Source organism: Lagopus leucura, unplaced genomic scaffold, assembly GCF_019238085.1.
Source record: "Lagopus leucura isolate 7727_CA_CO unplaced genomic scaffold, USGS_WTPT01 Super-Scaffold_100009, whole genome shotgun sequence".
In the NCBI taxonomy this organism is placed as follows: Eukaryota; Metazoa; Chordata; class Aves; order Galliformes; family Phasianidae; genus Lagopus; species Lagopus leucura.
This window is the reverse complement of record NW_024962266.1, coordinates 17,855,157-17,927,245: the sequence shown is the minus strand read 5'-3', so window position 1 is coordinate 17,927,245 and position 72,089 is coordinate 17,855,157. Positions and strand designations below refer to the sequence as shown.

General features: G+C 37.4%; 1 protein-coding gene and 1 long non-coding RNA gene across 2 annotated transcripts; one reads left to right on the top strand and one right to left on the bottom strand.

The window, feature by feature from the left end:
• The first annotated feature begins 21,499 nt into the window (after window positions 1–21,499).
• On the top strand, window positions 21,500–24,778 carry LOC122181031. Its single transcript, XR_006179304.1, has 3 exons — window positions 21,500–21,536; window positions 24,122–24,191; window positions 24,753–24,778. It is a non-coding gene; the product is annotated as an uncharacterized LOC122181031 (long non-coding RNA).
• Window positions 24,779–27,454: 2,676 nt separating this feature from the next.
• On the bottom strand, window positions 27,455–68,997 carry LOC122181237 (vitellogenin-1). Its single transcript, XM_042873624.1, has 35 exons — window positions 68,958–68,997; window positions 68,679–68,699; window positions 68,312–68,463; window positions 65,589–65,840; window positions 63,272–63,433; window positions 62,398–62,549; window positions 59,933–60,083; window positions 59,681–59,838; window positions 59,408–59,573; window positions 58,212–58,334; window positions 56,435–56,653; window positions 54,253–54,470; window positions 54,075–54,172; window positions 50,302–50,426; window positions 50,115–50,216; window positions 49,906–50,025; window positions 49,455–49,644; window positions 49,272–49,365; window positions 48,973–49,158; window positions 43,824–43,968; window positions 42,066–42,282; window positions 41,060–41,229; window positions 39,617–40,405; window positions 39,477–39,533; window positions 38,435–38,668; window positions 37,238–37,444; window positions 36,174–36,316; window positions 35,520–35,658; window positions 34,177–34,315; window positions 33,276–33,462; window positions 32,770–32,867; window positions 32,323–32,417; window positions 32,058–32,217; window positions 30,705–30,866; window positions 27,455–27,736 (listed from the first exon to the last, which is right to left on the bottom strand). The coding sequence occupies exons 1-35, from the start codon at window positions 68,995–68,997 to the stop codon at window positions 27,618–27,620; spliced, it is 5,790 nt and encodes a 1,929-aa protein (XP_042729558.1). The 3' UTR covers window positions 27,455–27,617.
• Between the last annotated feature and the right edge of the window lie 3,092 nt (window positions 68,998–72,089).

Here is a 72,089-nt window from a genome sequence, read left to right as displayed (position 1 = left end):
AAGTTGTGTTGGGGTGATAATCATAAAATAATCTTTTCATCATGTCTTTAATGGTGAATTAAATTCACCATTAAATTAATTCGGCTTTTGCTGAATTTTCTGGACCTGCTCAGCGATGCCTCTTTCATCTTTCCCAGAACTGAATTGTTATTGGGACTTATCTAATACTTTGCATAAGATTTTCACTGTATCAAATCATACGTGATCAAGGCATTGGGAAGAGTTTTCTCCAGAAACACGAGGCTGCCTCTTTCACACCAGCCACAGTTATTCAGAGGTGACGGTGGGGCTGTGTGGAGGTCACAAAGTGCAGGGACAACATGCATGCAGGGCAGTGCTGGGTTCAAAGCGTGAAGTCACATGTTTTGGGACAAATGCTGCAAGCCCAGCCCAGGGCAATGTCACTTACCCAGAGGCTGGGAATTAATTGACAGACTCAGCCTTCCTGTTTTCCCTTCTATCAGCAAAAGGTGTCTGTAGACAAAGAAACTTTATATATATATTTATATATATATATATATATATATTTATATATTTATTTTATATTTTATTTTTATATAATTTATATATATATATATATAAAAGTGAAGACAGATTATTACAATCTATGAATCATAAATCAGTGAAGTGGTATGCCTTAGCACACAGACAATATACTATGGGGGCCATCTTGTGGTCAGGGGAAGTTTATTCTCTGTATGTAGGAGGAAAAAAATATTCCCAGATATTTTTACATAACTTGAAGATACTATCAGCTAGCTTGCAGTTGTTAGAAGTTTTATTCTGAACTGCTGATAAGAATGAAGCTGTGCTGCTGTTAGTCATTAATTTGGTTGGGTCATTAATCCTCATGTGATCAGCAGCAGGGTTAGTTGTGATGCTAAGGTGATAAGTAATTAATGCATTTTAAGAGATGGGAAGGTTTTTACAGGCTAAGAACTGCAGTCAGAGCTTCCCCTTGATGAACGTTCGATGCCTATTTGTTTTGGAAGGTAGAAAAGCTCTTCGAAGTCCACAGATTAAATACCGTGACAGTGCTAGAGTAAAGAACGCTATTAGCTATTGTAAAATAGTACTTCAAGAATCAACATCTTTTTTCAAGGTTATCATCCAGCAAACCTACTCTGTGAGGCCACTTTCTCAGCAGTGTAGCTCTAGCTCGGTGTGCCTTTGTTCTGGCTGAAATACCAAAGCTATTGAACTAAAAGCAAAGCCTGTCTATGCAAATCAAATGTATTTTCCATCTCAGATGTGGAAAGTTAAATATGATCTTTTCTGCATATGATCTTTTCTAGTCCACAATTAAAATTACTACATTTTTCCTCCTTAGGAGGGCTTCCCAGTGAACACAGATGCTTCCTGAAGAACCCAGGAACAAGAGTTTAAAGAAACTCTTACCAGATGGGAGACAACAGCACTTACCAGGCAAAGCTTTGCTTAGCTTATAGGGCCATTGTCAATGGTCGATTAATAGGGCTTTTTTGGTTCTAGAAGAATACTTGCATCAACCAGCCCCATTATCTGGTACAGTTGGCTCTGGAGCAATGGTGGATCCGTGATAGTGAATAATTTTCTCATTTATCAGTCAGCCTTTACCTGCACAAAACTGACTTTTTTTTAATGACACTGAATGTTCCTTATTGTACCATTTTACTGCTGCTTATGGATTATTTAATTATTTTAATGACTCTGCAATAGTTCATTTTATTTCTGAAAGTATTCTTTATAACTGAAATAGTTGTGCGGAGGAAGAAAGAGAGGGCTGGTTCCCCCTGCAGGAGGCTGTTGATAGATGCAGAGATGTTGCAGGATGAGCACTGCTGCTAATGTTTCTGGTCTGCAGGATTAGTTACTTTGTAGGGTTCTTGGGAATGCCTCTTAGTGCAGAATGTAAAAGGAAAGCAGGGGAGAACTGTCTTCAACTTCCAAGTGAAAGTGATTTATAAAACCCAAAATTTAACAGTGTTGACTTTCCTAAAGGTTTTTAGAAAGTTAAGTTAGCAAAGTCCCAAGCAGATTTTTATGGAGTAAGTGTATCCACAGGTCGTCAGTGGTACAGTCACCTGTCATTCACTGTTACATTGCACTTTGATTCCTAGCGTCCAGTTCCATAGCTCTCTGTCCATCTTCCTAGTGATACTGCCAGCTGTGGTGTCTGGAGAGATGGGCTCTCTTTACTCATAATCAGCTTTCTCAGACAGATCTCTCTTGGAAGATCTCATCAACAGCAGCTGTACAATTAAGACTCAGCTGTTAGGAGCATAAAGCAGCATCCCTCTTTTCCCTCAGAGGAGAAACTGCTGTCACCTTTCAGGAGTGGAAATAAGATAAACACGTAGAATCTCCCATCACTCTCTCCAGCTTTTTCTGTGCAGGTGTGTATGTAGCATCTGGCGCTTTCACAGTGCCCTCTGCTGCAGAGACGTGGTTTAAATAAAAACAGAGCTCTGTCTGATGTAAATCAGCTGGGGAACTGTTCTCATTAGTTCAGCCCCACACACTGAAGTTTAAGCAAAGAAATCCCTGGCACAGCTAAGAGATTGCGAGCTGAGTGATTTGTGGTGTTACAGGGTACTTAGGAATTCTTTTAAAAATCCAAGATTGTTTCTTCCTCTGGAGTATACAGGTAGTAGAGTCCTTATTAGGGATATTCATTAGTTTTCTTGTGACACTGAAACTCTCTGAGGCTTCATCTGACACTTGACATACACAGTCTGGTAGTAAGTACACTATGCATGTATACAACTATTTGTCACAGCATACCTGAATTGTCTAGTAAAATATAAAATGGGAATCTTGAAGAATTTCAGGTTAGAATGGGTTGCAGTAAGTGATTTTTATTTATTTATTTATTTTGTCAAATGAAAGATGATATATCTATGTATTTACATATACATATGCGCAAATGCAAAGCCCTATTGCTTCCTCACTTTGTATTTGAAATAATCAAGTCCCTCTAACTGCAAAACACTAGCTTCCAAACTCTCCTGAGACTCTGTTAGCATAGGAGCATGTAGGAACTTGCAGGGGCATTTTGACAAGTTTCTCCTCTCTTGGACGCGTGAAGACATTGGAGTGCAAGGGCAGTGTGCAGGACTTGGCTTTGTGCTGAATTTGCCTATTGCCTTGTTGCACTTTTCTCCAGCAGATGGAGGGAACCTGAGCAGAGGAATGGGGGAGCAGTGGCCCAGTGTATTGAAGTGTCACTTCTGAAACCCTTTGGTTAAGAGGGAATGTGCATGACAGGGCTATGTCACTGCATATTCTGCTTTGCCAAGCAAAAGGCAGGTCAAAAGACTGGTTGCACCAGCAGGAACATTTATGTCTTTCTGTTTTATTGATTCAATAGAAAGAGTGGCAGTATTTAAATATTTCTTGTGCTTGTTGTTGTCTCTGATAGCATTTGTAGTGAATGGTGAGAGTGCAAAATTACTCACTTCAGTGGGTGAGAAGGCCACTAATATGTATTATTATTTCTATAATGAGATATTAACGAGAGATGTAAGGAATGGTTCTGACACCATAGAATCATAGAATAGCTCAGGTTGGAAAAGACCTTAAAGATCATCAAACCCAAAGCTCTGGATGCATCTTGCCTCACCTGAGGGCACATGTTCAGTCCTCCATCCCATGATTTTGAGTTTTCTGGGTCTGCCACTTCACCAATCTGAGTTTTCCATTCAAACTCACAATGAGAAAAATGACTGAAATGTACAAATATATGGGCTTAGCTGGAGACAGCGCTCCCCAGGTGGGAGAACAGCTTAGAATGCTGAAACTTAGCAAGAACAAGTTTGTTTTCTGGAGCTAAAGACAGAGGAAACAGATGGGCAGAGTAACCTCTGAGTCTTGTGTATGCAGGGGTTTTATTTACAGCATTACCAGTTGTATTTTTCTTAAGTGATTTTAGTAACAAGATTTTTTTTTTTTTTTTCCATCTATGACTGTGCTAGATGTTGTAGCTTGTACCATGATGTTTCAGAGGGATTACTCCGTGTGGGAACTGCAGCTACAGCTATATTGCTTCCTCCTTGTAGGGAATAATCAACCCTTTGCAAATCTATCTGCTAGCCTCTGTAAGTAAATCTTCAGTGTATTTGTGTATTAATAACAAAGAATAGTGAACTTGTTCCGTAGTGTTAAAATCTTACCAGACTTAGTCAAAATGAGCACTGTCCAATTCAGAAACCAGGCCCTATTGAATGAATTAAAAAAACTTTGGTTAGCACTCGTGTATTTTTAAAGTTAAAAATATTATTGAGTAAACAGGAATATTTTTTTTTTCCCTAAGCATCTGCAATTTAAAAGGAATTTTATCAAAACATAGTGTTTTTATCAGAAATGGAGTTAACCAAGTGAGTAAACCACATGCTGCCATTCTGTTAAATTCGATCACACAATTCTAGGAATTGGACTTTTAGAGAAAAACACCAAAGAGGACGTGTTTGCAGCTTAATGAATTTGTTGTGCTTTCACATTGGTGAAGGAATGCTTTCAGAAGAGAGTTAATTTATTGATTCATGAAGTCAGTGGCAGTCACAAAAACAGCTTGTTGTCCTGTCATGTTTGAGGGCTGTTCTGAAAGTAATGCTGCTGAAAGTAATGTGGATGTTGGTGGTATGGCAGTAGAGCTTGAAGCCTCCCATCAATCTCATCTCATTACATTTTGTTGCTGTATGACAGATGGCAGCAATGTGGCAGTTAGAAAAATGACCTCTGGCATGGAAATGCAGATTAAACAAAGGTGTTTCATTGCTTGCATAAATGCATAGTTGGTGGTAGTGACTTAGTAGGATAGTTTTTTGTAACTGAGAATTTGGTCTGTCAAATATTGCTCTTATGCTCTGTATCTACTATAGTATCCATGGAAATAAACAGGACTACTTTCAAAGCAACCTGTATATCTGACAGAGGGCTTCCACCAACAGGGTGTAGTGAAATTTATTCCACAACTGGCTCACTTTCTGTGTCAAGCACGATTACATATAGTTCAGAAATTGATTAATAATTAATAGTTACTTTGAGGAAAAACAGACCATTGTTATCTATTATCAATTCTTGGTTAATATGCCATTTATACTATTGGCAAGTATATGTAGCATTTTCTAGTGATATATTTGTAACCTTCTTATTTAAGACTATGCATGTTAATTGGTTTATTGAAATCAGTATCACAAAACGGGACCCTGTGGCACTGGTGCTGCATGGTTTGTTATCATCCTGCTACCTTTTTGGCAAACAATGCACAAACTTATCTCTGTAAGAACTCCCTTTGGATTTGCTAAGGAGCAGGAGAAAGGGGAAAGAGGATGTAAAATAAGAATGCTATGTTTGCAATTTGCACTCCCTTTTTGTCCCCTATGACAGTGTATGTTTGATGTAATATTTAAATACAAGCAAAGCAAAGTCATTGATACAGTTTCTTTCTTGTGCCATGATCTATTTAGGCTGAATTCTGTTGACAGCTGAATAACGCTGTTACTTGCCAGTATGATTACAACAGTGTCTACCTTCGTTTTCAAATCCAATTTGCATTTAACAAAATGAAAGATGAAAGTAACCTAGCTGAAAGTGCATCATCAGCATCAGCTTGCCGAATAATGGATATGAAAGACTGGAGAGAAGTCACCTAACTAGTTACAGCATTGGAGAGAATCTAGGGCAGGGAAACTTCAACATGACTTATTGCAAGCTGATGACATAAATCATCTAGGAAAGGCCAGTGAAGACCAGCTACTGAGCTTATTTATTTTAGAAGAGATTGGCATTAATGAGCTGGAGAAGAATGCATTCATCTTGGATGAAAATACCGTCACGTCCTTCAAAATAATGATGACCATCCAGAGAATGCTTTTGCTGATGTGTCCAGTAAGACACCTTCCTCCAAAACACAAGAGTGTTTACTGATGACTGCAATGCCATACCAAAATATTACAGTACATCTCAGTGCAGCACCAGGGAACAAAAGAAATGGAAACAGTCCAGCCATGATAGCATGGACTAATCCAACACATTGACAGGTTCAACAGGCCTATTTTTGTGATGAAAATGAGGGGACGGTATATCTTTTACTACCTTTACATCTTGACTTTACTGAGTTTAGCTGCAATTACCTGCTTTCCCCTGACTTTGATTGCATTTCTTTAGAGTATGAGGGTTGTGGGGAGAAGCTTGCAGCAGAATTAAGAATGTTACAAATTACATTACATTATGAATGTAATGCTAGTAATTAAAAAATCAATCCCTAATGGAAAATGCTGCTTATCTCTTACTGTAATTCTTTTTGGGCACAGGCAGAAAAAATATTTCAGCCTTGGATCATGCAGGTTAAATTATTTCTCCTTGTTTTCTTTTAGCAGAAAGGATTGAGTGTTTGTGGGTTTTGGACTAGTCATGAATAGGGCCTTTTTCTCCTCTGGGGATAAATATTCAGTACTCAGTGGAACTGCAGTATTTTCCAGTGCAGTTCTCTTTTCTGCTGTGCTTCCAGTGTAGCTTCTATTTCTATGGCAATAACCTTTACTCTAATGGTTCTGAATCCAAAAAAAAGTAGTAGTTGAGTTGGAATGCGAGAGAGTGGATGTAAGACACCTTCCTGATGTCTTACATATGTTATTCTCTTTTTCTTTCTTTTATCTGCTGTACTTGAAAGGTCTGTTATTAACTGTCATTTTCCTGCCTGGATTTCCTGTTTTGTGTACTTGCCTGTGATATTCATTTCTCTTCTGTCTACACCTGGTGCTCATAAGTGTCTTAATTATGTTTTTTCTCTACTTGCTCCTGTGATGCTTTATTTCATGAAAGAGGACACCTGGCAGGGAAGTCTTGTTTAGCCCATCAGTTCTCAAAAGTGTTTATTAAATCAAAGAACTTCCTGATGTTTCTGACGGCATAAATGAGTTCAGCTACATATAACATTCAGAGTTGGAAGTTATTTTAGTTGTTGTCTTTTGCAGGAAATGATAATTACACAATTTCTTTCAAGTTTTTAGTATCACATAGATTGCAAGGCATGAGGAAAACTCTTTGATTCCAAAAATATACACATTTAAAAAGGATATTATTTTGTTTTGGTATTACTTTTGGCATGGTCCCTATGATGCTTGTTATTTTAATAAGCAAAGGTAAATACCAAAAGCTAACCTAACTAATTATGGCTCTGAAGCAAGGAAGGACTTGCATATGATTGTAGGATAATTAAAGTTGGAAAAGATCACTGGGATCACTCAGTCCAACCCATCCCATTCCCACTATGTCCCTCAGTGCCATATCCCTGTGATTCATAGACTCCTCCAAGGATGATGACCCTGCCACCACCCTGGGCAGCCTGTGCCAATGCAACACCACTCTTTCCAAGAGATGTTTTCTAATATCCAACCTGAACCTTCCCTGGTGCAGCTTAAAGCTATTAGCTCTTGTCCTATCCCTAGTTACTTAACCATATATGTAACCAGTAGAGAAGAGCAATAAAACAAGGGCTGATGTAACTGGAACCAAGGTGTCAAAATTTTTTGAGACAGCTATCAGCAAGGCATTCAGTGAGTGGAAGCTTTTATTCAGGGAATCTTATGACCAGCTCGCTGATGTTAATAGGATATTCTCCACCGTACTTCGAATTCTGGGCTTTGAATCAGGTCTGAAATTCTCCCTGATAATGTGTGATATTGCACTCCCTCTGTTCTCATAAGAATGACACCTTCTTCAGAGGAGATTATTCCCTTTTGGAAAGGGAGGGAGCTGTGAAGGAAATAATTGATAGTCTTAAATCCTGTACTTTGGAAATTCAAGTTCTTTTTTATAATCCTCACAGAACAGGAAAAATGACTAGCAACTTCACAATACTTAAAGCACACAATTCTTAAAGCACATCTGATAATGGAGTAATTATTTTACATAAGAGCACATTCTTTACTGAAAAGATGGGCATTCAGCTCTATCTATACAAGGCTTTGTAATAAAGGTAATAATTTCCACCAGAACATGTATGATTAACAGAGCAACTCCATATAGAGTTGTCAATCCTGAATGTTCTAGTAACAAGGAAAGAACAAGGACACCTTGTCTCTGATTATTGTTATTGGACTGGGGGTGGGCTGGAGTATTTTGTGAATAGTATCTCAACTCACCTAAGGTGTTTCCTTTATATCTGCAAAATACTAATTGAGAAGTGGGGGTAGGGGGAGTAAAGAGGTAAAAATGACAGCCTGCTTGCTGCTGAACAAAGCTGTTCCTAGGCAAAATAAAAGCTGAAGTAGAAGGAGGAAGGGTATGATCTGAACCTCAAGAAAAAATATAGGAGCACAGAGAGAAAACTGTAAAATGCAAATTTCAGCTTCAGAGAACACAGTTACCTAAGCAAAATAAGAATGCATTGAAGACAAACATATTTTAACTCATAATTCTCCACATTTTGATTTTTTTATTAGTAAGAACTGAAAGAATGAATTCTAAGTCATTTTGTTAAAAGATGCTGGGTGTGACTTTATTCTTCCTAATGGTGCAGGTAAGTAGATTAGTGAAACTTTAAAAAAAAAAATGAAATTTGCATTTTTTTCCCTACTTCTTAAACTGATGATAGTATTAATAGCTCATAATGTATTATTTGTCGAGTTACTTTCATTAATTTGAAATGTATTTAAAAAAAGTAAAGCACTAGAAATGTGCAGTACAGTCTACAATGTACTGGTAAATTCTGGAATGATGAAGCATAGGTGTGATAGTGAAAATTAAAGCAAATCTTAAATTTTACATCACAAATGTTTGTTCCTTAAATCAATGGTGTTTTGTTGTTTGTTTGTTTGTTTGAGAACTGTTGGTCAGAGCAATAGGAACAACCGTGCGTGTTCTAACCTGGTGACATCTCTGGGAGGTGACCACTACAGGGCACTTCAGTTTAAGCAGCTTTCTCACATGGACTGCTGCACTTACCATCACAATACAGAAAACAAAAGGTTTATTTTCTTACCCCTGATATTTTACATTGCTTGCCATGAATTCTGATGAGCTTTTGCTTGCACAGTGTGCGAGCCGTAAAACTATCAGCAATATTTCAGTTGTTGATGTCCTGTGGCAGTGAGTTCCACAGACTGCATTTGCTTGAAGTGTTGTTTTTCTTTTCCTACTTCTGGCTTTCCTGCTATTTCTCATTTCGAACATTAATTTGGGAAGACAAAGGAATGTGATGTCTGTTCTCTGATCCCTGTTAACAGCAGTTGTCGTTTTATGGGAATAGAGCTCTTGCAGAGGGCAGGGATAAAGATGAACCTATTAACGAGGACACAAATGCAGCAGAACATTGAGAGTTATGAGCAGCTTGAATGCCACATCAGTATTTAATCTGCACGTTTGTGGATTTGTCAGTATCAAGCAAGTTGGTGTGCAGATACTGTCCTCTTCTGTGGGGCAAGTGAAGTCTGAATGGATAAAGCTTCTCCCTCCATCCTCTTGAGGGACTCTTGTCTTCCCAGATGTTACACTTACCACTACTTCCACAGCAGTGAGGTGTTAACTAACCTGTAAAGGAAATATCTGCATTCTATATATACTGGATAATATTAATACATAGAAATCAGTTCTTTCTTATTAGATGTTCTTAGTGATGTAACTCATGTTTTCTTATATAGCCTGAGATAATTTATTATTGCACATGGTTTATTACAAAATAGGTAATATTTTTATTTAGAGAGTCTAAGCTATGCCAGCAGAAGGAGCACTATAAACATCCAGTTACCCTCTCATGCTTATGACACGCATGCATATTGTGAAGTGATAACAAAATAAAGGGGCTGACTGCAGGTGCAGTCGCTTTAGTATTTGTAAGATGAATTTCTGATCCCAGCAGGAGAATTTTGTTAACTTCACTGGAGCCTTAAATCCTTAGTTCAAAGCAGTGCTTTCCTTTTTTTTTTTTTTTTTTCCCCCCTCTGAGTATAATATAAAGAAAAGTTTAACAAACATGGCTTGTTGCTCATCTTTGTCTATAAATGCATTGAGTTCAACTTTTTGTTACCTATATTGTAATCGCTCTGTATAAAAGTGATTGTTTGGGTCAGAATACCAAAACTTATTGTTTATTGCTTCCTTTCTATATATAAGTGCACACTTAGTCAATTAGTTCTCTTGGAAAAAATAATTTGAAGGTTTAGTATGTAAACCTTTCCTACTGTATGTGTAAAAATCTCTTTGCTTTCTTCTAATCATTTCTCTTTTGAATCAGTATTTGTGGTCAAAATTCTAAGTGATCAGAAAAATGAATTTAAAATTAGTTAATTTTAACCAGCATGTCTCATCTGCTGTGCCTGGCATTAGAAATAACAGAAGTATCAGAGATATTGAGCAGACTTTCAGATTTATAAAAACAATGGAGCAATATTTGTCGCTAAGCAGAAGAAAATATCATTGTTTCTGACTTCCTTTGTTCAATGGCATGAACACTTAGGAGTTTATACTTTGCAAGAAGTCCTTGGTCTAACGTTCTTGTCAATATATACAGAGGTTCATAAGCATGTTCTCAAGTTAAAGATGTATGGCTAAGTCTAGATTTCCCTTTGGACATATTTACTCACTTGCCATCCCATCAGTCTATGTTCTTTATCTGTGAAAACTGAAAGGCTGGGTTTGGACCAAATTCAAGCACTGTGGGGAACATCAGTGAGTGTGTATTAAGCACAGCCCTCTCTCTCCATCTGCAGGCTAGGTGGTGAACTTTCAAAAGACTCTGATATTAAAAATGTTCTCTTGGCAGTGAAGGTCATAATTCCTCCACAGATCTTCATTTCCAGGTTTAAACTCAAACTGTAGCACTCAGCATTGCCACAGATGCTACTTCAAGTGCTAGGAAGTGCTCTGTGGACCACAATGAGCCACAGGTTTATTGGTTTTTAGGATTTTTAATCTGCCTACATGTGGATTATTTGTGACTGAAGGGAGATGATGGTTTATTTTATACAGGTTTATTTGATGGCATCAGCATCAAAAATTTGGCTTGTTTACAAGTAATTCAAATTTTGGTAGCATGGAATTAGAAATATGAAAACACTAGTCAGAGCTTTGTGATCTGAGCTAGGCATACCTGACCAAAAAAGGATACTAACACTAACAGGCTCTTTTCAAATCTGGCTGAATGGCAAAGATTTATTCTAGCAAAGCTGTCAGTATGGGGAAAGGTAAAGAGTACAAACAGGGCATGAAAGGAAAGTAATTCAAAGGAGAAACCCAACAGCTGGTTTGAGTTGGGTCATCTCAAATCCCAGTTTATGACATTCATGCAAAGAGCAGAAAGAAATCTAGCTTGGAAAATGTACAGATAAATCTGTGTTCTTGTAGGGATGCAATTTGCTAGGATTTCAGAATTGATAAGGTTTTTTTCAGACAATAAAAACATCAGCAAATATTTTGTTCTATGATCACTCTTTATAAGAACTTTTACTTAAAATATTTATTCATAACTTGCATCTATTGCAGTAGATTAGTAGTGAAGACATGTAGCTTTTCTTGTATGAGAGTGATGGATCCAATGAGTTTTAATTACCAATTTTCTTTTTGGGTTATCGTGTTTGTTGTTGTTGTTGTGTTGTTGTGATGCAGAGCTATTATGACAAGGATCCTGTTCTGGTAGTGCTCTGACCTCAGGCTGCTGTTCCCCAGCACCACAGTTAAAACTATGGCAATATTACCGTAACTCCTAGAAAGCATGGCATTGGACAAGGGAAGATGTCTGTAGAAGCCTTTTTTTCTCTCCTCAAAATACTATGAAGTTCACTTCCTATTTCTTCTTTTAAGAACAGTGCCCATGGTTACTTTGCTATTGCTTGTCATGGCTGTGTTAATAAAGACATGGGCAGATGAACTGTAATATCTTACCATTCCTTGTCAAATCACCTTTGCTCTAAAATCCTCATGACATTGGGGTATTCATCTCTGGGTAGGGGATTCCTGTTGGGTTTTTTTTTTTTTTTTTTTTTTTGTTTGTTTGTTTTTTCTCCACACCCAAATTAAACAGTACTTGAAATGGGGGAATGGTGTCCCTATCAAATAGATGCCTGCTGTAATCATGGCATGTTCTTGAATGGATTGTTGCTCCAAGTGCAGGCTGTGCCATGGATACCAAGGATACAATCCCAATTTAGAAATTCATAAAAAGCAATAGTAATAAAAATGTTACCTATTGTTACTTATGATTTCTTACCACTTCCTTGGTCAGAGAGGTAATTTGTACCAAGCCTCATCAGTAGAAAAGAGGATGTTGTGTCTGAACTGTACAGAGGAGGGACAACACAGAGACACATATTTAGGGTCATCCAAGCTGTTGTAGCTCTGAGGTACAGTTGCTTCAGCACATTGTAGATAAGTCCTCTGCAAGAGGACTGGCATCATTGTTCAACATAGTGATTATGGTGCTTGGCCAAGAGCAATGTATTCTTGGTTACAGTCTCTGCCCTTGATTATTTCTGGCTTGAATTTGTTTTTTAATCCAGATGTCATCTGATATTAGATATTTGAAACCTCAGGGTGCAGAAACCTTGTCACAGGTCTCTTCCACTCAGATACAGAGTCTTAACAGCCTCTGCCTGGCCCCATTCCTCTGTGTTTTCCTGCAGGAGGTCAGAGCCATGTTTTGAGCCCTTTTCAGCAGGGAGAAGCTTGGAATCCAGGTCTACCACTTCCTAAGCAAATACTCTACTTGGGTATTATGCAAAATGCTATGGCTGTAAATCAAAACTTGGCTTGCATTAAAGTTGCTCAAAGCACACCAAATAAATCAGGATCTTCAGGAGGGACAGCTAGTTTGTAAATCCCAAACAGCCTTTGTTGACAGAGAAGTGCTTAGATTGTCAGCTCAGCTCGGATTTTTCAGAAATCTAGTCCAAAATCCCTTTGTCTTCAGTTTTCATTACTCTCTGAGCTGTGAGGCAGAGCATTCATGTCTGGCATTCAAAATGAGGTGTTATTCAGCTGTTTGCCTGTCCTGTGCACCTACAGTGCCTGGGCTGCAGAGCCACACTTCTGCAAAATGTTTTGTGGCAATAAAGAAGAGAGAATGGAAGCAGGACCAGTGCTCTAGCAGTTTGAGGGCATGGGACTTGGCAGCATGTGGGTTGTAGCGAGTCAGGATTCAGCAGAGAAGTCTGCTGTTTTGACAGAGAGTGTGACCAGATCCCTACTACGCTTGTGTGCTCAAAATCTCCTTAGGTAAGAAAAAGAGGAAAAAAGCTTACAGATAAAATTTAAGAAGTTAATTTTTAAAAGTTTTATGAGCACAAATGCATGTTTTGAATTTGGCTCTGAAAGAAAATGGCTTTATAGTGCATACTTGATCAATTAAAGTCCAAATCTTGCTAGCTTCCCAAGCAGGGGTACTTCTTATTTGCAAACCAAGCATGCCCAAAGAACTGACTATCGAGACTGGGGACAATATCTAAGGAGCCAGGTACTTTTGTGCAGTTATGGATGTCCTGCAAAATGATGACTGTTGACAACAGCATAGGTAAGACATTTCTGTAAGGACTGCCTTGGTTCCTGTTTCAGAAATGTGTGATTAGAGATCTTGACATTACTGTCCCAGCCAGTGATTACCCCCATCTACTCTGAAAGTTATTACATTGGCATCTCCTCAGCAGCACTTATTCTCCAGTTGAGCTACACAATGGTTTACATATGCTATATCTATTCATGTGTTCACAGTATAAGGCTTGCCAGATCTTATTTGCATTTGTGGTTTATAAAACCCTGAATGTGACTTCCTGAATGCATGATGCTGCTATATGTCTCCTGATATGCTCTGAAAACTGACCTCCTAATGACTTTTAGCCTATTCCTAAGGCTGCTTACATTATTTTAATGTTGTTCAGTTACCTCTAACAGCACCAGCAGACCACTATAGAGATTTCAATTCCCTTGTGAGACGGCAAAGAAACTCTTTTCCTCAGCTGCATTAGTCTCACTACAGATAACTCAGCCCAGATTTGCATAGGTGTTGAATGTCACAGCTGCGTGTCCCAGTGGCTGCAAGAAGAGGCTGGGGAGTGCTCAGTGCTTTCTGAAAAATGACACTATTCGGATTTCAAATTTACCACTGCAAATTAGAGGAGTGGAAAGTATAAGGCAATGAAGGATGAGATTTATTTGCATTCTTCTGAATCCTGTATACTGGTGTGACTACTAAATATATTTTGAGATCTCTTGAGTGTTTGAGAGCATGTAATATTTTTTTCTTAACAAGAAGGGAGGAAAATGATGGATGAAATCAGATTGTAGAAATTTTATTTAAACTTGCTGTCATTGATTTGCATTTTATATCTTGGTCCAAATGGAGCATGGAAATCGTGCTTTTTCAGCTCTGCAAGTTCTATGAGAACCCCCTAAAGAGCTGATAAAATAAGCATGACAACTCAAGATAAATAATTGCTTCTGGCTAATTGTTTCCAAACTGCAGTTGCAGTCATATAGTCAAAATTCGTCTTGGCCAGTTCATGGAACAGCTGTTTCATATAGTAATGCTATGATTCATTTTGTATTCCTGTCCATTATGTGCTCTAGTTGAATTTGGAGCAATTACTTATGGAAAAAGGTTATTGCTTTTTTTTTTTTTTTTTTTGGAGAAAGGCATTGGAAGCTGCCACTTTTCAACAGTGTATTTCTGTGCTGCATTATTCCCCTCAATAACAAAAGCAGCCAGAAAAGTGTGTCAGAAAGACACGTTATCCTCAAAAATACATGCAAAGTGTCAGCCTCGTTTCCACAGTGTTCTGTGTCATTTATAATTTTTCCTGTCACATTAACTATTAATGGCCCTATTTAGTAAAAATATATGATAGGGGAAAAAAATACAAATTAGAAGAAATAGCACATGCTAAAAAACTGGAATGATAAAAATTATGATGGACTGTTCCCTCTGTAGCTACAAAAGTAAAAGTACTCAAATAGAGATTCTGGCCAAATCCAGCTCTCCTCTGGTAGGAATGAAGAGAGAACTGAAGCTGCAGTGTATCTCACTTCCTCTCTGTAAAATGGGATAATAATCCTTTCTTCCTTCAGAGAGTTATTTAGGTTTTGTATTAGAAGTCCTTTAGCACTCCTAATGAAGGATTTCCTGTGCAATTTAACTCCCTCTTTGTGCAGATACTCCTGATCACACCAAGAATGTTCCTGTGCAGAATCAGGTTCAGTGATTTTCATTAGGAACTGATGAATATGAAGCTGAGATTGTCCCCAGGAATCTGGAAGAGAAACTGAAATTGCTTCAGTGAAAAGTGAGCCAGCATGGTGGTTTTTATATCTCTAAGTTAGCGCTGAAGAGAAGAGGAAAACTTAGGAAGTAATTTCACAGTAAAGCATTAGTATGCTGGTGAGTAGGAAAATAAAGTATTCTTCCTCCATGAATTGTGCTCACTCCTGGGGAGGATAGAGATACTTGCTGCTCTTGCCATTTACCCTCTGGCCAGCTGTCTGAAGAAGAGTCATGCACCCATAGCCGTGTTAGAAATCTTTTCTCTACTCTCTTGAGTTGTTATAATGGTTAGAACAGACAGGAATTGCAAAGGAGTGCATTATTCTCACTGTTTAATTTTGCAGGATGCCCTTTAGTGCTTCTGCCATGAAGTACAGCAGCAGCAACCTGATTGGTGTATACATCTGACAGATGCCAAAATAAGGCTGCAACTACTAAGAAACACATTGACTTGAATGTAATGAATTGCCAAAAAAATTAAAAAAAAAAAAAAAAAAAAAAAATAAAAAGAAAAGCCAAGGCAGTAACACTAAGAACATTTTGGAAAAATGAGGTAGCAATGCTTATTTATTTAACAACTATAGCACAGAAGGAGAACACCAAAAATCAAATAAAGTACACCTAAAGTATGGGAGTCTAATGCTAGCAAGCACCAGTTCAGTGTTATCTCCTATGGATACAGTTGGGCACAGCAGCAGGAGTGTTATTTTCTCCCTGCATGATACGAGTCACTTCCATTGGAGACAATATGCAATCCTAAGAGCTAAGCACTAGGTGTTTCATATTTGCCAAATCTCTTGCTTTGAGTCATTGATTTCTTCGCCTCAAATCTCATCTCTGGCCCAGTTAGTAAGCCATTAAGTGAGGAGTCTACTGTGTTGATGAAATAATAATTCTGTTTACAGAGCCCCTTCTCACCAAGACACTGTAGGTGCAGCACAGTATCTGCTTAATTCACACTCTTTTAATAATTAAAGCCGTTCTACCTAATGCCTTTGTGCAAAACAGAATTCTTGTGCTATCTTCAATCAGAAGCAATTGCAGGGAGGCAGTCTGGGGAATTGATCCTAGAAAGTTGCCCATTTGTTTGGCAACAGAATGTCCTTTCCTCTAAAGGAAGGAAATGTTCTCCTCTTTTGGAGACAGTGCTCTGGTCACATGCATGAGCACAGCAGCTGAGAAGTAGGGGTACTCCATTTCTGCCACACTTGTGTCCCATTTTAACATACTCTGAAAGCATTAATATGATAATTCAAAGACTTTTTTTCCCCTTTCTTGAAATTTAAGATGCACTGGAAATATACATATTCTTTTAAAGCTTCTGGTGTCTGAGAAGGGAGATGATAACAAGGAACAGTGTGTGCCAGCTAAGTGGCTGGTGTGACCCCATCTTTTCATACTGGCAAGCTTCTGGCTTTACTGTGAACAGTTCTTTAGTACTCCTTGTCTGAGAGCACACAATGGCCTTTACAAAAACCTATCTAGTTACTTACTTTCATGGGTGACCTAAGCCCATTTATTATATTCTCAACCAACCCAACTCAGGGGAGAATAGGAATTAGTTGCAAGGCAAAAATATCCTTTAACCATAACAGCTTGCTTCTCCATTTATTTTATTAATGAGAGTTCACAATGTTTTTGTAAATAGCTGTATTAGGGCTCTGTATGCACTTTGTGTAGGTGTAAACAAGAGACAAAGTCTGTGAAGGGTCAGATGTCAGAATCCTAAACTGCTGTAATTACTGATTTTCATCTGTGTACCTGCTCTTGGGCTAATACAGAGTAATTCATTAGCTACATGGGCTGGACACAACACTGAAGTGACCATCTCCAGCAGCAGAGAAACTAGCTATGAAATGTGGTGACTCTCATAACTACCCAGTGTGATTTCCCTTCACCTGCAGGAAGGACTGAGGGCATGTGATCCTTGACCACAACCTTCACCGCTCTTGCACCTGTATGGCACTGCTGGTGGCATGAAGGCATGGGAGCAACTGAAAAGTATGATGTCCTCAAACAATGCCTCTGAAAATATTTTCCTAAGATTTTTACTTTGCTTTTGTCACAAAAAGGAAGACTGGAAAACAGTTTGAGAGCTCTTTAAGACAAATCCTTTTGTGCCTTTCCTGCAGATGCAGGTAATTGCAGAGAGATTTGGGATCAGTCTAAATCAGATCCTGCCCATTAAAAAATACATCTCAGGGTTGGATTTGACGTGCAGTGTTGACATCCTTTTTTCTATAGTGAGGCAGATGATATGCTTAGCAGACAGCTACTTTGACAACTTCCCTTCTGAGGAGATGAAGGAAAGTGCTGAAAATTTCCTATAGCATTTGATATTTTATGGCCTAATCTTTATAAAATCCAGGCACAAAAGGGGGTCGCATTTAGTGCTACCACAAGCAGATGCAACTCCACAGATATCAGTAGAATTGCATCTCATTGTAGTTTTGAAGCTGGACCTCCCTTTGATGAAATGTGTTGCCTTCTTTTTGCATGGGGAGAAGAGAGTTGCCCTCTTCTGAGCTTGATACCTATTCTGTAGTCTTACATAAGGCAGCAGGATCTTTCCAAAACTGTAGTTTCTTTCTATTAGGAGAATCACCTGTGCAAACCTGTCAAGAAATCATGTATATAAAAAAAAATTATCATATTCAAACCCCTAGGAGGAAGTAATGACATATTGAATTATCTATGCCTTTTGTATGTTTTTTGCTTTCTTCCTTTCATTTTATTGCACTAAAACTTACCTTCTGTATAGCTAAATGTCCATGTTATGTGATAACATCTAGCTTCAGTAACAGATCCTGAAACCATTGTAAACAGCTATTGAACCAGACTTGAACTGCCAGATGTGCTCACTCAGAATGAGTTGAAATCTGGCAAGAGATTTATAGAAGCACAGATTTTCATTGTACCACTTCTTTAATGGAAAATTCCTAACAATTTTCCGGTAAGCTGATTGCTAGGAATATACCTTTCAAAATCGTTATGTATCTGGCTTGTTTTCACCTGTACTGGTTTGAATCTTATCACAGCGTATACCAGAACTTACCTGAATATCTGAGAAAAATGCTGAATTTAAATATTTATAAAATTTTTAGGGTCACATGTAATGAAGTGACAATGTGTTTTAGCACAACTACAACTGTGAATACTTTCAGTATGGCTGATGTAAGGTCTGTGATACAGTTACTTTATCTTCTCCAAAGGTAAGGGTAGATGAAAAGGCTTCTTCTCATACTTTAAGTCACAATTAAAGCTGATTGTATCTTAATGTACAGAAATTTATTTTGTAATGGCTTGGTCAAGTTTGCCCTCTAGTGGTACAAAATTTGCAAACTGTGGACTCCCAGAAGCCAGTGCAAGAAGGGCACTCTGTAGGGATCACAGCTAATGGATTTCATTTCACTCTTGTCTGATTCATGATTCAGTCTATTTATCAGCATCTACTGTGAGCATGTAACTGTTCAGACAAGACATTTTCTCACCTAGAGGTCGGGGTGAAGTCTGAGTAAGCCTGCATTCCTTGCTGCACCAAAGGGAAGCAGAGAGGAGTCCAGTAATTCTCTAGTCTATGAGATAAGCCCAACAGCTGTTGGTAGGAGTAGTGGAGGCTGCAGTTAGGTTTCCTGGGGTTTTGGTGTATGAATACATTCAGCTGGGTGAAGCACACTTGGTTATGTAGCTCTTTCATTGCAGCCCTGCTTTCTGGTGAGCAAGAGGAAAAAAAAATCCTGTGAATAATATACTCAGGAATTAAGATAAAAATTAGAACATAAAGTTGGACTAAAACTGAGAGGTCTTTTCACATGAAAAAAATCTTTTGGGAATGGAAAGAGGTAATGAAACCCAGTAGCTGTGAAATAGCCATATGATAAACCAGAAACCAATCTCTCACCCAGAGAAATACTGCCATTTTCAAAAATGAGGCATTGGAATAGTATGGCAGACTATGCCGTGTATTATGTTTCTCATCTGATTTTGTAAATAATTTACCCACGTTTGCTTAGTTTTTATTTTTATTTTTTTCTTGAAACATGCCAATTTAGAGGAAAATGATGAAGCTCAATGATTTTGGTGGTGTTAATGCAAATACTAAGGAAAAGAGTGAAATTCAAGAATGAGATTATGTGGAAATTATCAAATATCTTCCTGAGGGGGCTGACTGCGGGTGATTGCACTTCATCTGTATTCAAAACAACCAATGGCTTGTGGCAGTTAGTTTCAAACTGCCTTAGGATGAAGTGCTTGTTGAATTGTGGGAGCGTAATGACAGCCTTATTGGATGAAAGATTTCCAGAGCTAAAATATGAGTTTTGGCACTTCAGTTATACACAACTACAATTGCAGCTAGTAGTACTTGATACAGAGCTGCAGTTAGAACTGGTGACTGGAACAATGCTGCAGGGGTGGATAAAATTACAAAAGAAATTTATATTGCCAATGTATATGTGGCAGTTCAGGCATATTGTCCTGGATAGCTGATCTCAAAATGAACCAGATGCATTATAAAGTATTAGAAGAACAAATAAACAAGCAGATAAACGTGAATATGGCTTAACATTTGTGTTAGGTTTTAGGCAAGGTGATTCTCTGAATGATGTCCAAAAACAATGCCAACAGTAAAGCAGGGGTTTGCAAGGGGAAAAAAATGTCCATTTGTCAACCGCTCTTCACTGGAGTGCTGAAAACATGCAGCATGTCTGTCTGGATGAATGAAAGTGATACTTAAGCATTTGTACCACAAATTACTTAGCCTTAGAATTGGTGTTAGAAGCTTAAAAGAGCAGAGAAGTTCTTCTCAATTACATTTGTTCAAGAACTGTGTAAATGTGGTACTGAGGGACGTGGTTACTGGGCAATATCGGTAGTAGCTGAACAGTTGGACTAGATGATTTAAAGGCCTTTTCCAACCTTAATGGTTCTATGATCTGTATTTATATTAACATCTTACAAATCAATATTGCAGACCAGGATTTTTTCTGTAGGTATTTGTTTGTGTAAGTGTACAGATTTGGTAGGACTGTGTGTCCCACAGAGTGCTGAGCTCTGCCTCTGCTGGTACCTAAACCTAGCTAGTCTGCTTACCCATAACTAGAAAGCCAAACAGGGATGCAGAATTACGTAAAAAATAGCTAGTTCTTTGGGCCTCAGATCTCTTCACAAAAATGAGGTAGAATCATAGAATCATAGGAGCTCCACAGCACTGTACAGAAAAAGCTCTATGGTCCCCTGCACAAGTGAAAATACTGAAACAGAGAGTGACTTGTGATCTCTGCACAAGGGAACTCTCCCAGGGGCTTGTCACTCTGCCTCTCGCTCTGTGCAGGAGGGAGATGTCGGCATCACAGCATTTCTCATGAGTGGAGCAATCCATTTTGTTGATCTACCACCTGGCCCAAAGGTGGGGAGAATGCCAGATTCCCTGTTTGCCTGGTGCTAACCAGCTGGCCCTGGGCATGCTTAGAAGCTTGCAAAGCCAAACTAAAGGCAGGAGGCAGCACAGGAGCTGGCTCTGAGCTGGATGGGATCTGGCAGCCTTACCTGGCCCTGGGAGCTCTGTAATTCATGCAGTTACAGCTGGGGATCTGAGCACTTGGCAAAAGGGGCAACCTGCCTGCCAGATTTATTTTGGTCTGTCAGGCAAGGTCACCAATTAATTTCTCTGGAGCATTTCAGTTTGGTTGTATCAAGATTTTTTTAGTGTGAAGCAGTTGCATTGTAAAGAATTATGCCCAGCTTCACAAATGAAAGTAGAAAATCTGGATGCAGTATAGGTGCTTATACTCAAGGTTGAAATCCCAAATAGTCCCTCCTGTACCTATTAATAGCAAAGTCTGTAACTGCCTGATTTTCTCAACTTCTAACACCGTAGAGATCATCCTTGCATCTGCTCAGAAGTGCTGTAATAGCTACAGGCCTTAGCCCTGTCTCATATACAAGACAGATGAGGAGACTCAAGGTTCTTCTCTCTGCACCTTTAATTTAGTGATACCCACAAAAAAATGCAGGATCTGTGATTACAGTTAGTGATGAAACAGTTCCCACCTATTTGCTTACAATGATTAATGGATTGAACGTTCACCTGAGATGTGAAACCCAAATTGTATCTGTTTTCAGACACAAAGTTGCAACATGTAATACAGCAAGTTGTAAGAAACCATTGGTGCACTACGGAGCATGTTGTGGAGACATCCAAACCAGGATCAAATGGAAATGGTCCAGCCATATTACAGAGTTTAATGGTTATCAGTATATCTGCAGTGAGTCTGAGGTTATGTATAGAGATAAATGTCATGGCAAGGTAAGCATTTCACTGCTGGTTCCTGTCCCAGCCTGAGTCTACATCAGTCTTCCCACAGATCTGTATATCAATCCCAAATTCTCATGGTCGTGAACAAATTTTGATTATTAATAGTTTGCTTTTGAACATATAAGCAGGAATCCAGGAATAAATGTTAGATTATTTTGCTTAAATTTTGCTGCATTTCTTTTGATATAATTATCTTTTTATCAGCTGGTGAGAAAACAAAGCATCTCTTGCTATAGTAAATTTTCTAGCACATGAGAGACAAATATGACCACTGTTAAACAAGGCACTTTAATATTTTTATGTAACCCAACATTCTTTATATATATTATTTACACTTGCAAAGATAAAGATAGTATGTAGAGAAAATAATCTGAAAAAAAATAGAGGTTAGTTAGTTTGGCGTATGTTAGTAACAAACAGACAAAATTTGGTGACTACTTACCATAGTTTGAAATTAATTTTATTACCCAGAAGATTTTAGGAGTCATGAAGGTGCCTTGAAACCACAGAACTGAGAGAGACCGACCCATTTCCCTGGTGAGATAAAGCACAGGTATAGTAAAAGCCAGTGGGTTGTTATTTCAGTACCCCAGTTTAGCACTGTATTTGTTATAGTAACCCTAGCAGAATTCATGCAGGAATTAGGGGTGACTCTTCAAGGATTATCCTATCTTCAAAGCGCACAATTTACGTAAAGACAAAGCGCATCAAAGGCAATAGAGAACGTGATTATCTAATAGCAAGACAAAAGCTGACTTATGCACAATATCATGAGTCTCTGCTAGCTGCTACTGGCAAAGTTTTGGTTTAATTTAGCCTTGATTAGGTAGACAGCAATTGGAGTATTTAAGATAATCTATAGAGTCCTTGGATATTCAAACTCCTTATGTGCCCTGGACTCCATTTGTGCCAAAAATAATCTACCTTTAATATGATTAGTGTAAAAAATATCCTGGGCCCTGAAGCAGTTTGTAATCACAGGTGGGTGGAAGCTACATAATGAAAGAACAGTGAGAAGGAAGTTTGTAGATCTCCAGAAGGCTAACGTTTTCACAGAGGTTTCAGTATGAATTCTGAGACTGCCTGAGTAACTTCCAGCTGCGGTGCTGAGCTGCTTTCTCCTCTGGAGGTTTGTTTCTATAGGTTGGGTAAAAGTTTGCCGGGATGCCCACATTTGTCCTGCTTACAGAATCTGAATGGGCCACTGGGCAATAAGTGGGGAAAGAAAGGGATGGCAGGAAGAAACACGCTACAGATGATGAAGGGAATGCTGTGATCGTATCCATCTGTACATGTATATGATTGCTACTTCTCAAAATCCATCTTAAAGTAAATTTAATTGTGTTGGGACATGTTTGTTCAATGTGAATTGCAGCTAAGTGAACTGCAAGAGAAAAAAAGATTTATTTATTTATTTATTATGTATTAGCACCTTTTCAGGTACCATAATAACAACATTTCAGACTCCTTTAGGAAGGACCAGAAGTACTTTTTGAACATCTTTGGATTTTCTTAGCAAACTGGTCTCTCAGCCCTGCATTATAATTACTGCCTATCCAGCAATGTTGGAAGTGAGAATGTCTTTTGCAGTGTCTTTTTCCTCCAGTGACTATGTGAAATGGTACTCAGGTACAGAATTGTAATGTATTTACAGGAAAAAAAAAAAAAACCCATACGTAGTAATCAAGTATGGAAGATAGAGGGAAAAAAAAAAAAAAAAACCACTTCAAACCTTGATTAGAATTTATATTAAAGTGCCTGGAAAGTATCAGACCTATAAATAAACCCTGGAGATTCAAACCGTTGTTAGTAAATAAAAAAGCCAGTAGATGGCATAGGAGACCTTGTATTCAGCATTCAGCTCAGACGGCTGCTAATAGCTCCCCTTGTCTGCAATCGCCTGCGTTGTCTCTGGGTTTAGCCCTAGCTACTGAATTTGCTAGATTCCCGAGGTTTCTTATTCATGAGCTACACTTAGATCCGCACAGTACATTTATTTTTAGGGACAACTAAAGTTCATTTAATAACTTATTTGAACATGCTGAGTAAAAGCCTGGCTCTGGTGAGTTTAACCACAGACTTCATTCAGTAGGGTTAGAATTGTGTGAGTTATTTTTTTTTTTTTTTTTTTTTTTGATGCTTGTACTGGGGAGCAGGCATTTCGTTTCCAGGAGGGGTCTGATATTAGTGGCTTTGTCCTTTCCTCTCACACTGCAGCTCCTTTCTCTGGAGCACAACAGCCATGCTTTGCTGTGAGTCGCTGTGTCATTCAAAATTAGTAAATCAAAAGAGCCCGGTCTGATGGACAAAAGGTTGGTTGCCTTTGTCTAGGCTCCAGCAGCCTTTTGCCTGTTCCACTGTAATAGCAGGATCCAGTTCTATGTTTTTATGATTAATCTGCTAACATTTAACCAAAACTGACCATGAACAAATGAAGTGCATTGTTTTGATTTTTTTTTTTCCAAATGTATCATTATTATACTATTGTATGAATCTGAAAATGAAAATCTTCAGTCAAGCAATAAAGTATACTTGTGGTTATGAGATCTCGTGGAAAAATTATTTTTCATTTCTAGAATCGCCAAAGAACTTGTGAAAGGTATACGGGACTATAAATTCATAAGCATTTCTGACTACATCAAGTTGGTAAGTAGTGATATCATTCTGATGCAGTAAATAAGGCACAGAAGCCTCCAACTCTTTGCAAAACCAGATTACAGAGCCACAAAGGCAGGATTAGGACTTGAGTGTGGCCCATGTTTAAACCTGCATCATTTTTTTTGACAATTTTTTTTTTTTTTTTTTAAACGATAGTGGAGTGCTATAGTTGTGTGGTCATTTTCCTTGATTTCTACAGCAAAGTCCAAAGTTCATTAATTCATGTTGTTGAGAAGTACTAGAAATGAAAAGTTGAGTGTATAAGAGATCAGACTGTGAAATATGCATTTTAATACTTGGTAGGCAATGTAACTGTGGTTTGCTTTATAAGACAGGACAGGCGTAACTTCCAAATGAGGTTTAAATCTGGAGTCCAGATATCCTCCCAGATGGATTGGAAATATCTACGTGGTGCATTAGACACTCCAGAAGGGCTTTTTTGCACTCACACTGTTACTGCTCTTAATTCTATTGGCAAAATCAGCTAGTTCTCAGTGCCCAGTGCCAACCTCAGGCTTTGCTCACTTTTGTTATGTTTGGATTTTACAGCTGGAACAATCAGTGGAGTCAGACACAGGTACCCTTCTGCCTCAGCAAGAGGGTACCAACAAATTGGAATGGAACAGAGAAGAAAGCAACTCCTTGGTGATGGAAGCAAGAAGAGCTGTGTCTAATGCATGGCTTGAACACTAGGCAAAGGTGTGTGCCTGGGCTTTCTTGGGCTGAGCCTACTCCCAGGCCCTGGCTGTGTTAGTAAGGAGATGGATTGTGAATTCACTGCTCGTGTTCTGCGGTAAAGGGACATGTTTGTCTTTTCTTCCTTGTGTTTGGGACAGTGCATGAACTAAGCATTTCTTTAGGATTGCTGTGTTTAAACCATCACAGCATCCTGCTGGAGGGTGCTTTGCTTCCTTTGAAAAGCAAGGTCGGTGTGAACAGAGTAGCTTCTGCTAGGGGAGAGGGATGTGTGGGGGGTGTACCATGAGCAGGTCACCTTTTTCTGCCATTAGCAGAAGTGAATTTGCTCTTCTAGGGGCTGGGTTTCTGGAGTGGCCTTTGTGTTGGAGCAGGACCTAAAGTGGTGCTTCACCAGGGGCAGGCATGACATGGCACATTGCAGCTTTTAACACTGTACAGGATGTGTTGTTGTTATGTATCATCGCTGTGCGGAGAAGCTAATGTAAAACCACTGATCAGTTTCTCTGAAGTTTTTTTCCAATGATTTTAACAATTTGTAAATAATTTCTGAGAGAAGATATTTGACTTTGTGAGCTGTTTGTATTTGTTGTACTGTACATTCCAGTTTGATCATTGTTAATTAGTGTCATGCCTCTGTGTTTTACAGTGAGAGAATTACTTCTCTTACTAATGGCTCTTTGGTGCTACTAAATTCCTATTCTACTCATTGAGCGTGAAAGTTCCTTTTTCTTCCCTCACTGCATTTCTTCACTACCTTTGACTTATCTGGAGCGGTTGACTGGCAAAAGTTTCTTTTATAAACAAGCAGATTAAAGGGAGAGGTACTGGATTAAAGATGACAGACCACAGTCTGATCCTATGAAAGTCAATGGTAAATCTCCTATAAGCCACAGTGAAAACAATGCCAGGAAGAAAAGGGCTCTCTAGGTGCAATATTAGTGTGATTTTAAAGAAAAGTGGAATGCATCATCTCCCCTCTTGTTTGCAGCTGACTTTTCTGGAGTGTAGCATTTCTAGTGAGTTAGCAAAACACAGCTTTTGTAATAAAGCATTCATAAATTCCCTGTACAAATGAAAATACAGTGTATTGGCCTGAGTTTAAACATCCTTGAGCAAAAATAAATAAATAAATAAAAGCTGTTTAGTAGAGTACTGGCTATCTGACTGAAGGGTCAGTACATATGAAGGTTCTAAAATATAACATACAGATTAAGTAAAGTCTGCATGACTTATGCATGAACCCTTCTGTGCATACTGTAGCCCTGCTCTGCTCTCTATTCTCCAGAGGTGAGAGCTGCTGAGGTGAACAGATGATTGCCATATGACATTTACCCTGTGTCAGAGCTCAGCCCATGAGGCTCTGGGCTTGGACAAACACTTAATAGCTTATTTTCTTCATTAAGTAGTTAAGTAGATGCGGTGCATTGAAGAAAGAGCAGGTCTTATCTAATTCCAAGTTAGTTTCAAGCTAGTGAAAGAAAATAAGAGTACCTTATGTTACTTGTTTTTCTGATTTTGAACAAAAAGCCTTGAGAAATGTTATTCTGTAATTGTTCAGCTATTTAGTCTTCAGTTCTCCTCTTTCTGATAGCTCAGTTTATATTTACAAAGAGAAGTATTTTCTTTAATGACAGTTTCCTGGCAGCATTTGGGTTCAGCACTGCCTTGCCCATACTAAGGCACTTGGCTGGTGGTTGCTGTTGCCTGCTATGGAGCACATCTCACGGCTCACTGCGTGGCTGATTCCTCTACAGGGGAAGGAATATTGTGCCATCACATAAGGTGTGGAGATGCCACCTAATCCTGCTCCCCTGGGGTGGGAGGGAATTGCCTTTCTGTGTAGGCCTACTGAAAGCTAGCAGATTGATAGTCTACTGGTTAAACACACAGTATGACTTACCTCCTTTATTTTAGTTTTATGATGCAATTGATCTTATAAATTTCTTTTTTTTTTTTTTTTTTTTGTATTTGGATATATTTTTGTTCTCTGAAGTTTTTGAAGGCATCATTTTCATAGGCATACAATAGAAATGGTAAACCAAAAAATATGTATATAAAAATCCTATTCATACTTTGAGCTTACGAAGTAACAGCACATCCATTGAAATTTAAATCAAAATGAAGACTGTGTCACACACTATAGCTCTCTGGAAAGCTACAGTGGGAGTCTAGCAGTCCAATTCATTCCTTTGTAGAATGTACTAAGGCTAATGGTCTTGCTGGGAGTAAAATGTATTTTTTGCAGAATGGTTCCAAGAACAGACTTTTCTCAGAAAAACATAAAAGAAAACAAATGCTTACTATGTCTTTAGTATGCTAAATATGAAATTCTTTACACAATGGAATGTTAGCAGTAGCTGTAATCATGTTTTCCTTTCATCACCTAGTGAACGTAATTTTAAGAGAGGACTGCTATAATTATATTTCAGATAAAAAGAAGCAGAATTTCTGGATAGTATTATGGTTGGTTTGATTGTTTTGTTGATAGGGAAAAATAAAGAGGGAGACCACATGAATACTTATTTAATGAACAACATATTTATTAAGCTGTGCAGACTGTACATAATGCATTTGACTTTGGATGCAATAGAGAAATCTTACTTTCTTCAAGCACATTTCTTAGTATTTTATTACAGCTATCACATTCCTTCTTATCTGTCCCGTTACTCAATTATTTCTGTAGTATGTCTATAGCACAACACTAAAGAATTTAGCTTAACTACAGTCACCAGTGCAGGTACAATCAATGTCAGAATCCACAGACTCCACAACATCCTCAGATGCAGATTTCTTATCGCTGCTTCTCTGCCATTCCAACAGGCTTACAGCAGTATCTGTCAGAAGAGAGAAGCTATTGTTAATGAACATCAAGCAAATTAATACATTTCAAGGAACTCCTGTTTTGATGGCTGCCAACTCCGTCATCAAGTAAAGAAAGAAATCCTGCCCCCACAGCTGACATCTCACTGACTCATTGACTTGGAGCAGGATTTTCATCCATGATACAATTACTATAATAATTCCCTAAAACCCAAATGAATAATATTTCATGAAGCACAATGACAACAGGCAGGAGCCAGTGAAAGTGCTGGAGGTAGCCACTTTCAAAGTAAGACCAAGTAAGCAATCTCTTTTAATGTTATTGCTGCATATCACTGCATATTTCAGCTGACTATTTGTCGAAGTTCATCCTGAAGGATAAGCCCTTTGGAGAATTTTCAGAGGTTCATAAACTTCTAATTAAAGTTTCCCATATATTGTGAAATCTGACAGAGCATTGTCAGTTGCAGTATTAACCTTACCACACTGCTTTATCAACAGCTTGAATAAGCCATATCCCTTAATGCTGAAATAATCTAAATGGAATAATAATACTCATCCCCCCAATAAATATTCTTAGATAGTTGAAGGTTTATCGTTGCATCTAGAAGAATATTAGGACATCCATTTAGATTAAGTTTGCATAATGAGAATGGGTAAGGCTTTCATAGTTTTACTTTCAATTTATTTTTTTTTATCCCTCAGTTAGACAAAACATTTAAAGCATGCCATCTTTCATCACAGGAAAATCTGGAGACTGCTGTGTTTGGGCTATATTGGTCACTTATCTGCTGAAATGCTGGCACTCTCCTTGGCTGAATTACTGTCCAACCTCAAGCACAGTTATTTTTTCATAATTATCTTGGTGCCAAATATTTTCCAGAAAGGTTCTTGAGATGCTTTTTTAAAAGAACATCATATTTTCAAGCTGTGAAATGAGATCTGCTATAGAAGTCTGAAATCTGCTATAGAAGTCTGAGTTCTATTCTTTATAAGTGTTAATTCTTGTTATTCATGAAGGTAAGCTGTGGGTCTATCCATGTTGATATCCACACAGGAAATAGTCCCCTGGGCAAACTGGATTGCAGCTGAAAGCCATCATCCACCTGGATAGGATTGGTGGCATGTTTGGCATGTAAACTGGCTTATGGACTTAAGCTAGGTGTAAAGCCTGATGCAGTCAAGATACTAAGGCTATAAGTTCATGGATATGAGGCTAATAGGGGCTAGTCTATAGCCTTGAACTTCATTTTGTCCTTTCCTTACTGGTGACAGTGAAGGGGTCCTTGTCATTTGAGACAGTAGATTATCAAGTCTGAGTTCTCATACAAAGAGCTGAGGAAAGGTTTTTGTTCTGTGCATGCAAATACATGTTCACTGCTTGGGAAAGATGCAGATTTTATTTATGCTGCTCCAGATCGTTGAACAAAAAAGGAAAAAGACAAGCTTTCAAGGGTTGGCCTTGTATTCCTACTGATCTCTTCCTTGGGGAAAAACAATTGTCTTGGTTTAAAAAAGCAAAACCAAACAAAAAAACCTCACATGGCAGCTATTCTCCTTCCTCCTCTCTTTTCTTCTCCTCTTCCAGATAGATAAAATAAGGTCCTTGATTAGGAGTGCTGTTAGCACACTTCCCAGACTCTGGTTCAGTAAATGAACCAGAGAAGTCTGCAGGTGCTGTAAAAGTAGCACTGGTTGTGACAACTAACATACTTTTTTTTTTTCTTCCTGATTCCCACAAGTTTTTGTGAGGGAATGAGACAGCTTTATTACAGCCTAATATTCTGAGGCAGTAAGGGGCCTGGGGTGATGACATTTCAGAGATACAGACTTGGATGCACAAAAAAAACTGTGAAGTATGGATGTGACAAGGTTTGGAAAGAGTGTCTTTTTTTTTTTTGTTGCTGTCATTGAAAGAGCGTCCTTTTCATAAAAGGATGCATCTATTCACTTCTCAGGGAGTTGTCAGAAAACTATTAGCACTTTATCTGAGGTATCTGTTAAATAGACTTGTAGAATGTTGACTATTACAGAAAGATACTCATTTTGGGGGTTGATTCAGCAGATATTAATCACATGAGCAAAAAGTGCAAAGTTCTGGATAGGTGTTTTAAATCAGAAATATAATAGTGTTTCTCAATATAGAAATTCACTGGTTTCAGTGAAACTACACTGCATTATCCCAGCTGTGATTTTGGCTAATAATGGTTAGCATAGAGAACAGATCAATGTAGCAGATATTCTCAAGTAGTGGTTTCTTTCTATGGTATCTGTGTACTGAGTGTCCATTAAAAAGATTTAGGAAGGAATGTACCAGAAATATCTACAGATTCAAGCCTGGATTCTCGTCTCAAACTCGTATGACTGTAATGTATTGCTGCGTTTTGCAATCATGCATTACATTCATGGCGAATTTGTGTAAGTGAAAGGAGAAAAAGACTCAGTATTTTTAAAAATCTCGAGTACAAGTTTGTGTGTATAAAATACCTTTGAAAAACAAACTGATTTTTGGAGCAATCTAGAGAACATTTCAGCAATGTGTTTTTTGCTGATGTATTGCATAGTGGCGTAGCATGGCAGGCTAATCACAGCAGTCATGTCACACTACTTGACTGACTTTCAATTGCCTTGCTTGCCCTGGCCTACACAAAATTGCAGGCTGTAATGTGCATAAAAGGACTTACTGTTGCTTATCATGACTTTATGGAGATCCTGAAAACGTGAAAAAATTTTATTGATCTCTTCTGCCTTTTACCTTTTACCACCTCAGATGTTTTTCTCAGATGACGCTACCTGCCATCATCTAAACTAGCTCTTAGCAAGCCAGTGCTGTCAGTGTTTATAGCAAATACTAATGGGATTAAAACAGCAGCTCAGGAGCTGGAGCCATGCAGTTCTGCGTGTGGCTGTGCTGTGTTTTGTTCTTTCGAGTGCTCTGACAGAGATCCTACAGTACGTGACACAGAAAGAAAAATATCTTACCTTTTGGGAAACAGTGGAAGCCAACCTTAACAGAAGTTTTTTCGATTGGAGTACAGTCTTTCATACATTTCAGTACTGGGTCAACAGAATAGCATGTAGATTCCTCTCCGTCAATAGTAGGATTTCGATTCAGCTTCACATAACTGCGCTGCAGTTTGCACCCTAAGAGGAAAAGGAAAGGTAGTTAAAATTGTAGAAATAAATCCCAATCGATCCTTGCAATAATAAAGGTCCATATTTTCTCTTCAGCTTTTATTAAAACACAGGTCCCTGACAAACCATTTTCACAGTAGCAAGGTTATCGAGATAGGATGATAATAAGTTGGGGGACTGAAGAAAGATTCTGTAAGGGGAGCTATATTTAAAATCTAATTGCACAATATAACCCAAATGGAACTGTGTATACCCATTTTTTTAAAACTATATAATACACAGAAAATAACCTCTCATATCTGGAAGCTATTAAGAATAGATACTGCAGGCACAATGGCTACTTCATTGCATTAGGAAAAATGTCAACTGTAGTGAATGGATAGAAAAAAAAAAGGCAGCATTTATATAATAACATCAAGGATAATTTTTGTATTGGATGTTTTTTATAATGCTGTAATTATCTCACTAGAAAGGTATAATGTAACTTAACAGGATCCCAGCTATGACTCTGCTTCCTGACATACAGATAAGTACAAGTCTGCTGCCACTGAAGTCAAGGAGAAAGCAGCCATTAACTTCAATAAAGTTGTCTCAGGTCCAAGGTAAATGGAGATGTACAAAACAAAACTGTATTGATGTTACGGGAGACCATCATTATTCTTCCAGCTCCATGTGAGAGGAAACTTTTACCTTAGTTGTATTTCTAAATATTTCCCTGAAATTGCACCCTCAGATGATGAAGAACAAAAACAAATTTTGTTCACTCTCAAAAATTTGCATATACTTCAGATTTGACCTACTACATTCATAGCGTGCAGTGTTTCATTAAATTAAGCCTACGGACAGCAGCTGCAACTGCTTTGTCTCAGCAGTAAAAATCAAACTGACTTCAGTTAGGTCAGTTTAGATCTGAGTTTGCCTCTCAAAGAAATAAGCTATTCAGTGTAAGAAATTATGTTAGAATCAATTATTTAACATTGAACTGCACGTGAGACAAAGACTTGCAGTATTGTATAATCTCTGTGTTCACAGGCAGTATTTTAAAAAGTCAGTGTCTAATGAAGTTAAAATGTATATATACTACTATTGTCATTTTAAGTAAAATACTGCTTTTAAAAGAAAAAAGTCTTTCCAGCTATTGGCAGAGGAAATCTGAAATTGTGTTCTCTCCAAGCATAAATTGTTTTCAGATCTACTCACCACCAGAGCAGGTTTCTTCTAGCAATACCCATGAATGAACAAAAGCGGAACAGCTGTGTGCCTGCTTATGATTTGGCATTAGGAGTTCATTGTGCTTTTCTCTGTCATTATTTCCACAGATTCCACAGGTCTTTCCTCTCATCCATGAAGTTACAGTAACCTGTAAAACAGTGCATCCTTTTAGTGAATATTGAAGTGATGATCTGTTATACTGACAAGGCACTAAACAGATGGAAAGCACTAACTCTGAAAGAAGGCACCATACCTTAAGGATCTCACCATCAAAATTCACGTTCTTCAGTCCATGTGTTGGTGCTTCCACAATAACTCTTGTTCCATTTTTATAAATTTTAATATTGTCTGTAAAAAGATAGTTAATCATAATTATAAAGTAATGGAGAAAATAAGTAGCATTCAGTACATCATTTTCCTTCACAATTACCACTGTTCTGCTGTATCAGAAGGTTTGGAATTGTTGATGTTTTGTTTTGTGGAGACATCGAAAAGAGAAGAAACATTCCATTCATTTGTAAAAACATTCTACAGTGGTTTCCTGTAGTTGGAACCTACTTTTGTACCCAGTCTATTAAATATTCAAATGAAAATGACATTTCTTAACAGTGTGATGTTTCTGTGAAGCTTATAAAAAAAAACAGTCTTGAAGATACTTAGTTTCTGAATCAGTCCTAGAAATGTGGGTATGAAAGCTCACCTTTTTCATACTCAGAAACTCCACTGCCTGATAGTACTGATTCCTTATTGCATGTCACAAGCAGAGACGAATCTGCTGCAGGACAGATTGTGATGTTCCTATAGGAAAAAAAAAGGAAAAAAAAGAAGAAACCAGTAGTTAATTTAAAATGTAAGGTAGAGATATTTGTGGCCAAAGCTAGCAGAGAGCTATTTTGAACATTTGGGTTGTGAATGAGTGACTGAGCTGCTCTCAGTTCAAAATGCAGAATGAACTGGAACTTTGGATGCTGAGATTCAACCTCTGAAGAAAAGACAGTGTGAGAACTTATGGAGCAGGTTATAAGATCCTGACTGCAACACTGAATATGAGGAAAATGAAAATAAAGTCTGTCAGATGAGAAGTCGGTAAATCCTCTAATATATGATGCTAAACTAATTGCACCCAATCTAGACATCTCCCTTCCCAGACTAACTCCCTGAGGTTTTGTATCTAATTATTGAGCCTTCAGAATAAACCACACTTACGCTGAACTTGTATTTATGTGAACCTCTCTTGACAAAGACTGGTCATCAACTTTTCTTGTGGTAATGATGAATTTTGGATATTCAGTACAGTCTTGGGCCACTATCACATTGCAGCTTTTATTGAAAGAACACGTAAAGCTCATGTGATCAAATGTTTTGAAATCTCCCTCGCTGACTTCACATGTGGCTGCAAAACAAAACCAGAAAAGAAATGGCAGATGTGATAATGGCATGGTGTGTTGCTGCAAAGTACTGAAGACAGCTTCTGTGTGATTGGACTACATAGCAAATAGAAAAAGAACTTCAACATCTCCTTGGCAAAATCTTTTGATGCTGCCAGTCTCTAAGAACAGATGTCACTACAGAATTGCTAACAGACATATTGCTAACAGACTATATTAGTATTGATTTTGATGACATGCTAAAAGCAAAACTCAAGACAGTGATTAAAACTTACTGTCTTCAGAAACTAAAAGTAGTAACCATTAAAGAACTAGTTCACATTTCCCAACAGAAGTGTTAGACACCAATCACTTAAAACTCATATGATTATTTTTTAATAAAATAATAAACATGGCAGAAAATTAATTATTTGTCTTACACCCATCAAATGATGCCTCTCAACACAGAGATAGCACCTTCTCAGAAGGGGCAAAAGATTATCTCTACAGCTTGCAGATAGGAATGATTCCTGAACTCTGAAGATTTTCATAAGTTTAAAGTCTCTTCATCCACCTGCTAGTAAATGTAAGTGATAAAATGAACTGCTGTGAAAGCAGAGTTGGAGACACTAAGCTTCCCTATAGAAGAACAATATGGGTAAAGACAAGTCCCAGTTGTCTCAGAGGATGGATCTACAAACATTGCTTCCTCATGAGACAATCATATAAGTAGTACTTACATTGATCTTCTTGTGCTATTTGTGAAGCTATTTCAGGAAGGAAATTCCAGGCAGTGATATCTCTAGTCTCATATGATGAAGATGATGGCCCTAAGGGCAAAGTGAATGGCACTCGGAGTCCCTGATAGTAAAGCGTTACCTGAAAAAGTAGAAATGAAAAAAGCATTAAGATATATTGAGCCATATTGCTTGTGATATCACTGCAAAGAGACAAACAAAAAAGACATCCTCGAAAAATATCTTGAAGATACACAACTGCAGTTGTGTTAGTCTCCCTAGGATATGTCCAAATCTCAGGTTTTTCTTAGCAATCACTCTCTCTTCTGGTCTCAATTCCTGACTTTTATGAGAAATTGTTAAGAACATTAGAAAGTAATCTATGTAGATGAAGTTTAAATGATAATTATGTGACTTCTGAAAAAATGATTTAAAAATTTAAATAACTAATCTGATGGATGTGTTTGGCAAAGTGAATGTCATCAGTTAAAGGCTGAAAAATAGCGTGATGTGCCATGGTGGTAAGATTTCTTACTTTTGTAAATACAAAAGACATTTACCAAGAGCATTAACTTATTGCCTAATGTTCCTACTTCTTCATTATCACGTAATAAAGATCCTGCAATTCTGAAGCACAAAGGAAGGTTAAAGACACACTAATTTCTCTGTTTATGAATAGCGAGCTGTTATTAATTTACCACAGATCCATAGGGGGAAACTTTTAAAGCAGTGCACAGGGATTTCATGGACAAGGACCAATTAATCAGTAGGATTCTGCAGATCCAGCCTGTGCAATCTGCTCTGAGTGTGTAACTAACTGCTTCGATTTACTTAAAGCTGAGTTAAAGCCACAGAATTATCTGTGGCTGTCATAACTTGCTCAGACCTGTCTCATAGAGTGTGGTCAACTGCAGCTGTGGGACTGAAGCACAAACATAATTAGATGCTGCACTTGGCTGCTGTGGTGTGCAAGATGTTCTCAAGGTCTCCATTATCTGCTCTCAGGCCCATATACATTTCACAAAACTGTCACATAGGATTAAAAAAAAGCTGTAAGTGTAAAGCAGTCATATTTGAAGCAGTCTGGGCCTAACCACTGTTCTCATCATGGAAATAAATTATTTCGCTATAGTTTTCTACTTCTGCTTGTTGTCCTATTTCACCAAGGCAGTACAAAATCAAAGACCGTATTCAATACTAGTATTTCATACTCTTGTTATCGGGTATATAACAGCTTCTCTTTAAAAAAATATGATTAATTTTTAATTTTTAATATGAAAGTATCAAAACAAATAAGTTGAAAATCCATTAACGGTAAGGAAAAAGAAAATAAAATTGACACATACCCCAGGAACTTTAATTACTGTATCAATTGTTCGTGGAGATGTTGCAGCTGCCCGTAGGATAAGTTCACGAGACGGGTTTTTCTGATGTGCCTCTGAGAAGCCCAAAACAAGTGCCGCACCAGGAACATACTGCATGAATCTAGAGATAAATAAGATGTGACAAACTCAGCTCCATGAGTAAAGACAGATATTGGAGGGTGAAGATTGCTGGCATTTCTGAAAAATTGGAGGAAAAAATGGGAAAACTGAAGTCAAAGAAAAAGCGCTTTGGGTAATTCTAAACAGTTGATTTTATCCTAAGGAAACACATTGTTTTTATTTTGATCATTTTAACAGTTGTGGGTCATTATTTTTTAAAAGACTGAATAGAAGGACATTTCAAAACAAAAAGTCATTTTGAACCCAAATATCTAATCATTTAATAAGGGAAATGAAATTAAGCATGTCAAATTTTAAATATTCGGAGGATGCCTTTTAATATGAAACATGTGGGGGAACTAGAAGACGTTCAAAGAATACTGTTGTGCCCCTGAACTTGTGTTTTCTCCAAAACTATCTGTATTCAAAAAATCATCTATTTCTTTCAGTGCATTTTTAATGCCAACTAGTGTATAAAAGGCAACACAACAGTTTAGGAAAGAACAAAGTACGTACACTGTGCTCGTCTTTTTTATCCAGGAAGGAACATTTCCCCATTGTACCTTCAGCTGCATGGCTGGCTTCCTCGCCAGTTGGCCTGTGGTAGCCAAGGCTGCTATCCTGTAGTCTCGGCACTCCTTGCCCCATCTCATTCTAACCTTTACAGACAGGAAAAGACACCCAAATTTCAGAAAAGAATTGCAGAAACATCATTAGTAATTTCAAAATATAAATTTTTCTTCTTTCCTAAAATTTCACATTAATTTTTTATGTTTCTACATCTTTTCTTTCACTCTTAGATACGCTAAGGTTTGCTGTAACTTCCTGAGATTTACTTAAACTTGGTAAGCTAATAACAATATACATTTTGTTCTAGAAGAATATTGGACTAAAATGTCTATTAGTCTTCTGCAGTGTTTCCTGTACTGAGCCTCTATGTTTTGAATGCTGAAATGACAGGATGAATTAACAGCTGCTGCAAAATGTAGAAGTTTGTAAATTATTATCCAAATACTTGTTTCCTTCATAGGTGCATTGGAAGCACAGCATAGGAAGGAGTGGAAAAAAAGAAAAGACCTATAATTTCATCTGTGTTTTCTCAGGTGTCAACCAATTATCTAACCTTAATTTTTCTGCTATCTCATATAAATCCCAAGAAATAGAATGTTTCAAATGCCTTTGAATAATTGATCTTCTGAAATGAGTTACATAGAGAAAAACAGTTTGATTTCCAGAAAAACATACTTGTATTGAATGAGAAATAATAATTAGATAGAAATATTTTCAAACTTTTAAAATACTTCTTTAAATAACATTTTCATGCATCTTGAAGATAAAAATTTTGGGGGGAGTCAGACTTTGAAGTCGCTGGTTTTTATTTTGTGTTTGTTTTTGTTTTAATTCAAAAGGAGAGTGAAATTTATGAACATTTTCTGATTTTTTTTACTAAAATTGGAGCACATTTCAAAATACTTATGTATTCCCTGTTTGGACTTTCTAATCAGCAGGTTCACCGTACTTATTTAAAAAACTGTGGGCCTTTTAGATGTCTCACTTGGCAAAGCTGCCTGTGTACTTACCTGTGCTTTCAGAGGCAGTATTACAGCATCAGCACATGCTTTCCAATTGGTTTCAGCCAGCTGAACCACAACTAGTTGCACATCAACTTTGGCAGCATCGGAACGAACATATGCTGTAGCTTGATAACCTTGATTTCTGTTGTCACTTCTTACTGCCTGTGCCACAATCGTAATGCCAGGTGGAATTATGTCTCCCAGGAAGTTGCGCTGAAAAACAGCCCCCAACCATCTGTGCTTAAGTATTTCAGTGCATTCACTGGAGAGCCTACAGTCCGGTATACGTATGCTGATAGCAAGTAGCATCCTTCATCCTTCAGCAGTTTAGTTTATGGTACATCTTATCTTTATCTCCAATAATTAAGAATAGTTTTGGTTTCAGGCTTAGTCATTTCATTACCAAGAGAAATTTTCAAGGATGTGATTGTTTTCATACAGGATCCAAGACTCTTCTATACTATCTTTTTACACTTAAGATTTTGTGCATTATTTTGATATTCAGAATAGCTGTCTATGTACATACCGGGTACCTTCGTAGAGTTATACACATTCACAGTGTATTCTACTATACAACCGCTTCTGTTTATTCTGAATTATTCTGAAATTCTTTGTGGTGGCAGAGTTCCCATAGACATTTTCTGCATTTGCAATACAGTTCCAGAATATCAAGTGTGTATTAAAGATAAGAATGATCGCTGCCTAATGGGACTTTAAATTTCCTAAATCAGCAATGACCATGGGCATTATGATTTTATTTATACTCAGCATGCATTCATGACAACTAGAAGGAATTAAGTTGGTGGAGTTTTTTGTTTGTTTGTTTATTTTTAATTCTTTACATAAATCTTATATCCTTCTAACTTGCGTTTTTACCTAGATTCTAAGTTTTTTTGAACTCTGGAGTTTCGTAAGAAAAAAGAATTTTTTTCCCCCTTTAATTTATATCTCCTTTCCCTTTATTTTCTTCAATCATTTTCTGCTCCAGGCTTTCACATACACCTAATGCCTTTAGAAATGAAGGACAATGTAATACAGAAATCAAGAAACAAGACTCCAAGGTGAAAGGAATTTGGAAAAAAATATTTTACAGGGAGAAAGTGAACTTCAGTGCACTTTATGTTCCAGTTTACAAACTTGACAACTTCCTGGTGCTGCCTGGCTCAACTGGTTAGAGTCTGTCTGCAACTTCTGAGATACTACCTCGTGTGTCAGGCTGGATTCATGTCTGTGATGAGTGGTGGCTCCTCTGCTCACAGGGTTTCTCCTTGAGCTGTGGGCAGCTTTTTCCCCATGATGGTGACTGCTGCTACTGCTACTAGAGCTGCTCATATGGCTTTTCCTGCTGCTGCTGTCACTGCTGCTGCTGTTGCTGTGGCTGCTTCCATACTCAGAAGAAGATGACGATGAGCTGCTTGATGTCCTGTGGCCTGAATGCTATGAAACACAAATAGGTTAAAAAAGCTATGGCATGGCCTCTAATTTTAGTGTAGACATCAAAATCAGAGCTATAAGCCTCCCTGTGCAGGCAACTTATACATAGACAGCATATGACTTTTATCACGAAGCAGACATGAAATTAGATAGGAATGTGCCTTATATCCACCCGTACCTCTCTTCAAATAGGAATGCCATGCAGACAGTGATTGTAAATGGTGACATTGTATTGTCCAGTTCTAATGACAGGCAAAACTAAGCTTGAGCTTCGTGATTATTTAGAAACTATTTAAAAAGATATTAATATTTAATTAAAAACACTACTGATCATCTTTCTCTTTCATAAGCAGAACACACAATAACTGTGCAGGTAACACCTACAAAATTCACTTCATTGCCATCCTTAGAAGTACTTCAACATACTCCTGTGCACTAATGCATACTGAACCCAGCTTCTGATACACAATAATTTTGTCCTTCTACTATGACTCCCTAAAAAAATACGGAAGCAGTTAATCATACAGGAAGGCCCTGATATTTTATAATTCTCTCATGGTCTTTGTTAGCTGAGTATTGTACAGCATCTAGCTGACAGGTATCTTCACCACAAAGCTGCTAGAGCTGCAACAGAGGGATGCAGTACAATAGCTAGTATATTAGTAATAATTACTTTTATTTTGTCAGTACTGAGTGATATTAATAGACAATATGAAATAGTCAAGTGAAATGAACCAAAGCCTTCCAGCAATATGCTTGATCATATCAGCTCCAGCCACCACAGCAATGTGCAATTTAATTAGGCACCTACCCAGTGCGTGTGAGCAGACCTGAAGCGGAGCCGGTATACTTTTGGCAGGTATGTTTCCTGCAAAATTCCAAAAGAAGCAATTACCTACAGCTCAGTGAAGATCACCTCTTAGTAGAAGTCAAAGCATTAAAAAATGTTACCCATTCATTAGAAATGTCGTAACTACTGTGACTGTTAAACTGAGACTTGACACGCTTAGTCTCAGCTTGTCTGTCCTGTTTCCACTGGCGATGGGAAACACCAGAGCTTTCACTGCTGCTGCTGGTACTCCTGCTGTTGCTGCTGGCTCTTCTGCTGCTACTGCTGCTACTCTGTGTTTTCTGTTTCTGCTCACGGACACTTCTTTCTCCTTCAGCCGTGCTGGCATGTGGAAATGATGTGGTCTTGGACTGCTTCTTAGCATTCCGCCTTGTACCAGATGATTTGCTACTGCTGCTGCTGCCCTTACTGTTGCTTTTGCTATGACTGCTGCTGCTGCTGCCCTTGCTATTGCTACTGCTGCTACTGCTGCTGCCACTATTGGTTTTGCTCCTTCTGCTACTGCTTTTGCTCTTGCTGCTGCTGCTACTACTACTGCTGCTGCTACTACTACTGCTGCTGCTACTACTACTACTGCTGCTACTATCGCTGCTGCTACTACTGCTACTGCTGCTACTATCGCTGCTGCTACTACTGCTACTGCTACTACTACTGCTACTATCACTGCTGCTACTACTGCTACTACTACTGCTACTACTGCTACCGCTGTCCCCAAATGGGTAGAATTTCTTCTCTTTGGCTTTGGATCGCCTTGATTTCAGATTAATCTGGGTGTTTTCTTGTGATGCTCTGTTGTCAGAGTCACTGCTGGAGGGGGTGCTCGTTGTACTCTCAGTGCTCTCACTGATGCTGCTGGCACTGGATGAGGAGCTTCTGGAGTTTCTTGTTGCCTAGTCAATTGGAAACCATTATGAAAACCATTAGAAACCATTGGAAATAGGAAACAATTTTTTTTTATCTGTCCCTGCAGAAGGCTGTAGGTAAAATAGATACAGAAAACTATGAATTTCTCTGCTGCCTTAAGAGACGAGATGTAAGCCTGAGATAGCATCCTTGCAATACATTGCAATAAGGCCAACACATAATAATGTATCAAAAACACAAATAAGTAAAACAGTACTCCAAACCCCTGTGTAGATATTGTTGATCATACAATTACATGTGACTAGTGTTAATAGTGATGGGGATGTAACTGCGCTTACCTCAGAGCAAGCTGGGTGGGTAGGAAGATATCATACCTTTCTGCCACAGTTATAGTAACTGGAAGCTGCTAGCTATCTTCTGGGCCCACAACATCTATTTTGGATCTTACATGGCTGATCTTCAGAAAAACCTATCAAACCAACCTGCTCTCCCTAAAGTCCTTCACCACATTTACTGCAAAAGAGATGAATTCAATCAAAAGACCCACCGAAAGCCAGATTTAATTTTCCAACTCTTGTTTACTATCTGAAAAAGGGAGGCTACTAAATAAAAGAAATATAAATAATTAAGCTTTGTGTGCAGCCTTCCACAAACCTAGAAGTGGGTTTTTACAGCTGTACCTGGTTATCGGTGTCATCAAGGATTTTCTTCACTCTTTTGATCACTTCTTTGCTGGAAGATACTTGTGTCTCTGGATCTTCAAATGTCACTAAACGTACCATTTTTGTAGGAGCTTGATCTCCCGCTTGAATTGTTACTTGTATTTTTTCAATAGGTACATCTGTGTAGACTGAAATTTCACAACAATTAGTATTATTGTTAATAGTAGTAATTGAATAATAGAATAAGACATTTTTTGCTAGTATTTGTTGAAATGTTTCATACTGAGTAACTTTTAAAAACAGCTAAGATACATGCTAGCAATAATAAAATTTTATAATGTTAGTATGATAGTATGATCTTTTCATGTCAGTAAACAAAATAATCTAAGATTGAAATCCAGTGAATTGGATTGCTTAGCTAGATAACACTATAGGAAGGGGAGTTAGGCACCAGAAACGAAGGCTTTCCTCTTGAATTATAAAGAATGGCCCAAAAGGCCAGACCTAAATTCAGTGGCCTGCTGTGCTTTCAATTCTTATGATCATGGATTAAGATATTTAGGACTAGATCCAGGCAGGGTTAATCCGTAATTCCCTTTAAGATTCTGGGTTTTTAAACTGTAGCTACAGGACACTGTGTTAGATTTGTTGCCCATGTCCAATTGCTTTTTGCTTGCATCCCAAATCCAACGATTCAGGACACATCAGACACGCTCTGCAGGTACAGATCAGCTCTGTGTGATGCAGACCATGCTGAGAGGCACTGCGCTGCATAGCCACTTTCTGGGAGAGCTGGAAATCGCTGCTCAGGCAGAGAGGGGAGAGGTGTATTAACACTGCAAAGGAGTTCGGTGACAAAATTATATATGGGAAGGCTGAAAGTTCTAATGGTAGTTTTAGTGGCGCTTAAGGTACAAAAAACATATATGTATGTATAAAAATATATATGTATGCACATCAACAACAATTCATCTACCCATCCATCACTTTCTTTTTTTTTTTTTTTTTGCACAATTGAATTTACCTGGCTTGAAGCTCACTCTAAGGGCATGTTCTCCAATAAGGTAATAAAGAGGCACATTTTTTATAAATGCTGCATGTACACTTTTCTTCTCAATGCAGACTTGAACCCCAAATGTACTTGCATTGGAGCACATGGATTGAACAAATGGCTCTTTCCAGGAAGAACGTCCAAAGGAGAAGGAATTTCCTGATGAAACATCTTCAACAGACTGTCTGTCCTGTTAGATAATACACTTGTCACATAAAAGTAGGCAACAGTAAGAGAAATGGTTACATGCTATCAATTCTGTTTCAGTCATACATGCATTTATTCTACAGAAGGTACTAACCAGTTTGAGATAGCAAGGCTGTGTACAACATCTTGGCTTTCAATTGGACAAAATTATCAGTTAAATGGCTGTTAGACTATCTAGAGCAAAAAAAAAAAAGTGCTTGAGTCCATAAGACTGGTAAACTACATCACAAAATAATTGCAGTTATTTTATTTTGCTTTCCTAGAGTATTAGACTATGTTAACAGATTCACAATCAGTGTGAGTGTGGCTCTAGACTGACTGAAGTTCTTTGCTTTGCTTTATAATTTGGTAGAACTACAGAACCTTCATCTATACTTATGCAAATTCTGTCTCACTTGTGGTGTGATTTGGATGTGAGAATATATCAACTAGAAGATCACAGAAATTTCCTAGACGTCCAAAGCATATCAGATGTTAGAAATTTTCACTCAAAAGTGTGCCATATACACATGCTGATTATGCTTCTGGAAGAGTTAATTAAAATTAATTAAAATTAGAATCAAGCCCATGAAATGAGAAATAAAGCAAATGGCAAAAGAAACATGACCATAAGTTTTCTTTTCATATTTTGCAGTTAATTTTTTACTCAGTACATCATGTCTCACAAAATTCCAAACTTGCATGTACAGCACTGAAAAACTGGAATTTTTATGCTAATCCTTTCTTTCCAAATGGAATGATAATGACAATGGGAAATGTCAAGTTTGTGCCATTTTTCAGTTATTGTTCATTCAAGAATAACTGCAGAGTTATAAATGTTTGTAATGAGCACGTAGGCACAAAGCTTTGCTTGTTCTGGAATACTGGAAATTGTTCCAGCTGACATTTACCCATTGACTTTTCCATAGGAAAGTGCTGTACTCACCCTCATCTCTTATTTTATCTGAAAAACTTCAGAGTTGCAGGATGATAAGGAAACCAGAACAGCACAATATGTTCCTCATCTCTGTCAGTTTTCCATTGAAAGAAATGTTATGGTGAGGCCTTCACAATGCTGCCCATCAGAAGAAAGCATGTAGTTGCTTTTATGGAAAGCTTTAGTTTAGGAAGTCATTTGACTTCATGCACAAACTGCCATCCATCCTTGAATCAAGGTAACTATACGCAGTAAATTTAGCTCTACATGCTGAATACTGGAACATCTTGTTGAGTATTGCCTATCCCAGGAATGTAATGATTGTATTATGGCTGCAAAGTGTTTTAAAGGTTGTGGGCCTATCCTGTAGATGGCAGTGTAAAATTAATTACTAAAGCAAGTGTTCTTGCTTTTGAAAGTGTTGTAAGTCTGATATGATTACAATCCAGACTTTAAAATAATGCTACTACAGGCTACTTGTGTTATTAGATTGAATGTGACTTATTCTGTGCAAGGTAACACAGGTCAGAGATGAATTGTACATTTTCCTATGGGGGAAAAAAATGTTTTTTTCCTGATTAAAAGCCAAAAAATAGTCAAACAGTTACCCTGATGTTATCAGTCTCGCCTGATGCAGAATCTGAGTCGAAGGACATTTTCATTATGTCAGGCACTGCTTCAGGTAGAAGAACTGGAGTCATCTTACTAGCAGCCAAATCTTCAATATTTCGTGTAACAGCAAATGTCCTAGAGCTGCAGAATAAACATTAGAAGGAACCTGTATTGATAACTCACTGCTGAGGAAAAGACCTGAATAATGCCACATAGCACGTACTCAGCAACAAGTATCATACCTTGCAAATTGCTTTGTAGATATTTACAGCATCTTTCCTGCTAGCTTTATTTCCAAGGACTGCTTAAACTGAATAAATACATGGACCGATCTCAGTCCAGAGAGCTTGCAGTTAGGCTTTCACAATCACAGGTATCAGTTAAAAGAACTGTATTCTATGGGATCTGCATAAGCCTAATGTCTTGAAAAACAGCCTGCTTAGAAATCTGGTTTTGGTTAAATTATTCAATTTTTGAATCTCATATTTTTTTAATTTTTATTTTTAAAACCTTTTGCACATTCACTGCTAAACTTGGTTTTCACTTCCTTTGAATACCATACTGCCATAACTCAGGAAAAAAAAATCATGCAGTGGACTGGTGGCCAATAAATGCTATTTCCTGTGCAATATTTTTAGCCTCAGACAATTAAATAAATGTTTCTAGTTTTGTCTAACTGCACTCGTATATCCACATGCCTTAGAAAGATATCATGGGGAGATTTGTTGGAAGGTGAAGAACCAACTACTTACTTATCCGTGTGTATTTTGTAATTTGTTTACAGTGCTGTGGGGCTTAGGAGTGTTAGTCAGAATCAAGGACAAGAGATATAAGATGCTAAAAGAACAAATGATACAAGTGGTATGGGATTCTTGTGGCCAAATACCCTGACCCCTTTGTTCCATACTCTGTAATCTTTGTGGATGCTGTTACAGTGCTGTAAGAACCATGAGTTTTGATTTGGGTCAGAGAAGTGTCTTGACCATTGAATACTTTTGACAGATTAAAACCTATTTCTCTGAGCTATTAACATTGTGCTAACTCTACCTTATTAGTCATTTATCAGAGCTAACATCCAACTCAGAATTCTGCACATGCTGTTTCTCATGTATGAAGTTGATCTCCTTGCCCTGAGGCTTTTGTGGTCCACCAATGAAGGTGGCCTTTGTGACAATAAATGGAAAGATAGTCTACAAAATGGTCTCTATTTTAATATGGTCCACACTGTACTAACCTGAGCAATTCCAGTCTAACCTATATGAAAGATGAATTTGTATTCATTTGATAGCACTCTCTTCCTCTTGAAGGCTCCTACCGTGCTGTGTGCACTGTAAAGCACACAATTGCACTTCATGTGGAACACCTCAATAAAACGTATGTCACCTGTGGGCTTTGTTTTCTTTTCCATCTCTCTCTTTTTTTTTTTTTTTAAGATAAGGACATGACAGCAACGCTCCACGGTGGGTGAGAGGAGAACCTTGAAGAATGGAATCTGAAATAAAATATTCTCCCTAACAAGCTGAGGGGATAAAAGAAAATACAAATCAACTTGCATTTCAGATGGTTCATCTGAGTAAAGGGACAAAAAAGGAAATGATTTTTATTTTAATCCCATTCAATAATTCAAATGACCACTGAACAGCAGTCTGGGTCTCCAAGCAGAAAGCCCTGGGGTTTCTTTTCCAATTTTTTTTTTAGTATTTTTTATGGCAATAGTCTACTCCTGCCACCTAATGAAAGTAGAAGATCGATTCCTCCCTGTTGAGCACAGAGAGCCGACAAATGTAGCTGCATCACAGGTGACACATGTCAATGTCTGCAGAATCACACAGTACTGTAAAAATAGGCTGCAAGAGCCAGTTCTGGTCCTTTAACAAGAAAAACAGTCACAAAGAAGGCCTAAAGCTATGGTATGAAAGAATGTGTTCTCTCTGATCCCACACAAGGGAGAAGAAAATAAAAGGGAGATTTTCCAATATGTATTAGTGTATTTTTTGGATGAGAGAAGAAGCTGTGCTATAGTATAAGCTAAATTCACGGCAGGGGTAAGGGACAAGCAATTCAGCTGTGTTGGGCCCACTGATATTTTGGGTTATGTGGCCTTACACATATCCCTAATACGGAGACAGAAGAGCTCAATGTCTGTTTAAAACAAAAATGATAACCCAAAAGATCATTGAAAAACTATTTTTCTGGTTTTTAAAGCACAGCATGACATCATATCTAAAGAAATGAGAAGCAAGAGGCAATTCTACTACCAGATCTTTAGCTCTTTTTAATCTATGGTGAAATGAAATAGCACATATCCTTCTGACCTTGGTGCAAAGGTGTCACGATAACAAAGGTTTGAAGCATGAGTCATTGCCCTCATCTTTCCCCAGCCAAGGAGTGTGGAAAGCTCATAGAGCTCATGTATTAACACTTCTGCATTTTTCATTATATGTTGTATACAGCATTTTAATTTTGTAATTCATCTTATAAGATGCCCAAGTGAAGCAATTTCTGCTTATCCTACAGTTAAAACAAGTGAAAAAGCCCCATAGTAGGAGCTCTATTCAAGATTATGTAGATACTTCAGTAGCCTATCATTATGAATATGTGATATATTTGCAAAGCGCAAATTCTTTGGCAGCTCTCCATATTTATACTTTAATCACAGGGCTTTAATTTCCCCTGAAATTTATTTGATTTTTACTTCTTCCTGTAAATTTTGTTTAAAAGTCTATTTTAGCAACCATCTGCAGTATACCAAATAATTATGTTAAAAGAGCCTTAAAAATAACTATTATTTTAATTAAATTTAACTTTGATAGGACTGAATTGAAACATATGTTATATATTCTCTCCATGGTGTGATTAATTGTTGTGTTCTGATTTTTACTATAAAGAAAGTTGGGTCCTTCGTGTGCAATCTCTCTGTCACCAAAGTTTTTGGGATTTTTTTATTTGAGTCTGTGATTGCTCACTTGAGTTTCTCTTCCACTCCTGGAAATTTATATAAATCCCACAGCTGTGACAGCTTGTAACCTGTACAGCATGTAGGATATAACTGAACTAAATGCTATTGAAAACTGTTTACTACTTGTGTCTGGGTGTGAGAGATGAAAAGGAAAATAATATTACATCCTGTCCAGCTGTAATGACATGGGAGTATAGACAGTAACTCAGTGACCATCAAGACAAAATGCTTAATACTAAAATATTTTGAATGGAGTTTACAAGCAACTGTACGAGCAATGGTTTTCTAGAATCATCTTTCAATAGAACACTTTAAGCTAACACAGGAAGGTGTCAGAATACCTCTAAAATATTATATGCAATAGGTTCCTTATTTTTTAGTGGAACTGAGCAAAAGGAAGAGAAAGTCTATATTAAACTATGATTTTGGACTCATTCTATTTAGAACATACATGCACACTTCCTCTCGACACATTATGCCTTCTTGTTTCTCTTTGTGGCTTTAAGATTTTACTTTGCTTGTTCTTTGACCTTCTCAGTGACGTGGTTCAGTGATACGTTCTCTAGTTATTGCTTTATCTTCACTTGTACTCATTGCTCTTTCATTGCTCTGTGTGATTCCCACCAAGCATTTGTTTTGTAAGAATGAGCAGGAATGCTTTTTGAAGAAAAATTGATAGTGCTAGAAGTTAGCTAGTGAGCATTAGCTTTTTCATATACTTGGCATTATAGAGCTATTTCCAGCTGACTACTTCACTTTATAAATGATAATGCTACAGTGTCTACAGGAGAGCTTGGGCAGGAACTCATGAACTCCCTGGCTGCGATCCTCTATTTCTTATACTGTCTTGCCTTACTCGATGCCTTTAACACCTTTGTTTCTTATTTGATTCCATCTTCAGTCAAAGGAGGAAAATATTTATTATTTTGATTTGCCAGAAGGATCCTTCTGCCAACAGTTGTAGCTCACCTTGAGGCCCTAAACTCCATCCCAATCTTCAATATCCTCATTCCAGTTCAGCATCCTTATTGAGTTAATATCCACTTTGCCCAATCCAACATTGAGAGCTAGTGAGAAGGGGTGCCTATTGTCCCTGATAATTTTGAGAGTGAACTGTCCTGGTCTTCATAAGAAAATGAACAAAATAATTTGGTTTGTGTGCCATAGCAGCTTACACACAGAAAATTGATGCTCTGTGAACTGCTGAAACACTCCCTCCTCTGTGTGGAGAACCTGATTACAATAAGAATTGATGGATCTGAGGAATCATATTAGGGAGGAGGATGTGATGTCAAATGCCTAATAGTCTGGTCTGTGACCACTGAAGAGCAAGGGAGAATAATGATTAGCCTTTGTGGTGGCTAAACTGATGAGACCTGCAGAGCTTCTCTGGGCCTGCAGCCATGAATGCTAATTGCAGCTGGATCAAGCAACAGAGCTCTTTTGTTATGGCTGTACTCCTAGAGCAGAAACTTGTTAACATTTCTGCAGCTTGTATAGTAGTTGATTTTTGTTGTCAGTGGTGCTTTTTCCTGTGTTATGAATTTTTAGCTTGTCTTTCTTATTGTTTTTTCATGTGTGTATGAAGGTTTTCAAGGCTTTGGTCTACTGCTTTGATTCTTTGGACATATTCTTTCTGTTTCCTCCCTCTCTTTGTGCTTGTATTTCCATCTGTTTTCATTTGTTTGGCATCTGGCTACAATTGTTTTCCAGAGTGTATTGTAATTGCATACACTGATAATAAATCAAGTAAACCTAACAGGCAAGAAAACCAAATGGCAGCCACAGGAAAGAAAGTAAAAGCACAAGTTACACCAAGTCCTTTATGGTTACAAGCACCAGATGCATAGGTTATCTGTTAAAAATGATAGAAGCCAGTTGGCTTATATCTTACCCAGTGTCTTCAACCCAAATATATGTGTTAGGGTAGAAATTTTATGTCATATGAGCTTTGAATAGTTTATGAGTCTCATGTCTGAAAAATTGTGATTTTCTGGTCAAGACCACAGGAGACAAAACATATTTTCAAACAAAGCTTTTGTGCATATCTTTCCTTTAAATTCATCTACACTGATCACTGCCAGTTACCCAAGCTGTCAGTCAAAGGCAAGCTCCCTAAGCAAACGTTTTGCTTAATTCAGAAAGAGTCAATATGACTACACAGAAAGATAAGTGCTGTGGCTTACCTTACAGTAATTAAATTAGTCTCTTCTTTGCATGGTGGAATTTCAGCTTTGATACTTCTTTCCTTCATTTGGACAGTGGCAACAACATTCACAGGTACATGAGCATTTACCTTGGTGTGTGCTTCCAACCCTGCCTGGATCATGTTTGTGTTGATCCCAATTACAAAGGTCATATGTTTAGCCATGCTGAAAAATTAGAATGCGAGAGTAAGATTACATACATAAAGTAAATAGTTGAATTTTTTTGTGGCTTTTGTCACTTTAAAATATTATTTTTTTAATTTACCCAAAATATTTACCTCAGATTCGTTTTGGAACGCAGCCTAATGTTGGAATTTAGTAACTCAGTCAGTCTGAAATCAGACCTTGGAGAAGGTGTAATTTGCACTTGAACTATTAGAAGGAAAGTAAGCAAAGTGTTAAAAATTCTGCCCAATTCTTTATAATCATATATGTATTGCTCAGGTCTTGAAATACATTACCATTTCCTGCCACTTTTGTGACAGAAGAATAATAGAAGCTGGTCTCCATTGGGAATCCAGTACAGGTAGGCACGATACGACGAATCTCAGAGGATAGTAAAGCCTTGGTCCATTGCCTTCCTATGCCACTTTGAAGGCTACTGATTAATCTCCTTATTGAAGGGATTTTTTCATCAGGTCCATACCATGCCTGCAATTATAGAGTTCAACTTGTCTAAACAAGCAGAACTTTAATATCATGATCCGTGTTATTAACTGTGCCTCAGGGGAATGTCTGCGAACAATGATTATAGCTAATCCTGATCAAATTTTGAATTTATTTGCCTTGATTAATGCTAAAGACAAGACTAAAGACTTAAAATAAAAAGTTAAGGAGAAGGGAAGGAACATGCAGAAGAAATAGCATTTTAATACTTTTGATGCCTATGTGGTAGTACTTCTGAAATGATACCTGCAATACATTTTGGATGCTGTTTTTATCGAGTTCACCAAAGAACAACTCTTGGCCAAACATCTTCAAGTAACCTGATGCAAAGGGTTTGTCACTGGGGAGTGCCTTCCAGTCCGATAGCTGCATAAGAAGAGGAAGAAAATCTGTTTCTTCATAACATTTGGGGAAACAACACTTGACAGATTTTCTTTTCTTCCCCCAGAATTTACCTTTTTTAGGATTTCCCTGAAGTCATAGTTAGTCTCCCAGTCCTTGTCAGGAGAGTAACCTCTAACAAACATCTCCTGAAGTCCTTCAGCTGCTATTCCCACCTGTGAGACAAAGTAAAATTGAAATACTGGTTGGATAAAGATTATAGGAAGGTGTGAGAGGCAAACTGCAGATTGAACCAATTACCTCTATGGGATCAGCAACTCTTCCAAGGAAATGTGTCCGCAGCTGGGACACTGCCATTGTTGGAATTAAGCTTCCTGCATTATTCAGTACCAAATATTTAGCTGCCAGTCCACTCATAAGGAACTCTGTATAGAAACAGGCAGTAAAACATAGCCCAGTCAGTTTTTAAAGCCACATTTGCAGATTGTATCAATTTACTAATTGCATAACACAACAGATACAAAATGATACGAGAAAGGCTAGAAAAATCAGCCACAAAACCAATATTATAAAACAGGCATAAACAGAATATTCTGCCTTTCTGAACTATTAATTGGCAAAATTGTAAGTCCCCTGCTCAATATGCAGTGACTATGCTATGTTTCTTATTGCTTCTTCTATATAATTTACATTCAGTCAGATTCTATAATACCAATTTATGAAATGCTTTTACAAGACGTTGTTTAAAGCAACTTGACAAAGGAAGGGGGGTCAGAAATGAAAACAGATTTACCATCCTTTGCTAATGTTATAGGAAAAATGGTACAGATGCCCTGTAAGTACAGATGGTGAGGTGGTGTAGATTTCTTTCTCTGATGACTCAGAGGCTATTTACCATGTCTCATACCACATGCTGTAACTCTTTACATAAAATGTAAATTGTTAAGTAACAACTACTAATTGTTAAGAAGTTGTTAACTATTGTGTAAACTCAGAACAAAGGTAATTTGTATTTATTTTCTCAACTTTAGATTTATCATCTACAATGTTCTTAGGTACAGATAATCAGTGGAGAGGATCGTTATATATTCTTCCTGAACTTGGCACAGCTTTATACAGTTCTATTTTCTGAATTAAAGTAATCCCAAGGATTTTCTAATTTTCCCTAGATTTCAACAGGAGCAAGGGCAGCACAGTATGCAGGTGTACCTGTTGCACTTCCTTTCTTCCAACTCTCCCCCTTCTTCCAGCACAAGTTGAAGAACAGTGAACTATTTGAGGTTTCCCTATGTTAAATTTCTTTTATCCTTATGTTAGACATAGTCACCATACACTGATTAAACTGGCCCTAGAATTCCAGCACAACCAAAATCAGCTTTCAAAATTCAGGATAACTTCAGAGCCATGGAAAAAGCAGACCACTAATTTCATGACCTCTATAGAAGTAAATGAATTGTAGGAAATACAAGTGTTCAGAGAATCACAGAATATTCTGAGTTGGAAGGAACCCATGGGGATCATCAAGTCCAGCTCCTGGATTCGTTATGAAGAGAGTGAGACCTTGGCCTCTTTCCAGAAGAGGAATGACTACATTCTATTAAATTACTTAGCCAAAATTTAAAGACAAGTCTATTTTTGGTTCACAGATGTGGGATCTTATGAACACTCAGGCCCATGTGATTTTTCTGGTGCCACTTTCTGTATTTCAAAAAAAATCTCATGAGTGTGGCAATAACTACTATTTTCTTATGGGGGGTGTCTCTGTGTGCATTTGTGTTCTAACTCAAGAAATGTTAGTTAAGAAAAAAAAAATATTTCTTGATACTTAGAAAGAAGTGTTGCTAATAAATGATTAAATGATTATACAAAATTCATCAGCTTGAAGACAAAGGGGGTGTTTTCAATACCTCAGATGTTATGCAGCTCTAACGCTGTAAGAAAATATTTACCAAAGAAGAATTCTACTAACGGGGTCAGATGGTACACCATAGCTGCTTCAGCGTGAGAATGTGAGGGCACCTGCATGTGTCTGACTAAACGTCTTGCCTCAGGGAAGATGGAAAGCAAAAATAAAGTGATCGAAGAAAGCAACCTTTCATACCTATGAACATTAGTAAACATTTTTTTGTAATATAAATTTGTAAAAAAAAAAAGTGCTTGTTGAGAGTCAGATTCTGTCAGTTTCTATAGTGAGCAGTACCTGGGCTGATTTTAGGGGTAGTATGTAGACTGTGAAACATTATTTGTGGTGTCCACGTATGACAGATTCTCGATTAGAGGCATATTCATCTGATGTTAGTGCCTGTCATTAAAAATTCAGCACCTACCACCTCAAAAAATCTGTGAAGGTGAGGGCACATTTTTGTTTTTAGCAAGGAAATAGGCACAGCATTACTGCTGTCGCTATGGTAACTCCTCCAGAACGGACTCACTGAAACACATTTCACCTGTGGCTAGAGGTAACAAATCAAATCAGAAAGTTGGAGCATCCTCCCACACAAGTGTAATGGAGAATGGACTTCATTTAGCCAACTAAATTATGCAACTCTAAGTTTAGCATGTGCTAGAAAGTGATCTTGTTCCTTAGTCTTCAGGATGAGAGGCTGAAACATCCTATCTAAGTAGTAGCCAAATTTCTTATACTGGTACTAAGAATTAACAACTCATTGATCTGCTGCATTTCAGGGATACAGTCAGAACAAAATAATGCATTTTACACAGCCCCCTGCCAGCTACCCTTATCTATACTGCTCATTTCTTTCTAACTGTTCAAAAAAAAAAAAAAAAATCAGGCAGCTCCATTTTAAAAGCAAAAATAAGAGGAGAAAACAAGTATCTAAGCCCTGAAACACATATCTGCTTATTACTCGAAAATGTATCTCTTTGTGTATGCATTTTAAATGGTACAAAAGTTCACAAGATGCATTATCTACTGAATTTCTTTGGGCACTCTCTGTTGCCATCTCTGAAGCAGCAAGCATTGTGGCTGCTGTGGTATGTATTATACATATTTTTGTTAGAGACTCAACTGAATGGTCATATAAAAAAACATGAAGCAAGAAAGGCAACAATAAAACCTGTAAAAGTCTTCTAAAACCCCCTCCCATCCCCAAAAGAATGCAAAAGTACTTGCACACTTAGCACCGCAGGTTTCAGACATTTAAGTCTCTTTTTCTATTCATAACTTTGAAAAGAATCTTTATGTGTACCAGTGAACAACAAAAGTGTGAAATACATCTATGTCCTTTAGATAAACAGCATGTGTAAGGAGGCACCGTTTGTAGATATAATCTCCCTGGTCTATCAGCTACATATGCCAAATCACTGAGGCTGTCATGGTCATTTACATGCAGTAGCTGAAAAAATCCCTACTGGGAAGAATTACATAAATGGAAAATGGAAATAGCTATAATTTGACCCAGCAAGAGCTGTCTTCTAATTTCGTCCTCTTTACTCTAGCTACCAGTGTTCTTGATTTTTACATGTGATTCCCAGAGATGTAACTGATGTGCCCCAAAATCCCACACATGGATCTGTTCATGCCAGTAAATAACCCTAGTAAGAAGGTGTAGGAAAAACCTTCATAAAACAAACCTGAGTTAGCTGCTCATGGATGCAATGAATTATCACAGCTGAACGTTTGCAGAGTTTGATGTTTCACTGTGCGCTATTGTTGGGACAAGAGGATTTAGCATCATATTTTAATTCAGCAAGAGTTGTATGCGTTAATCACCATTAGAAATTAATCTACTTAGTAGTAACTTAGGTCCCTCTTGTTTGGTGCTGAACAGTGTTAGGGTTAGAGCCCAATAAGCCCTCTGGTAGTTTCATACTAGCAGCATACAGTGCAAATACACAGGGACCTAAATGCTCTAAAAATGGGGAGCCCAAGATTTAGGGTTTTTTTTGTTTTCCACCGTATGTAGGAGAACATAGATGCTGCTGGCTATGTGCAACTGGACTCTCCTACTCTGTGATATTTATCTATATATATTTAACTTCAGCCTGTGTATATTTCCCCCCAAAATCTTCAGATGATTACTATAGGAGGGAAGAAGGACTATGTACCTTACCTTTAAACATACTGAAGCGGAAAACTTTGCTGAACTGGTATCCAGATCTGTCAAATTTGGGACTTAATGCTCTGACAGCCATTCTGCAGGCAGAAGCCCTGAAAAAATTCGGCAAGCTCATTAACACCTCAATTTGTTTGTAACAAGTTCCTCATCTAGGGAAGGGGATTTTCCTTACATCATTTGAAGATCTGGAGCTGTGCTTCTGCCCAGGGCCCTCAGGTGAGAGTAAACGAAACTTGCCACTTGCATGCTAGGATCCTTCAGCACAGCATCAGCTAATGTCATCAGGATTGGAAGACCTGGCTTAGTTTCAAGCAAAACCACTGCAGCTAACATTCGGATTCGAGGATGAATTTTGTGATTCAGGAAAATCTCGAGGGTAATAGCCTGGACCTGAAAATAATTGGTACTTTCAGACTTAATCTGTATTTGAACATTTTGCTAATAACCTTTCATCACCAATGAATGATCTCTTAATCACTAGTACAGTAAAAATATGTATTATTTAATTATTATGGCAACAATGTTCCTGGTTTCAGAGTTTGTTGGCTGGAAGGAGAATTATAGTAATACTGATTCCTAAGCAATCAAAGCCAAGGAACCTCACTGAATAACCTCTACATCAAATTTACTTTCCCTTGCTAAGCTATAGCAAAGGATACCTGCAATATAACCAAGACAAAATCTAGATAAAAGTGATTTCAAGAACCCATAATATACCAGAGAAATAAATTCAGTGATCACCCATACAGATTTGCCTTAACTCAAGCCATTTGATCTTCTGGAGCCTATTCTACTCGAATAACAAACAGTTTACTTCCGAAAATCTCTATACCATGTAGGTAATTTAAAATTGTAATGTTATGTGAGAAATGCAATTTTCACAGTACTACTTGTAACTAATGTGTTTGATCTGTACAGTATTTAGTATCGAGACTAATTTTTTACTGGAACCTTTCCAGCTTGCATGAGAGGAATTAAAATGTTTGACTGCAGCTTCAAACTGATTGGGGATGGAGTAACACCATTTTGGCACAATCCTCTGGACAATCCTGTTCTGCCTCTAACACCTATGCTTTTTAATATAAGGTATGATTGAGAAAGCTTTATGTATTTTTCTGCAGTAGCTTCTTTCTAAATGCAACTGCTTTTTTAAATTAAAGAATAGAAATGACAGGCCATGCATTAAGTCTGCTTAATGCAAATATAAGTGTGTAGCTAGCTGCAAACCAGGGATTAAACTGACTGTTTTTTGAACAATGCAAAATCCAGTCAAAGTCATTAACCTGCTCCAGATCAATTTTCTCTAAAGCAAATGCATAGAAAATGGAACTGAACAGCAGTCTGGGTCACATGTGGAAAGCTAGGCCAAAGGACAAGCAGAGATGCAGCATTGTTTTCGAACACCAGATCAGCTTTTCCCTTCCCCAGCAAATAACCTAATTCCTTGCTTGCTGTCTCTCCACCCTCCCACTCCCTTTACCCCACCTAGCTCCTGCACTCTAGTAAATTGTTTCTGTATTCTTTTGCTTAAAAGCATAAACCAGCACACTGCTGTCTACGGATCAATACGTGGAATCAAACTGGCAATCATATGCAAAATTAATACACTGAAAAAATTAGTACAGCAGAATAGTTAACAAAAGCTTTTAATTTTACTTTTCATGTTAAGAATGGTCTCACAAAAAAATGTAACAGGGAAAAAGATTTAAGGTTTCCTTTTATAAGTGGCTTGCTTTAGGGTGAAAATGATTGTAAAGCGATGTCTGTGGTGGATGAGATTATGCCCATGTAACCATTGTATGTGATGTCTAATCATTACCTCATTCAGGGACAAAAGTCACATTTAGTAAATGCTTTGTTTATGACTTAAACCCACGCAATGTCTGTAAATTTGTAATTAGGATGCAAACTTCCAGTATCTATTTTCAATAAGATCTGTCTTGAATTACGATTAGATGTGACACTCAGTATTAAGTGTCAATTTTCAGAAAACCTTGTTTTGTGGTTCTCTCACATACCAAAGTTGAAGTAGCACTAAACACATTTTGGTCAATAATTCAGCTTTCTGTCTAATGTCCTTGGAAAATAAAGGTTTGCAATGGAAACACTGGTTTGTCTTCAAAAATAGGATAATGAATCCTTTTAATAGGATTTCTGCCGCTTTCTGAAACACTAGAGGTTAATGTCAAAATGAATAAAACATGACAGCTCAGGAATGATAAAAGATTTTAAAAAATGCACAATATTACAGCTATTTATGAAATAAACCCACTGTTTTCCTCTCTCCTTCTGTCATCGATTAGCTTCAATGTATTGACATCACAAGCGCAAAGGAAACAGCTTTGTTTTCTTACCATTTTTGGATCTTTCATGCCTATGCTTTTCAGGGCCATCACAGCAGTTGCATGGACCTTGAGGGGCAGATCTGAGGCACCAGCTGCATAGCCGGGCAAAAATTTCTTGATGTGCTTGATGCTGGCTGGATGTCCTACATTTCCAAGGGCTTTCAAGGCCAGCAAGATTTCTTCTGTGTTAGATTTGCTCAATGCCTCTCCTGCAAAGCCATGGAGTAGCTGAAAAAAAGTCACACATTTGTTGAGTCCAATTCCAGTTCTTATCTACACTCCAATTGCAAGTATGTTTGAAATTTGACTTTGATAATTTCAGCTGGTTCAATATGCTTATCTTCATTTTTTTTTCCCCAAATTCCTTTTTTTCCTCATGAACTGGACAATTTATTCATGGAAGTATAGCCAAGAAAGTTGCTACGAAGTGCTTCTTCATCACTGTGCCTTAAAGTTATTGAGTAACATTTTTCAAGGACAAAATTAATGGAGAGGACATAATTCCTACTTCCTTTGAGAGTGAGTTAAAAGTTGTTTGAATACCTCTGCCTATTGCTAGAAGATAGATGCAAAAACGTGTATATAGTTTAATCTTTCAGATCTTTAAAGAAGATTCCTTAGGATGTGGCAGGGGTGGGTGTTCTTCAGTGTAGCTCTAACAACAACCTTTTAGTGTACAATAATAGCTGGGATCCTCATACACAACTGGATCACACTTGCACTTACAAGGTAAGATTAGAAATAGTTGTCTGTATGTTCTGATTATGGGAAAATAACTATATCCTAGCAGAAAGCTTTTGCAATGCAATGTAATTTAAAAAAAAAAATCAAACAAAAAAAACAAGCAAACAAAAATAAAAACCTCAAAAAACATCTCTACGAAAGAAGAACAAGATGTAGAAAATTTTAAACATGGTCCCTGTGCTTTAAAATATCACATTTGAGATTCAGAGGCAGTGCAGAAACAGTGCATTTGATATCATTAATCTAATGAAATTGTGAAATGCGTTGAATAAACCTGCACAATCATTCACTTTGGGAAAGAATTTCCACTTCCTGGCACAAGGTTTCTGAGATTTTATTAGCTCAAGAGAATTGGTGGCAATCATAACACAGGGTAATGCACATAGGAACATCAGCCGTGTCTGTGTACCACAGGAAAAATTAATGGGAAATAGAATGTTTTGGGAATGCCCTGCTCGTACTGAGTGTGGGGGACTTGTCAGTAACCAAGAGTGAGGACACCTATTTCCGTTTTCCTGGCCAGGTGGACAACCACTGTAAACCATGATGTACATCTCTAGAATGCTGAAATGATATTTAATGTCTATTTAAACTGTTTTCAGGCATGTTGTCTAAAAGTAGTGCAGAATAGGAATGATATTCCTGTTGTTAAAACCTTACACTCTACATGGATAACTAGGCACTGCTTCTGGCTGAAAAATGTCTGGGCTACACAGCTTTGGACAAAACCCTGGGCTTTTGTGTCATTTAGTTGATATATCTGTTAAGCATCTATATTTAGCAGTATTTCAGAGTGGTGCTGTGGGACTTCATTAATAGTCAGCAATAAGGCAGAGATACTCAGAAAGTGCCATGAATTATATGCTGCTGCTTCTCACTCTCTTTCTTGTGTTAATCTAAAGATAAAAATGCTGTATTTAACCAACTGGGGTTCTTTTCCCCCAAGGAAACACTGCACTGAAGTGAAATAAGATTTCTGAATAAGGAAGAAAGTACTCAAGGCTTAATTTTTCTTTTAAATGATACATAAAAATCTGGTTACCTGGAGACATTCAGAGCAGGAGTCTGATGAAGAGCACTGTTTATGGCACAGTGATGCATAGCTGAGGTGGCAAACCTTTCCGAGTACACTACTTGAGCGTGGACAATATTTTTTCACAATGAGCTGGGGGAAAATTAATAGTTTGTTACCACAAATAGTGAAGAGTAACAACATCAGAAACTGTTTCTTCCAAATACAAGACAAGTGTTTTTAGATTTCCATATCTATGAATTTATAGTCAATTAGTGAATAGTGTTATGTTTGACAATGCAGTTGCAAGGAAATTCTAAGTAACTTCTGAAAGGCAGATCTGTTTCTTTTACAGTGTTTTAAATATAAAATTGGAATGGACTATAATCCAAAGGGATCAGCCAGTTATGAAATGAGTGGATTGTTAACTGGGCACACATTAGTCAAAAAAATGTTCTTTGTAGATGTATCTATGTAAGCCTCATCAGTAGGTACAAACGTTGCGATCAATTGTGGATGGACTTTAGTAGTTTGGGCTACCATGAAAATTTCATTTAAATCATGGAGATGGCAGGACGCAACAACATACTACCTCTTTGAGTGCAAAGCATAGCATTACCACACAGCTATGCACAGGATGTCATAGCTTTTCAGCAGGCAAAAGTCTACACTGAGAATCACAGTCTTTACCTAGCTTAGACAGAGATAAAAACCTGCATTTGAGGGCAGAATTAGACACGGCAGAACAGGGAAAAATTGGAAAAATGACAAAACTTCTCTGATGTGGGCTCCATATTGGCATAATTCCCTTGATTTCCATAGATCTGCTCTGATTTATATTCATCCTGCTAGGTCAGTTAGGACAAATCCATGTTTATGACAAATATGTATTTCTCACTCCCTAGTCTTTGTAAACACTCCATGAGAGATCCAATCTGATGTAAATACAAAGCACATTTGAACAAATGAAGACTAGAAATCAGCTTACAACAACAACCTCTGTCACTGGAAAATATTTTACTCTCTTTTCTGTTTTATCCTGGATTAATTTTTGCCCTCTTGATTTGCATTCTCCTTCCCCTCAGACACTCAGGAAATGAACTCCTTTCAACCTCACTAGAGGATACAAAACCTTTCTATTTTCAAAGCCCTTGCAATCTTGTCAAAGGAATAAATATAGCAGATGCTAAAATCAGTGTGATTTGAGAGTGCTTAAAGAATCCTACTGTAGCTTCTTCCATCACGTCTTGAGTAGGTGAGCTTGAGTGGAAAGCCATAAGCACTGTCTGAGCCATTTCCCAGTTGGTGAGCTCTTGCCTTTCCATTTTATGCCTCAAGAATCTCAGTGAACGGTGACTGCCTGCTGCAGGAAGTAAATCCAAAATGTAGCGCCTGGAATGGGAAAAGCAATTTTCCAGATTTACATTTGAACACAATCATTCCAGATGGCCTCCAACAAACTTTCCCAGCAGAAGAATAACCACTTTTATTCTTTGTACCTGTACGCTGGCCGACTTGAGAATTGTTTCCATATTGACTCATAATTCTCCTCATTTGCAGCACGGAAGAGGTGCATAAGCTTGAGGGCTTTTGCTGGTGCATCACTGGGAAGCTGTTCATATGTGGTCTCTACTAAATCTTGCAGGCTTTCCTCTATCTATGGGAAGATTCAACTGCATTAAACTTAAATTTTTTCCCACATTTACTGACTCTAACCTCCAGCCAAAATTCTCCCTGTGGCTAAGCTTTACCTGGCTTCCAACATCTTGTATTTTGAATAAGTGGACAGGAAGCTGAAGCAATTCACTGCCAAACTGGTACTGAAGTGATCCACGTTTCTGGAATTCTTTTGGTGGAACTTCTGCCACTTGCTTTTGCACGTCAATCAATACAAGTTTCTGCCTGAAATAGAGGAAACCAGAGAGATAACCTCTGAAGATGTTGAGTAGCAATCCTAAAGAACACATTGTTTCTGCCTCTCAGCACTGCCATGCAGCTGTTTCTTTTTTTTTTTTTTTTTTTTTTTTTTTTTTTTTCTTTTTTTCTTTTTTTCTTTTTTCCAGAATGGTTATATTATTGAGGGGTAAAGTTATTTACAAGCTGATGAATTAGTATACAGTGCTCAAAACTTCTCTGAGAAGGTGTGCTCTTACTCAACAGGGCTCAGAACAGAGCCAGCTTTTGCCTTCCTTAGGGAATAACATGGCCTGAGAATTGGAGGAAAATGTGTGAGGTGAGAAGCTGTTGCCTGAACAAGATCATAAGAATTGTGTGTTGAGGCTTAATGAGTAAATAGATTAAAATGACAGATGAGAAAGATTTTCTCTAATTATAATTCAATTTAAACCTTTTCAGAAGTTCGTAAAAATTTTCACATATCTGTGCTTCCTAGAAACTTCAAAACAAATTAAAAATAGATACAAGAAGAAATATTAGTCTTTTTATTTGCACTCTTCCAATTCTCTCTTCACTTTGCCTGGAAAGTTGAATGCCCTGGAGATCACAGAAGATAAAAGGTTCTCATGAAGTTTCTAATTGGATTTCCTACTTGAGGAGGGCCAGATGCATTCAGGATTACTTTTTAGAGAAATAACCAAGTTTCTGGAAATTTTTCAGACAACCATAAATTTTTCCTTAATTAAGAATAATTCTGATGAGAGAATATCTTTGTAAACAGTTCCTATCTGTGCTGAATTTTCAACTAAATACTTGTGTCCTATCACACCAATTATGTTTAAAACAGGTCATTTAGGACACAATAATGATGTTAAGCATTTGTATTTAACAACTGAAAATATTCCAAAAGCAATATTATTGTACTATGCAGTATTTAAAAATCTCTAGAAAATTATCTTGTTTATTTTAGAATCTCTACAATGTTCTTCTGTATCATTTCTATCCACTCCTGCCATATGGATTACAGAGAACTGCTGTCGAAAATATTAGAGAACCATTTTGCAGACAAGCCACTAGAATTTGAATAGAAATCACTACAGAATCAGCAGATATCTTTTTCTCCCTTGAAATTTACACAATATTGCTAAATGGGCATTTGGATTAGAAAGCACAACGTCAGGTACATATTGACAGAATTAACTCCCCCTTCAAAAGCATGATGAATCTGTTATGTCTTGATCTTCACTGTTTTGGTAAGAGATACATCTTCATAGAATAGATGGGAAAATGTCAGACACTGAAGGAAAGAGCAAATGAATACTAAAGATGGGCTTAAAATGGTGCTGAAGAGTCTTCTGCTGAAGTGGGCAAAAAAATCAGCTCCAAGCGTTTTAAATCCTTGATGCTCGACTAATTATTTCTCTCTTTACTTATTTTAAACAGTGCATTGCAAAATTGACTTTTGAAAACCTACGTGACAAATCAATATCGTCTGAGCTACCTTATATTTGGCTCTTTCTGGTAGGCAGTACAGGAAAGCCAGACAAAAGGTAGAAGAGTAAAGGTACTACCCTTTCTGGGGGTTCTGTACCTGAAGAAGAATAGGATGACAGTCTATGCAGGCTTACAGAATGAACTTAAATCAACAAAATCAAACATCAAGAATCTAGGGCCTTGAGCTAAAAATTAGCAGAGGTTTCAATTTCAGACAACAATATTTTTCTCATTTTTCCTCAAACCTGTTCAAGAACTATGCAAATTTTGCTGTGGAAAAGCAAATACATATTACACTTCATGTTCTCAATCTTTTTGCAATAAAATACAATTTCCTATCAATAAATATTTTTGATGGAAATTTTGCAAGCTGCCACAGTACTTAAGAAGTATTTCAGAATCCAAAGTCCTATCTAGCTTTCTTGTGAACTAGTCTCCAGGGTCTCTTACTGCATTATTATTTTCTAGGGAACTCTGTTTCAGTGAATAACTGTTTTTCAAAGTATTTTACTACAAATATATTAGTTCACAGTTTTTCAGATGGAATTACATTTGTTTTGGCTTTTATGACATAAATCAAATATCCATGAGAAATAAAATAGTCAAACTCTGCCAAGTTTAGCTAACAAAATTTGGATAGTGATGTGCATGTTTCAGATTTACAACGAAGAGTGAAGGTTGTTTTTATGAACTGTTCAGGGTTTCACGTAATTAAATATTGGCAAACAATAGGACATAGAAGTAAAGGTTTTATTTCAGTTATGGAGTTTGACCAGATTACTGAGATGCTGAGTTAGCTACTGAATTAAAGGTATATATACAATACCTTGCTTCTATCATAGCATTTCCTCCTGTAATCTCATTGAAAGGTGCAAACTGGTGGATTTCCTCGACATTAGCTTGTGTGATTACAGCTTCATTACGAGTGTATTTAATTTTGTAATTATAAGTAGCAGTTGCCCGGGAATTCTTGTTTCTCTTTATAACAAACAAACAAAGAACAAATAAAACAACATCAACAACAATAAAGAATATAGAAAGTCATTTACCTTCTAAATTCTATGCCTAGAAGCTATTACATCATCACCCATTTCAACCCACTTAGTTTCCACTGCTGTTTTGCTCGGTGACAACTCAGTGCCTGCATACTTCCATGGGAGAGGTCAGGCACACTGCCTGGATCATTCATTTTTACCACTAAGAAGTGCTGCTTTCTTTCCTTTCCCAAATGTAAGTCAGTCACTATTCCCTTGGGAAAGAGACATATTTTCTGAGCAGAGCAGCAGAAAAAGCTACGCAATTTCTTACATCAAAGAGAGAATTATAATAAGGTACAGAAGTACCTATCTTGAATAGTAGAAACTGTACACTATGCTTAGTTGTTTTTTTGTTTTTGTTTTTGTTTTTGTTTTGTTTTGTTTTTGTTTTCCCTAACAGAAGTGGTAAATTAACTCATGCTGATAATTAATGGCTTCCAAGCCAGCCGGCTGAACTCAGTTGAATTATGCCGATAGTACACAAAAATCTGTAGCATGGACCTCTGCTGCCTTGTGGATTTCATTTTCATACTGAAAAAAAAGTCAGTTACTAGATGGAACAGATCTGATATCTTCTCTCAGTCTAGGTATTAGAAAGCAGATGTCAAATTGCCCTCTGTATAAAAATATAAAATACGTAAACAAAATACCGGTCTAAGTTACCTGCTGACAGGTCTGACATGGCTGAGTGTATGCTGAACCTATGACCACTTGGACTTTCTCTTCACAACTGTTCAGATCCTTGGATTTGGTCACATAGACTAGGTTTGCTTTCTTGTTTTCCTGAATTGCATACGTTGTGTTACAAATACCTCCGATCCCAGCCTGTCAAAAATAAGATTGTGATCAGAGAAGTTTACCCTTCCACAAAGTTCCACCAATTCCTCACACAAACTCTCTTGCTTAACTCAGAATTTTCACAATTCCTAATGGAAATGCATACTTTTTTTATGCATTGTAGGTTCCAGAAGAAAAATTGGGATGACCTATAATTTCATTTCTTTTTTTATATGCGCATGTTTCCAGTAAGCCAAATCAGGACTTCCTTGAGAGAACTAAAACACATGAGAGTTTTCCTGAGATAAGATTTGGAGCCTCAGAAAAGATAGGTAGCAATTTCCAGTTAGAGCTGTTGATTATGAAATATGATTTGAGGAATATTAATAAAAAGTGTCAGAATAATGTGATCATTCAGAATAAAAATCTCAACAGCAAAGTATTTTAAAGATAGAGATGACATTCTTCCCTTAAAATTTGCTTTTATAGACAGTTTATAAATGCCTATGGAACAGGCCTTGGAATATCAGATCATCTGTCACAATATGAAGAGCAAGAATTAAAAAGAATTTCAGGATAGCAGAGATTTGATTGTAGATTTTCTTGAGTTTGCACTTTTAGTTCAGACTTTCAATAATATTTCAAGCATATATATTTATAAGAGCTCTTAAATCACCTCAGTCAGAGCAGAGGTTTTGGAGAGGAAAATATTTGATTGCATTTTAGAAGGAAGGGTTATTTTCATGACTTTTTTATTGTTATTGATAGCTTAGGGACTCCAGAGAGCGGCTCAGGGCTATGTCAGAACAGCAAAATGGTCACGTGCCGGTTGCAAGGCAAGACATACCCACTCTATCTTTAATTTAGCAACATTCCTGAAAAAAAAGTGACTTTAGGAAAGGCTGGGACACAGAGTCAATCTTTCCAAAAGGCTTGAGCTCTGCAAAAACAAGCGTGGGGTTTCTCTGCAGACTGTAAGCTGAAGTAGAGAAATATAACTTTTAACGAGAAATGCAGCCCACAGATCTTGGTGAGATGAATTAAGACTCATGTATTACAGGACTTCTAGGGCAGCACAGGTACACTTGCCCTACACACTGTAGGCTGTGAAGTAGAATTGTCCAGTGTAGTCCTTTAAACCAGTCTGCAACTTATATTTAGGGACTAATAATGTTTCTCTTACTTTCCAGTGTGACTTGAGATTGTCAAGTGAGGGTGCCAATGCTCATTAACCACTTGCTGTTCAAGAAAAACAAAGAACATTTGGAAACTATTTTAGGAAGTGAACTCACATATACTGTTCAGCTATGAGAGAAGGACGTATTGCTACTCAAATTAAAAATAATGAAGATGTAAAACTAGATATGGGAAAATAGCACTGCAGAATATGCAACATAATGACTCATTTTTTTAATGTGCAGCAAGACGTGTGAAGGTATTAAGTAATGTACCTCATTTTCCAGAAAAAAACTCTATCCATACGAAGATACATTTTTTAAAAAGTTAGCTATTCTGGTCTGCATTTTCAATAAGGACAACATGAGAGGATAGTAATTTCAAGCTTTCTGCTCATCGCTGAATCACATGAAGTCTAATCAATGTAAATATGGTTTTAGAAAAACTAAACACATTGCAATTTTTATAGTGAACAGCAATATCAGATGATTTACCTTGACTAAGATATAAAAACATGAAAAAGAGAGTGGAAATTCCAACAGTGTACTAACTGAAGCTTTCAAAGCTATTATAGTAATATCATAGAGCGTATACTGTTTTCCTCCTAATAGAGGAGCTAGAAGAGATTAAAGTATATATGATTGGTTAAAAAGTCAAATAACTGTTATTTTAGCTTGAATTTTGCATTGTATGTTTAATACTGTATTCAAATTTTACGTATGCTTCAGCTTTCAAAGTAATAAACTTCTGGAATCACAAGATAGATTTTCTAATATTCTAATGCTGCAAATGCATTTACTGAAATACTTTCATCAAACAGATTAAAAATCTGCTCTTCTGTTATCCTGTTTAGCTACAGCTCCATCTCCATCAAATATTGTTCCATGAGAATAACCTAATGCTGATTACCTAAGCTTAGATGTTTCCTCTTACAGAAGTTTACCCCCGAATTTAGAAAATAAAATTGAAGAATCTGGTATTTTATCTATTCATACAGCAATCACAATGGCTAAGACAAAATTCTCACCTCCTGTAAACTGTATGAATGCTGCATCTTCTTCATACTGAGCTCCAGCATATTGAGAATCCCTTTGTAGATATTCAGACCATCATCCGAGACAGAATCAGGAGCCATAAGGTTTCCAATATGGCCATTGCTATACTCAAACTTGATGGGATTACTAAGTTGTCCTGTCAGTGCCTGAGTCAGTTTGAGTGATCGAGAGAATGAGCTTGTAGGCCAGATGCCATTGTACTCTGCTGCTTCAATTGAGTGAATCTAGAACAAAAGGGTAAATATAGTTCATTTTTCATTGAGTTTTTTGCCAATCCATGTAAGCAGCTGAAGTTTTACTTGCTTCAAAAATACACTTTTAAATAACATAAAGTCTCTACAAATGGAAAACCTGAGGTTGTCATTAGAGTAACGATATAAATGTATATAACGATGTCATAGAGTAATGATATACATATTTCCATATTTAAGAGGATGTAGAAGAGTGTAAGTTAAATAACTGTTAAATTTCCAAATTCATGACACTCTACTTTTTTTGCAGAGATAATCCATATTGCCAAAGGTCAACTTGTATGAAGAAATAAGCCAGACAAGCAGGTTCCTACTCAAAGTAGTACAGAAGATCTGCAGGAAATTGCAGGAAAAAGTTAATGTTGCATAAAGCATCATTAACTCCTGTTGTGAACTCTGTCATCTCTCTCGGTGGGGTCACAGAGCACAGACAGCAGTCAGAAACTAATAACAACATGGCTGGTGGGCCAGCCAGATAGTCATAATTAGTTAGAGCAGTGGAGAGCAGATTACAAAAATTTTCCTTCCTTACATGTCTTGCAGTGACAAATGCAGAGACGAAGGCTCAGGCACTGGCCCCAGCCCTGCTCCACACTTCATGCTCTAGCCTCAACCTGCGGCACATCCAGGCAAGTAGAAAGCTGTACTAAACTGTGCATAACTCAAATGATTTCTGCCCTGTGGGAACAGGGCATGTTTAGCTTAGTGTCTCAGAGGACCCTTCCCTCCTATATGTTTTGACAATTTAAAGAGACTTTTCTCTGACACCTTAGGCAGGCAATGTGATGCAAGCCATGGATTAATTTCTCAGAAAGCCACACAAACTAAATCTTCATACAGTAAGTCACTGGAGACTGCACTTTCATATTTATTTTTGTTATTGTTGGTGGAGATCACTGCCAAATCCAGTAACTGAAGCTTACAGAGGAGGCTGTTATGGAGTAAATCCCTCATGTTGCCTCTTGGACATGCTTCTGGCATATTGCATTCGGGCAGATTTGGGACCGCTCTGCAGGGTCAGTGCAAGGTAGTTTTTCCCAGCCCTCAGGGCCCAAGCAGGCCTTATGCTGTCTACTTGGTTTTGAACACAGCTGGCAATTCTTACTTGTGCGTTTGTGATGAAAAAATTGTCAGCTGGGACCAGGTACCACAGCTTTTTACTTGGGCTAAATGAGAACTAGTAGGCTAAAGATGAAAGATTAATTCCCTGAACTGTCCCTCCTAACAGTCTAATTTAAATATAACAGCAGCAAAGTAAACTTCTCTGGGAGCAGAAGAGAATAAAATATATTGTTACCTTTCACTTAGAACTTGCCCCAAAATCTTTTGATTTTTTTTCCCTTTTCTTCCCCAAAAGTATTTAGATTTGAAACAAATATTTTTGTTTCAAAAGTTTACTAGGGGAGGTGAAGCATTGTTGAAAGGTTTTAAGGAGCAGGAGTCAATTTTGGAAGAAGACTCAGCATTTTGAGAATCATTTTAACAGGCATGATGGAGGACAGGGTGCAAAGATAAAAATTCTGTCCCCGCTGTGGCAAAGACAATCTCTTCTACTCACCAGTACAGATTTGTGACTTTTATTTCCTTGTGTTTTTTGGAAAAAAAAAAAAAAAAAATCCAGCCATTTGCAAAGGTCATGGAAAAGCAATGTGTCCTGTCTAGCTCTATTATAATTTGAACTTATAGAAATACCTAGTCCCAGAAGGCTAATGCAGGCTGAAAGGCTACAGAATTTACAGGCATTTATCAGACATTCACCAGTCTTTTTAATCTGCATTTTTTCAATTTGCCAAATAAAAGCTTTTAAAAAGATCATTTTTCTTCCACATGCATAGAAGACTGAGTTTGTGTAAAGCAATTGAGGGGTGCTTTTCAATATATTCATTAGAAACGCATATAGGCTTCTGTTAAAGGCAAAAACATTTTTCACATAATCAGAACTCTTAGTAATTACTCAGCATGCAATAAAAATATACAATTGAGGATGACAAAGGATGTCATCTGGGAGCCTGCAGAAAAAGAAGCCACCAGATTACATTAATTATGCTAAATATTGAATCACATCCAGCTACTGTCATATGTTTTATTGCCTTTCGTTTGCTGGCTACAAAATCAGTTGATTAAATAATCCTAGGTTGTACAGTTTGGAACAATTGGATTGATCCAATAACAAATTATTGTGCATTTCAAATTACATTCCATTGTCTCCCTAGCCACAAAGCAGAAGAAATCCTTCAAGCCCAAGGATGGCTTGAGCTGAGAATTACCTGGCAAAGTGCAAATAGAATTTAGAGCACTGAATAAAAAAACAGTAGTGTTAGTTACATTCTGCCTGAGTAAGCACAACATATGATGAAACTTAATTACTTCCCAAAAGCTTAAAAAAAACTGAACAAACTGGTATCAAGAGAATTCTACCTTTCAAATTGAATAAATTTTCTTACCCTAATAAGACAAAGTTTTGGTCCAATACCACTAATTTCCACTTTACTTCTTATCCTTATTCCAGCTCTTGCAAGTCCTTTCTCTGGAATTCCACTGAGAAGTATGCTTTCATGATTGTATATATAAACCTTATTTTCACCAAAATCAGGTTCTGCAAAGAAATGTTTTTCATAAAACATTATAGAGAACATATTAAAATACCTGAATTAGAATATGTAGAACAAAAATGATAAATTTGTTCATTTTTATATTGCACCTGAAGAAAATTAGCTGCTGTAAAATTGTATTAAACATTGATATACTTTTCAGATTCTATTTTGAATTTCACTCATTATAATTATAGTGGCTGATAGGAAAATTACTTACGGTAATTAAGATGCTGGCTCCCTGAAAGAGAAAGAAGGAAAAAGAAGCAATAAATGACAAAGCAAAAATAATCCCAAATGTTAATGTATTTTAGTATAAAAGGCTGTATATCATCTTGTGCATATGGCATAAGTCTTTCCAATTAACTTCACTTGCAATTCAACACGTACCCAAAAGTATCTTTTACTAAATAACTTCTGTAAGCAAATTATACTGAGATTCTGAAACAGTCTCCTGAAACTATCATATAAAGTTTATTAAAACAGATCAGTTACTTACCCACCAGGGTTAAAACCAGGGCTAATATTAAGCCCCTCATGGTGGGGATAAAGTAGAATTGAACATGCTGATTTCCCTTTTATAAAGGCATGTGCTATCACATGTCCTTTTTGGCATGTTGGTTTGACAAATAAATGCATTTTAGAATGGGTACTGATCAATCAAAAAGTAAACATTTCTGAGGGCATAGATGCTGACAACTTCAAATCACCCCATGATTTCAACTTTCTATATGAAATAGAAATTTTGCTTTTGAAATATCTTGCTTTCTACTTTTTTTCAGTTTCCGTATGTGTAGCCATACAGTAAAACTATCATTAAAATATAAACTTAAATAATATTAGTACCTTAGTAATAACACAATTAACTGAGCTTTTCTCTAGTTGTATCTTTTTTGTCCTAATAATTCTGGCTTGCTAGCAAGTCAAAATCACAGCTTTGAAAATACTCATTGCTTTGCCACATCACAACTCTGCTTTTAGAGAATTTGTAATTGATTTTACATACTTAAGATTGAGATAGCCCTAAACTCATAGTCAATGCAATGAGTAGTCTTTCCATGCTTTTCTTCAGGGTTCTCTTTGCATGCATTTCTTCCTGCCCACACTTGGGAAATGTGATCTCCACATTAGTTTCTGGCTAATGGTCAAAGCAGCCAGTACTGGTCAAAGAATGTTCTGTGACAACAGGAGAGAAATTAATTTCTGCATTTGTGAAAATAAAGCAATAAAACAACAGTTACAGTTCCAGAAGGATGTCAGGAAGGTGGAAGCCTCACACTCTTCTCAGAGACTTCTCAGGGGGCTTTTGCTGCTGGGGAAAACGCACCCAGAATTTCCCACTTCTAATATTTAGACCAATCCTTAGCAAAACTAATTCAGGAGCAAGTTCACTCTCTGACTTCAGTTATACATATTGCTTTTAAATGCTTAACATTTACTTGGAATTTAAGCTTGTCTTTTGCTCAAATGATAAATTAAATATCACATATAGCCCACCTGGATGCAAGGGGCTATTGAAGGGGGCAGGAAGGATAGTTCAGAAACGAGTATCTGGTATTTTCTCGAGGCTGTGAAAAGTATAACATCTGTACCAGCAATGCACATTGCAGGCAGCTAAACTCTATTCTCCAGGGAGAGAGCAAGGCTTTCTTTGTTGTTGCTATTTATCAGAAAGGAGAAGGGTGAAATCAGAGCTCAGATCCTGAGGCTTCCACCATCAAGACCTGAGAATACACTTACCATGGGCCCCATCCAACAGTCTCTTAACAGAATTACTTCATTTATTTGGAGTGATTCCACCTGATTAAGGAATAATGCAGTTCATTACTGCAGTGCCAGCACACCTGAGCTGGGTTTATGGTGGAAGGTGACATGGCTGCACTGGGCTCCTGATTGGCCAGAACCTGCTGGTGGGAGCAGTCTTCAGTAGAATGAGGGCTGCCTCAACTGGGGTCTTTGCTATCCATACTTCCAAAAATCCTGAGATTTTCTGTGCAGCAGTTCTCTTCCATGAGGGGAAAGATATCTATCTGGATGAGTAGTCAGGTCTTCCATGGAATGGAATGTGTGTCTAATAAAATATTGAAAAATATATGATAAACATATGAACTGTTACCAGAGATTAATAATTGGTGCATTTGTTCTCTGTGGGTTTGGATGGTGAAAAATTAAATGCAGATGGCTTTTCCATTGTATTTTCCTTGAGGGTACTAACTAACAGCCTTGATTCTCAGTGGGTAAGAAACAGTGAGATGCACAGTGCTTGCAGGCCCTATGAAATCCATCAGCATATCTTGGCTGACATAAATGCACCATCAAACCTAGTCAGAAATGCCTTAGAACCAGCCGTGGTGCTGGAAGGAAATGCAGCACAGCATTGCAGTGCTGTCAGTGGCAGCATATCCTGCTTCCTGCCTCACTGTCCTGCTTCTCAGTGCTACCCACTGCACTGCTGCTTGGCCCCTGCGCAGCACTGGGCTGGCACATTATAAAGCAAAGAAATGATGTAAAGGAGGCTATTAATCTGATTTTATTAACACCATATTGAAATAATGACTCAGGGACAAGCGTACAATTAATATAGAGCTATAACATTTTTCAGTTTTTTAATAAAAAGCTTTTTAATTAAGATATAACTTGGATAGATTTGTTCTAGATGGATACTGAAAATACCACATTTCTTTTAATGGAAGCTATTGAAGGAGACTAAGCTCGCAATCAGCATGTAGACACCCGATTGTGAGACAGTCAGCTAAAATAATATTGTGCAGGCTACTGTGTTTATATCTTCAATGTCTTCTTCCTTTTGAATAGCCCCTTTCTACCTACCTTTTAGTACTTAGGGTTAGGAGAAAATGGACTCAAAATTGTTGTGTCCATTATTACTTTAAGGGGACAACCTAATAAATTCAGTAACTGGAGAAGACACAGCTAGCATCATCCGAGGGTCACAGCACTGGGCTCTAATCCTTTTTCAAAAGGAGACACAACCTTCCAGCTGGTTCTGAAAGAATAAAGAGGCCATCTATCACTTTAAGAAAAAGGATCAAAGGAGGAAAGGTGAGAGCCACACTTTTTAAAGCCAATATGTTTTATTACACGTTCCACATATTATGATAGTGAGAAATGAAATAATAAATAAATAAATAAATAAATAAAATGCCATTAAGCTGGCCTCCCACAAGCAAATTCTGTGTCTAATTTAGCTAAAGAGGAAGAAACTTCAATATGGTCACATGCTTTATACAAAACCTGCATTTTATTTTTTAACTATAAACAATGAAGAAAATAAATTCTCAAAGAGTGAAGGGAAATATCTTGTGATTTTTTTTTATTTTTTTTTTTAAAGAAGAGTGTATACAACACTGAGCATTAGACAGAGCATGATGTCTGTATGAGGGCTGCAATAAGATGAGGTAGGCTGCTTTGAATTTACAGGGCACTTGCACCAGAAATGAAACATGAATACAGCCTAATTAACCTGATTAGAGCTATTGCTTCTACACTGCAATTGTCTTTACATAACACATTCTGCTTGGATAACAGAGTCTTATTATCTGCTGTTGTACTGCTGCCGATAGCTCTGCTCTCTCCTTGTTCTGTATTCATGTAGCTGAATTATGGTGCAGAC

Excerpts from the sequence above, each read along its gene's own strand:
- LOC122181237 (XM_042873624.1), bottom strand. The coding sequence starts at position 68,997 with ATGAGGGGCTTAATATTAGCCCTGGTTTTAACCCTGGTGG. Across the intron at positions 41,230-42,065 it reads TAGAGTGAGCTTCAAGCCAG|TCTACACAGATGTACCTATT; the intron begins GTAAATTCAATT and ends GTGAAATTTCAG. Across the intron at positions 35,659-36,173 it reads ATAAAAAAGACGAGCACAGT|ATTCATGCAGTATGTTCCTG; the intron begins GTACGTACTTTG and ends ATTTATCTCTAG.